The sequence below is a fragment of the Empidonax traillii genome, unplaced genomic scaffold (genome assembly GCF_003031625.1).
Source record: "Empidonax traillii isolate 1590-97213 ecotype Southwest subspecies unplaced genomic scaffold, ASM303162v1 scaffold46:size3806547, whole genome shotgun sequence".
NCBI classification, from domain to species: Eukaryota; Metazoa; Chordata; class Aves; order Passeriformes; family Tyrannidae; genus Empidonax; species Empidonax traillii.
In genome coordinates, this window is record NW_020955239.1 from 483,566 (window position 1) to 553,055 (window position 69,490).

The window sequence follows — 69,490 nt, forward strand, 5'->3', positions numbered from 1 at the left end:
TACTCCTGGCTCGAAGGAAACAGAGCAGATCGCAGATCATTTCCCTGGCAGTGCTGACCCTGTGGTGCTCACCTTCTCCTACAGGCAGAGGTTCCTTGCTACTCTGCAGCCTGTGTGTCAGTATAGCCTTGTCCCTTTTCTCTTAGTGAACTCTTAGTAAGAGTGGGAGGTTTCACTTGAACTGCTGGCACCGAGACTCTCTGTGCTGTTGTTTCAGGCAGCATGGATTTTGGAGTGCAGATTAGGAATGAAGAACCTGGGACTAATGTAACCATTCCATCCCTTGGTCAAGCCCGCTCAAGTATAGTGAGGGCTAAGTGCTAAAGTAAGTTTTATTTTTTCACTCACTCCAGGGGGAACTGAAACCATTCAGGACACTTAAAAGGCTGCAAGGCTGGGGTTTTTCTAGGAGGAGAATGCAGTGCTGATTCCCCAGTGAACAGGAAGTTCAGATGGCTGTAGTCTGCATAGCAATGGTGACTTAAACGGCGTGACTTTTGTTTACCTCTTCTTCCTGAGAGGATTTACCTTGTGAATGCCTTGGGAGATGGGAAGCATAAACAGGATATATCTAAGAGGCATCTTAAAAGAACGGATACTTGGGAGCTGTCCTTTTAATAGCCCTGAGAATTAGCAGGGAACCCTTGAAGGATAACTCTCCCTTTTGCAGTTATAGCAAGGGCAAACTGTTGTGATCTGGTGCACTAAAGGACAGGTTTTTTTTTCTGAGTAACTTTTTGCTGAGCTTGTTAGTGACCATGCTGGTAGAAAAATGTTAAAATCTGGGCATAGTCAGTCCTGGGTCTCACTATGTTAGTAGCTGCCTAGATCTGTGCTGCCTGCGGGTTGGAGCAGTGGGAACAGCCTGCATTTGACAAGTGACTTGTGGGTCATGTGTGTGGCATTCTTGAGGGGAGGACCAGTGTCTCACCTGTAAAACTTCGTGCCTGGCAGTGCAGAAAACTGTACCCTGCTGACCCTTGAAAAGTTTTTCCCTGTGTAAGAGAGGACCCAGAGCTGATCAGCAGCAGGGAAGGATTTTGGTAATAGCTAGCCCATACTTGGAAATTAGTTTATCCTGCTTTAACCGTGACCTTTTAAGAGGCGTTTGTTGTTTCACAAATAGTGTGGACTTGGCAGACCAGGCAGCTTTTAAAGGGCCAGGGTTCTGATGTTGCTACTGTTGTAGTGTTAAACCCTCCATGTCCAAATGCCAGCACCCTACTGTTTGGTGACTATAGTAAGAACTGTGCACCATTAGATACACCCTGTAAACAGTGGCTTGGCACTCTTTAACTGTGTCTTCCTGCATTGTGGTTTTTTGTAGGCAAGTCACAGGTCCCCACATCGACTGTTTCTCCATTTAACTTGTCCTTAAATGACAGAAGTCACTGGTGAGCCCAAGCTGGTGCTGCTTGTGACTCCTAATCACATTTCAGCCTTCATGCTATGATGGTGCTTTTTTTTCCTTTCAAAGTAGGTTGCTTTCAAGTGTCTTAATGAAACCATTTGCTGTAAAATTTCTTCTGAAGTTAAAATGGATACTGCCTCACTGCCTAATGTCTTAATAATGTGCTTGGTTTTTTCCTTCTATATGAATGTATATTGCCTCATTAGGGCAGGAAGCGTGTGTGATTATGGATGTGTTTTCATGTATTCCTTTCAGTGAAAAATTTTACAGTTACCTAGGACTTTTTTCCCCCACTACCAAGATGTTTGGATAGCAAAAATCTTTCTGTGGACAGGTGAGGTTCTTTCTGAAATGCGGGAATTCAGCCTCCCAAGATCTTGTCTTTATGGAACTCCTCTAATGTTAATATGAAGCAATGGGCTCTGGAGAGTGGGGTGTTTGGGGGCTTTTTTTTAACCTAAGCTTGAGGAAGAAACTGTGAAACATTTGTGAGCTTTTTTTGAAAGGACTGATGTGTGTGTGTATGTGTTTGTCCATCATATTCAGTGTTTCCAAATGGATACAGTTATGACTCAAAATAAATTATTGGAAATTATCCGTGGAGTGGCCTGTTGATTTATGCCCACACACTCAGCCAAGACAAATGACCAAAAGCTGCTATCATCTCATGGCTATTTAGCTGTGACTTGGGAATAAGGGAGCAACAGGCTAAGGAAAAGTTAGGAAGCAGGTGTTCTTCCAGTTCTGCAGAAGCTGACCTTTGGGTTTTTTGGTGTTGGGATGAAACAGACCTGCTGGCAGTTCTCACCATGCCGGAAACCAGGCATATTCCCCTGCAGTAGGAATTTGAATGGGGATCTTTCATCCTGTGAGCAATCCATTATCATTATCCGATCCAGAACCCCCAAAATGAACAGTCTCTTACTTTAAACCCTTTTCTAAGCTGTATTTGGAAATGACATGGATATTCTCCGTACAGATAGTGGGAAGAGATGTAGCCTTTGATTCTGCTGGTATCTTGGGACAGCTGCTGAAAGGCAAGATGACTTTTAATGAGTAGAATCACAGGTGCCTTTGATTGTTCCAGAGCTCTGCTTTGATTTGCCTGTGTAGCACTTCTCTTTGCTGTTCAGCTGTTCCTCTTTGAAGATTACTTTGTGCTTGCTGACAACAAGGACCTTGCACTAGCAGTGACTCAGGATTTTAGTTAGGTGAGAGTGGTGTGTGCAGCAGTGTCAAACTTCTGACACCCAAGCAGTGCTGAGCTCCTTTAACTCCAGTGCTGTTGATGAGGACATGTGAAACTTCTGTTTCTCCCAGCTTTTTTCATGAGTTTTTCCCCTCATGGCTTGTCATGTTGTCCCTGCAGAGCAGGGCCATGTCTGGAGTGGCAGCTCCTGTGCTGTTGTGGCTGTTGTCCATAATGCATAACAGGTCTGCAGGGATGTGAGCTGTGGATCCCACTGCAGTGGTTCATGGACCCTTCCCAGACCCTTCATTGTCCCCCTCCGTCTGAGGGGAGCGGAGGGAGTTAATACTTCAGGCACTGTTCCAAATCCAGTTTGAGCTGGGCCTGGGAGACTTTGAAGAGAGTGGTATACAGATTTAATAAGAACCTGTGGTCAAGGTTTTTGGGAAACTGTGTAAACCCTGGAGGGCAGGTGTCAGCAGAGGATGGGGAGTTTGAAATTACTTCAAGGTTCTGCAGTTGCTCTTGTATCAAAGTGAAAATCTTCCCCCCCTCTCCCTGTGCAGAAGGAAAGTCTGGCTTTGCAGCCACCTCCCTCTCTTGCTAAGAAAAGCAAGGAGCTGACAGGCAGGAGTGTGCCTGAGCTGTGAGAGTGTGGGCTGATGACCAGCATTAAGGCACTGACATCTGCATCTCTCCAAGTGCTGGAGCAGGAGGAATGCTCTGGCACAGCTGCTGGATGAAGCTATTTCCTTGGTCTGATAAACCCTCTCACGTGTCAACCTCCTCCTGGAGCTTCAGTTTGCAAAACACTATCATTGTGCCAGGGATTCTAGGGGTATCCTGTGCAGTATCTCAACGGCATCATCTGGCACAGCCTTCCAAGGAGGTACGAGTTGTTTCAGCCATGTGTGGATTGAATGGATAAAGTCAAGTGGCTTCTTATCTCCCCTTTGATTCAGACCATGTTCAGCATGAATGTGCCTGATTCCTCAACATCTCTCTTCCATAGCTGGATCCAACTGAGGCTTCAGCTCAATGCTCACACTGGCAGTAGGCAAGGGCAAAGGGTTGTCAAATCACAGCTCCTCCTGAATCTTCTTCTGGCTTCTTGCTTCTGGAACTGCCCAACCAGGGAACATCTTGCCAGGAGAATCTTTCAAAGCTACTAGGAATATAAGAAAACCCTGGAAGATGAGAGTACTAGAGACTAAGGCCAGTTGCAAAAGTGTTGACTGTACTTCAAGTTCTTAGGGAGGAACTCTGCTCCACGTAATCAGCATTACTTTCTTGCATGGTGAGTGGGCACTGAGATGAGTGGAAGCTGTGGGCCTTGAGGACAAAATGTGCTTTGCTGGGGAAAGAATCTGCAGTTTAGAAGACTGGATGTACCCCTGAGTAGCCAATGGTTTGGGGCACCCTTTTAGCTGTGAGAGATGTAGATTCAATCCCTGCTCAGCCTGTTGCTGGAGTCAAGACCAGGAAGCGTGTGGGTCCATCTACTTCACCACTCCATATTCCCTTACAGCTGTAGCATGTCCTGTTTCCAGCCTTCCCTCCTCCAGTGGAGGAAAGATGTGACCTTGCCTTTTGTCCTCTGGGTCACCATCGTGCTTATGCCATGAATCCAGATGGAAGGTGGGCTGGGAACTTTCCTTGCTGTGTTTGTCGTCAAGCCTCACGAAGGAGGAATTCAGCTTTGGAAAAGGCCAGAAGTGGGAGCATAAGGGCTGGTTCAGAGGTATTCCAGGAGCTCATTAGGCTCTACATGGCAGAGGCTTCCAAGACTTGTACAAGAGAAAGTGGATAGCTGTCGCTGTGCTGCCACAGCATGCTGCTGTTAGCACCAGGTGTAGCTGCTGGCTCCACTAGGGCATTATTTGGGTAGCTCAGCCCTCAGCTCTGCTTCTCCCTGCCTGTTTGGCTCAGTCCTCTGCAAAAAACAGTACCCTTCTGCAGTGCCTGTTCTTCCCTGCAAGAGAAGTTATTCAGCCCTCTCTCAGCTTGCCGCTTCCTCTCACAATCTGCCTTTTAATGTAGCCAGATGGTCTGTACCCGCCCACTCTCCACGCAGGCACCTTCAGCTCTCTGCACTTGGATAATGTGCTTGTCTGACCTGCTGGCGGTCAGGTTTGTAAAGAGCCTTTAGGAGACGGTAAATGTTCATGTGTTGTAGAGGATGGATGTGGGAGGGAACCTGGGAGTGACAGTTGTTTTCAGACCTGCACCAAGAGCCTGCTTGGCAGTCTGGCTTTTTTGGGCAGGGAGGGTTTCTGGCCACATCCCTGTGAGCTCTCTGCGTGGACAAATTCCTAAAGCTAAAGCTCTGGAGCCTGTTGATTCGCTTGGGCACCTGACCTGTCCTATGCAGGTCATCTTCATCTGCAGTGCTTAGTGCTGGTTTAGGTTCCCAATCCTGGACTTCTGTCTAGAGCCTTTCAGCCAACTTCTGACACAGAATGTGCATTACCAGCTCAGTTGTGTTCATTTCAGATTTGGGTTTATTGGAAATTTTCAGTGCTTATAAGGGTTTTACAAATGATCTAATACAACGTAACAGTAAACTGCTGTCTTCTTGGTGTTACTCAAGGTACTGCCAAATGCTTTTGGAGAGAGCTTTGCCTATCTTGTGAGGGGGAAGTGATTCCATCTTCCTGCCCTTATGCTGTTGCTAAGACATTCTGTACCTTAACAGCATTACCCTGTCTGCATTACGCTGCAGGTTAAGTAAGAAACCTTCATTTTAATCATTTCAGCTTTAGCTTATATAAAAAATACAATCTGCCTTTTTCTTGGATTTTTGTCTTTTTTTTCTTTGAAGTACTGGATGTAGTGAAACGTCCCAGACAGACTTGCACAATACACCCTGAAATACTACAGTTAAACAGTTTGGGAAGTGTTTAAATGACAAGATAATGAGGCTCATAAACTTGGGATCGCCACGTCAAAGCACCATGCTTGTGAACTGACCAGTGCTGCCAGCAAGGTAGTCCCTCAAAGAAGAATCCAGGTTTTAGATTATCCATATGCCATACAATGATCTGGTTCATTAGCAAATATGGTTTGCATAAGCAGCTCTTCCCTCTCCTCCTCCCATCCAAACTTTTGTGGCACAGTGTGGCACTTTTCTGGCACAGCCAGAAACTGTGCCCTGGGTGGCCAAGTTTGCAGCAGTGGTCGGGTGTCAGCTGACAGTCAGGTCGGTTGGCTCTCTGAACGAGCTGTCACTGGCAACAGAAAAGCAGCAGGTTACTGCTTAAGGAAAAGGTGTGCAGGTCAGTCCTGTGTACTTCCTTTGGCGGAGGGCTCATGTCAGTGCTGCAGCTCCGTGTGTGGAAACGGCCTTGGCCTCAAACACACCCTGTGCTAGGCTTTGGTTACTGAGGCTTCACAGCCACCAGAAGAGACAACCCTACAGAGGCTTCACGTGAGGACCTTGTGGGGAATGACTCCGTGAAGTGCAAAGTGAAACTGTCAGATAAGCTTCCATACATGCTTAGTTCACAACAACAGTGACTGCAGGGAGCTTCCTTGGGCTGCCTGCAGTCCTTCTTGGCAGGCCTTCCCCTTGGACTTGTGTCAGTCAGCAGGGAGACAGCATTGAACAGAACTGGTCATTCCTCTCCCATCCATCTCCTTTGACTCTGTTTTGTCACATTTGGAAGTTGGGGAGAATTTCAGCTACTCTCCTGCGTAGCTGGTTTCTCCTTTCTTCTCTCTCCCTTTCCTTTTTCATCAGCAGTGGGTACTGACTCCATGCCTTGAATGCATTCAGTATAAGTCTCCTTAAAGAAATTAGGGACACAAGGAACAAAGTGACAATATGCAGATGTGTACTTAAGAGGTAGTAAAAAGATGACTTCTATTTGATGAGGGAACTACCCTAAAATAGCTGTGGGATATGGTCCTTCTGCTGTTAGTCAGGGCTGTGACATGTTAAGCATCTACGTGCAGATCACTACATTGATATGTCAATCATGCTGGGGAAAAATAATGTGTTGCCCTTTTCTACTCCTCTCCACCAAGAATTTTGCTCCTCCCCCTGACAGAATTCATTAGCTGCTGTTTGCTTAGCACTCTGAAGAGGAAAGGTGTTTCTAGAAGAATAAACAGAGCCTCTGGAAGAAGTTTCTTCAGGAAAAATGCAGGCTCATTTAAGTCCAGACCAACCCTTTGAGAGTACAGGCAGCTGGGCTCCTATTTGTACCTGAATTTAATCACCCCACCAAAGGTGCCTTGCGCTGGTTTCCCATACAGGTGATAGCGAATAACTGTCCTGTCTAAAGAATAGTTTGCTACGACAATGTCTGAACAGCCTTTTACCAGGGAGTGGGGGAAGAGAACATGAGGAACAACAGGCGATTACCTCCTAATAGGAGGTCATATGTAGAATGAACCCAGTCTCTTCCCGTGCCTGAATTTCTCCTGGTTCCTCCAGTTTGCTGGCTTGTTAATGTTAAATCATGCACTGTTCAAACCTTACTGACACAGCAAGCTAGAACAGGTTTGCTTTACCACATCAGAGGTGAGTTTAATTTAATTTTTTCTCCAAGTTGTTGCAGATCCTGTTTGGTTTGTATGTACAGAGCTTATTCATGACTGCATGCAGCTAACATGCTTTCACAGTGAGGCAGGTGAACACACTTCACTTTTCTGCTGAACTTTGACAATAGCTTTTTCTTCCTGTTAAAATGCATTTTATGGGACAAGGGTGTGTCCAACTCCAGTCATGACTGGTAGAACTGTCTGTTCTAGTTCTCCCTGCCAAGTCAGGCTGACGACAGCACAAATCGAAAGACTCCTTAAGTAGGATTTATAGTTGATCAACTTTGGATTTGTGAACTAAATCATCTGCTGTGGACAAAACAGTACTGTGTAATTCCTACACAATCATTTGGCTTGCTATAATTGTACTTAAAGATTTTCCTAAGGCAGCTTTTAGCAGAAGCTGCATGGCCAGATCTGCTAATCAGCTTAGAAAGTTTCAGCTACTTATCTGCTTTCACTGTATTCTTTTTCAGCAGATTTAAAAGTCCTGTGAAGGGTACCACTACATTTTCTTTTCCAGGCTGCATGGAAACTTAGCATAAACCTCTGCTGATGTTTGTCCATATAACAGAAGCAAAATACCAGCAGTATAGAACCTGTTTCGTGTGCTCCTGGGGAGCAGATGACTGACCTGTCAAAAGTAATCCCTAAAATTAGTCTACAGGGTATATTACACCTAAGTAAAAAGAACTGCTGCTGAGGGTGTATGCTTACTTGTTACTGTGTTCAGTGGCAATCTTTAGCTTCTCCCATAATATCCTTTTTTCCTCCATGATAAGATCAAGCCATGCCTGCAAGTACTTCCTCCTGAGGCAGGCTGCATGGAAGGTACTCGCTCTCTCCTCCTGAGTGGAGAGATAATCCTTGTACTGGGGAAGGAGGACAGAGAAACAGGTAAGAATAGCTTTTTTTTTTTTTTTTTTTAACCCTCCTCTCTCTCCCAACCTTTGGCCCAATAAACAGAGACAGAGCAGTGGTGAGACTGTGGCAGTGAAGGGTCATGGGCACAGGAGAGGAGGAAAATCAGCAAGGTGAAAGAGCGCAAAGGTGGAGGAGTAGTGTGTAGGAGAAAATTCTGGGTGGAAGAGAAGGATGGAGAGTAAAGAGCTGAAAGAAGGACTCTGGAGAAGGGAATAATGTTGCTGGAATGGGGACAGTATAACTCAGCAAAAGTTGTACTACGGGTGTGTAAAGTGAGAGGAGAATGTGGTGAGGGGAAACTGTGGCAGCAGCCAGCTCTCTTAGTATCATTTCTCTGCTGTGGTGCAGGCCAACCTTTAGCCAGTTCCTGAAGCCCCGTCTCAGTAACATATGGGAATAGAAGCCCTCAGCCTGAGACATCTTCTTCATGAGACTCTGCTGGGTGTCCTGAAGCCAGGTCATCAGGCATTTCCTCTGCAGGCTCAAGCAGTAGTGCCTTTGTGCCACCTGTGTGAAGACAGCAGACACAGAAAGCAGCTGGTTACTTGGACTAGTGACTACGTAAGTATAAAGCTACAGAAAACTGGGTGCACTAGAAAATCACCTCAGGTTTCTGGGGCCCCCAAAATGCAGATGTCTGACAGCTGGTAGTGTCTGACCCACACAAACTGAGGTAAGCATAAGGAACAAATCCAGTCTATCAGGCCACTGCTGTGTCACTTCTAGAGAATACCCTTTCGAATTAGATGCTCAGTTTAATGTATTGTAAATGGAGCAGAGGCAGGGCCTGTAGCAGTTTAGGCCAACCCTGTCCATAATGCTGACCCGCAGGGTGGACATACGGAGCAGCTTGTATCCATCTACTTCTTCCCAGCTGGAGGCCCGTGTGCATTTGGTGAACTACTGTGAGTAGCTCCAGTTCCAGTGACTTCAATGGAAGCTTGCCAGCTTAGCCCTGGGCTCTGGCTAAATCTTCAGGATACGAATGAGTGTTAGTGTGTCCCTGATAAGGCACATCGATCCAGTCCCGTACAAAAATGTTTTATTTGCATCAAGGTCTCAGAAGCTGTTCTGCACTGAAGGATATGGACAGCATAGAACAGATTGCTGGATCATCACCTGTAGTGTCCTGCCACTAGCAGTGGCCAACTCTGCACCAGCAGCAACTCCAGAGAGAGGGAAAGAAAGCCCTGATGATAGGCTGGGGTCAGCAACTGTAACTACAGTGGCTTGGTGGTGTCTTACTGATTAGTTTCGTTGTGGAGTAAGAGAACTGAGAGGCTCTTGTCATATGACTTCAATTTAATTTTTTGGCCATATCACACTAACTTACCCTGTGTTATTGGCATCAAATCATATGGCAGTTAGTACTGCAGACAAGTGGAGGCTAACAAAAGATGATTTCTCAATAGATTGAAATGCTTTGCTTTCTCTGTCCTTTCGGTTCCTGTTTATTCAGCTATAAATGAGGATTCCACCCTTGTGGGTTTTTGATGACTTTTCATGATTATTGTCAGATGGGCTGATTTAAAGAGCTAATATAGGATAGGGTGTGCAGGGAGAATTTTTGCTTTTTCTGTCTCTACCTGGCTTAAAAGCCTATTAAGGCTTCTGCTAAGTGCTGCATCGAGGAAGCAGCACTCTTCCCCTTCCTTCCGTGGCACCAGTCGTTTCCTTTATCCTCAGCACTTACCATCAGGTTTTCCTTGGCTTGCTCCCTCAGCCTTTTCCATGGCACTATTCCCAGCTTTCTGAGCAGGACCTTCTCATAATGATCTTTAGCCTTTTTCTGGAGCTGATGCTCTTTCTCCAGCCTCCTCTGCTTCTCCAGTTCCTTCTGCAGTACAAAAAGCAGTAGTTTTAATTCCCTCAGGATGAAGAGGACGTTAAGCAATTACAATAGATTATCATATTGGAGCTGGAGGTTCTGACCTGACAGGAAATGGGGATCTGCATCATCTTTAGGAGTGCAGACCAGAGATGACCCCATGTACTAGAACCTGTGTTTGAAAGCAAACTTGTCTTGAAAATTCTCCTGGGAGATGATGGTGTTTCTGAACCCTTCCTTGGACCATGTATCAGCACTGCAGTTTGGTAATACTGTAGCAGACATGTCATCTGTGGCTACCAGGAGGGCTGATGTAGCAGGAACCTCCTTTTATGGACCACCTCCATGTGGGGCAGGGTGATTTAGTGAGCTTGGGGAGGGAGTGCAGCTTTCTGTGCTTATAAAACTAGATAGAAAATGTTTCCAAAAATGTTCAGAATTTACGCATGGACCCTACCACTTAATCTAGCCTAAATAGTAGGGGAAAAATGTGGGTATTGTCTAACTGTATAATATTACTTTTGACTGATATTTAGGGATTTAGGCCAAACATTCTAAAACACTCAATCCAAGCAGAACAGTAGTTGCAGATCAAATTCCTATAGGATTTAAAATGTGCTATTTGAGTTATTAGGACAGCTCATTTCCAAGTAACAGTAATGAAGTGCAGCTATTCCTAGGCTAGCCCCAGTGAGAGGATGGTTCTATTCTTCAGGTGGAAAGTCGACCTTAATATAACTGTCAGGCTCATTTACTTTTAAATTGTGTATTTGTGACTAGTATCATTGGGTACACTGGAAGGGGAACACAAGTGAAAGGAGCAGTCTGAAAGGAGACAAAACACGCTGACCCTGTGGAGGCTGATGTAACTGTATCTCACACAGAATGTCCACCTGCTGGGGCCTCTAGTCCAGCTTTTGAGACAGATATGGCACTTCACAGAGTGTCTGGTACACAGCCCTGCCCCTTATGTTGCCAAAAAGGGGAAGGTGGTGAGTCTGTGGAGTAGGTGCTGTGCTCTACCGTCTCTGAGTTCTTGTGGAACTCTGCTCTACTAATGCAGACCTTCACGTCACGTTACTCTGGCTGCTGTCTGAGTACTAGTAATGGCTCTTCCTTATCCCTGCTAAAGAGAGAGAAACAAGTGAGGTGTTTAGTCACCAGCTTCTGCTGCCTTCTCTCCTCCCGTCGTTTTTCCCGCTGAGCTTCCTTTTCCTCGGCCTTCTTCCTCTGTCGTGCTTCCTCTTCAGCCTTCAGCTGGGCCTTAAAATGGAGAAAGGTGAAATTTAATTTGATTCATATGACCTTTACAGTGAACACAGACCTCTAAGCTTCTAGGATTCTATGACTTCTTGTAACTGGAATGGTGTGAAAGACAATGTATTCATTTTCCACTTCCCTTACCAGTTTTTCCTCTGTTTTTCTTTGTTTGGCTTCCTCTAGTTTCCTCCTCTGTTCTGCCCGCTGAATTGCTCTCTCCTCCATCCCTATAGAAACACAGGACATAAGGCTTAGTGAAAATAAGCTATGGGACAGTGACACAAGTTTGGTGCTCAAGGATGACCGCATCACTCTACTGCCAGGCCCCCATGGCCCTGGCACTTCCCAGGCAAAGGGACTTGCTTTCTGCTGCCTCTTACAGCTATCAGTGTCATGAACAAGGAACTTCTAAATGCTTATGAGATCACTCAGGACTCCTGCAATTCCATTCACTCCACCCTCCTTGGTTGACAGTCACAGCCATGAGGCTCAGTTATGAAATAAGCTGTGTTCAAAGGGTTTGTCCCTGTCCTTCCTGATTGAGGGCTGAGGCTCATGGCACATGATTTAGCAGCGATTGCTATGAGGTCTCCAGTAAGCTCTAACTGCTTGTGACAGAAAGCATCCTTGTCACAGTGACATAGGGGTATTTGGTCCCACTAGTGAGAAACTACTGCTTAATGCTTCTTTTGGGAGATAAATTGCAATGCAATGATCTTACTGGCCATCAGCAAAGCTGTTACAGTGCTGATGTGACCACTCAGAACACACAGTGGAGTTGGGAACCTGTACTTGCTTCCTCTGCAGTCACAATGCACAGGCTGGAGAAATCAATAACTGGGGGCATCAAAGTGTTTTGAACAGCTTTCTTCACATCCTTCAGTTGTCCCAGGATCCTCTACCAAGGAAAATCATCCAGTGGTAACTTACTCACTGAAGTTTTGGGGATCTTTAAACAAAAGCACTTGAGGGCTCTGAAAAATATGCTTGCTGTCTCTAAGGTGTACAGAGTTCAGGCAAATCAGAGTGAGTGATGGCTTGGACTAGGTAGCATTGGAGCTCAACACAGGCAAAGAAAGGCAACTTCTAATGCCAAACTACCAGCTCTGATCCCAAAACTGTTAAAATATCGCAACGGTCATATTCCAGACAACCTTTAACACAGACCATGACAACTAGTGTTGTATGTTTATCGTGAATATGCTGTTCCAGTGTGGCCAGAGAAAGGGAGATAGCTCACAAAAGGAAGGGATCTGGACCTCCTTCCCCAGCCTGGCTACTGTTGTCTCAGAAAACCTTGGATAGGTACTTAATTCCATTTAAAATCTCAACACCTCTGTCAAAGTCAGATGAAAATGACTGGTGAGTTTAAGCATCTCTTGGATGCATAATGAAGGGAGACTGATGAGAAAAAAACCTGTAGAGCTTATCTCTCTGGGTCTTGTCACACCAGAAATGATCACAAGTGTTTGGAGTAACTGCTACAACGGTGTACAAAGTGTGGGCATGAGGGTCTTGCAGTGTCCCATGTTTTACATGACTTGGGCGTGAAAACAGCACTGGTCAGGCTGGGAAAGAGAGTGCTGAGTTTTACTTCCATACTATCATCAACCAGCAAAGCTGAGGCAAAGGAAGAGAGACACTTCAAGACAAACTGTTGAGAAAAGTGGTCTGAAATGGTTTTTGCTATCTAGAACAATACCTTTCAGTATTGGATGAGGTGAGGTCAGACGGCTGGAGGGCCTCCTGCCTTGCATCGCTACCCCTGTGTTTTCTGGCCCATGAGAATCAGGTGAACTATGAAAGGAAAGAGTTAAGAAATTTATCAACTAATGTGGTAAAATGATGTCTCACACCTACCACCTATGGCCTTGTAATTTCTGTTCTCCATTTTGCTGCATTTTCATTCTGAATCCCTGATACAACTTCCTTCTGCTTGAAATGGGATTAATGATGCATCCTTGTAAAGGAACTGAGTTCCAGGGATGCTGTATGCTCTGAAATACTGAGGATGATGCTCTCATTTTTCCTAACTAAAATAAATCCCTGCTGCTGCTATGTGTGACATTGGCATTGCTATCTCTAAGTGGATCCCGTATGGAACATGGGGTGTCAAGCCATTGCAAAAAGGGGAGAACTGTGGCTAGCCTGATACTATCCTTGAGGCTAAGACACAGCTGAGAGGAAGAGCAGATAGCACTAGTATGACTGAAATGTGGCCGGCACATTCTGGCTCATCTTGAGTGGGAATGAGACATGCTGACTAACTGACCCTGATTTATTGAGGGCACATACCTCAAAGGGGTTGTATTCTTGCATCTGGATTGTTTTTCCTCTCTGGTTTGAGAAACAGAATTGTCAATCAGCTGGGTTACATCTGTGGCTTGTGCTGCCTCTTCCTTATCTCTGCTCAGCCTCTGATTTTCCTGCAGCTTAAGGATCAGCTCTTGCTGTTTCTGAAGCTGCTGCCTCTGCTCCTCAATCAGACGTTGCTGGAAGGCGTGACGGTGCTCAAAACGGCTGCCATAAGCAGGAGATGTCTTTGGACCATGTGCCTGAAACTGTTGGAGGGCAGTGGCTACTTGATTCCTGCACACAGCCTGGTCCTGGACACTCAAGGCTGCATGTTTTACAGTAATCTCCCAGGCAAATTTGTGTTTTCTGCAGAAATTAGATGTGTGAACAGTATCCCAACAAGAGTGGTCTCTGGTCTGATCAGGCTCTTTCTGTAAGTGGCAAGTTTCAGCTGGCTGGGGAAAAAAAAAGAGGAAAATTTGGCATTGATTAAAAGGAAGCACTCTTCTGCCCTTACTACACAGCGGGTTTTTTAATGCAAATCTAGTGAGATGCCTGAGAAGTAGGGTAATCTCAGCTATGCAGTCTTTATTCAGTTCCTAGTCAGGCCAGAGGGGCCCCATTATGCACAAAATGTGAGGCTGTGGGAAAGAACTGTTAAGGAGCTGTGTGCCATTTCACTGTGAGGAAGAAATCTTGATCAGGCAAGAGCTTTGGCAGGAATATATCCTGAATATTTTGTTAGGGAGCACATCTTAGGACAGCTTATTTCTGGGGGATTAGCACACTCCTTTTTGTACTATGTTGTCTCTACTCTGCGCTCAGATGGAGAATAAAGGACAAACAGTTGTTGAACTGATCTATGTGACTGAATGGTCCCTTTTCAAATGCAAGAGAAGTCTACACAGTGCTGCTTCCTCGTGCCTCTTCTCCAGCCTTGATAAATAATACCATGAAACAGATGCACAGTGGGGAATGAGGCTAAGCCTTTCCTGACATGGTCATTCCATGAAGCAGCATCAGATATAATGTCTGCTTTCTGGTTTCTAGGTCAAACCCCAAATTCAGTCCCATTCTTCCAGCACAAGTTTTATCAAAAGAAAAATATGGGCCTACTAGGATAATATAAGCACTGAAGGAAAACTTTTGCTGACACTTAAGCAAATGAAAAGCTTCACCTGAAATATGCGTGTGAGCTCTCATGCTTAGATCGGGATACTGCTGTAGTACAAGTTTTAGAGACAGAAAGAAAGGTCAGGATCCAACCTGAGAAACGACAAGGAAGCAACCTCTGATTCTCCTCTCCTACCTGCTTGTGATGTGCATTATCCTAAAACAGCCAGTGACAACCTTTTTTTTTTTTTTTTCCCCATGCTTAAATACTGGAGAGCTCCACGGCATGAAAAAACTCTCTTGTCATGCAGTCAAGTTCCTCTTTTTAAGTCTAAGCTGTAAGATGTAACTAATCTCTCAGTAAAAGTGATCTGGGGGTGGGATGCTCATTGCATCTCACAGTATATGAAGGGCTGTTCTCTGGCAGCACTAGAGATTATTTTTAAAACTCATCCATTGCCCTTCTCATGTGCCTCTGACTTTTAGACTTCTCTCCTGAACAGTTGCAGGCAGGTATTTGGGGATTGCTCTGGGAAAGAAGCCTTACTCTGGGACAACGTGCTCTTTATTTCAGACTGCACAAAAGAAGTACCTTGTAAGAGTCCTGGGATGCCAACAGACAAAACTACATGGGAAGGATTTACCTTGTCTTGCTGCAATCCTTGATGATGGATTACTACTGCTGTCCCAGGCTGGTTAACCTCCAGTGGCTTGTGCAGACCACCCTTCCCCTGTGACACGGCTTCTAGCAGCTGTGCCATCTTTCTCTTTGTCTCCTCCCTCTTGATCTGCAGCTCTCGCTTTTCCGTCTCCGCCCGGCTCCAGCACTGCCAGGCCAGGAAGCAGCAGCGCAGGAGCCGTTGCTGGTTATGCTCTGCAGCCAGTTGGTTCTTCCTGAACGAGAAAGAGCTTGTGTTATGACAGGAGTGAGGCTTCTGCCCAGGCACAAAGCCCCATAATTTCCTGAGCCTTTTTGTTGCTTAACTCTGAAGGCCCTCTGAAGCTGTACAGGCTTACTCCAAGGAGGAGTGGGAGGGCAGAAAGGATGCCCGCTATTTTGAATTAAGTTTCCCTAGTTCACATTTTGCCATTCCTGTGCCAATCCCGGGCTGTAGGATAGTTGCAAAAGAGGTATCATGTTCCCTGGCCAGCATAGAGGAAGCGACAGTGTCTCACCAGTGAAGCCTGCCAGACACCTGCAATGGCAAAATTTTCTCTGGATGATAGGGAATTCATCCAACAGCCTCCTTAATGAAAGGCACTATCCAAAATGATCATTGCTATACTACTACTGAAATGGCAAGTAAGTATATTAATCAGGAATAAATTTGGCAACTCATGTTCTCCAGACTTCAGAGCAAGCCAGGGTGAGATTTCCAGGAAAAATACCTACAGAGAGAATGAGACACAGGCTCGTTGGAAGTGCTAAAGCTCTTGTTTATATCTGTCCTCCTTTTCATCTGTGCCACAACGCCTCTGGCAGACTGCAGGCAATGTAGCAATTTTCTCCAAAAGCTGCTGTTTCCCCCCTGCTGGCTAACTGACAAGCTCCTTTTACAGCCCCTGATCACTGCTCTGCCCAAATACTGCTGCAGTAGGAGGAATTCCACAGTATAGGGTCGCTACCTGTTTTGATCTTTGAGACGAACTTCCAATTGCTGTGTTGCCTGCTCTACTTTTTGGGCCCAAGTATAATTTCTCCAGGCTCTCAGGGCCTTCAGTTGGCATCTCCAGTCAGCAAGGGCTCTGGCTTTTCCCATTTTGATTCTCTGCTCCAGAATGACTTTCAGCCAAGCAGAAAAATGTTGTTGCAGGCACTGCATGGAAGAGTTTCAGAAAACCAATGAGCAAGATACAGCCTGTCACACAAATGCTGATCCTCTCTGCCCTTCCCCTTATCTGACTTTCCTTTTTGAGATTCTTTTTGGAATCCTCACTTTCAACAATTACCTTGAGGGTAAAAGAAAAGTAATGCAGAGCATGTGCAGGTCTTCTACAAAAAGCAGAAAGGGTCTAAAAAGACACATCATATCATGTGGCTCTATGCTTTGGAGTGAAATACACTTAGTTCACCAAGTGTAAAGGAATAAAATGGGTGAGAAACATAGAATTTCTAGAGACAGGGAAGATGTTTCAAAATCTAGATAACGTCTAAGATGCTACAGGTAAGAGTGCTTCTATGAAGAAGTGTTGCTTTTTTAAATTTTTTTTTAAACTTAGACAAAAATCAAGACATGGCATGGCCTCAGCTCATCCTTGTTCCAGGAGGAAGCCAAAACTTTCCCCTATTGTGTAATTAGACTTGCTGACTTTGGGAGTGATTTACATTGTACAGAACAGCAATTTGCTATCTAATCTACCCCATAATTCTAGCCCTGTCACTGCAGACACTGTTCATTTTGATCCTCAAAGTGGGTCAACTCACAGGACTCTGCTGTTCCCCTTTTGTCATAGTGCCTTGTGTTAACTGCATTCCTCTCCCTCACCGAAATCTTCAAATGGAGACTTACAAAAAGTCAGTGCATTAGCTACTTCTTTCTGCTTTGGGAAAGTAATCAAAATGTCACGATTGCTTAGCTCAGCTAAACTGTGGCTTCTCACAGTACGCCAGTCCTAAATTGTTCTGTGGTTTCATTCAGGCTTATCTTCACAGCTTAGACTGCGCGTGGAGAGAGGTTGTGTACTGCTTAAGAGCAGCCAAGCTCAAATCCAGCAGATGGGCACAGATGGAGTAGGCCATGAGAATAACCACCATAAAAGCTAAGGGATTCTAGAAATCTAGATATAGATATGCAGACATTAATGATGGTGACTGTTCTATTAATTAAAAACATTATGTGACGGATAGTATTCATACCATTCAGAAAATTTATTCCCTTTGCTGTCTGCCCATATAAAATTATTCAGTACAAAGAGATCAGTCTTTAATTGCAAGTACTTGATACACTGTGATTAACCCAGAGCTGACCATGATATCGAAACAATGAAAGTAAAGGAAAGAGATTCCTACTGGGAATTATTAAAAGAGCTGTTGCAATAACACAGAATATTCTACTGCACCCAGCGGGAGTGGATCCCTGAGGAACCCATTACTGCGGATGTGCTGACATGCTTCAACTGCCAGAGACACAGCTCAAAACTCATCCCAGGCTGCAGCACTTCTCTTTCTTCTCCCTGCTCCTGCACCAGGGTCTGGCAAGGCAATCTTTAAAATGCCTTTACACATACAAAATAAATGCTTCCCAGGCCTCTTTTCTGCCACTTTCCCCTTTTAATTCCTTCCTTAAGGGAAAACCAGGACTTTTAACTTGAGTTTTGCCAAGGGTAGCCAAGGGCAGGTAGCGCAGAGTCTCAGATAAAGAGAGGTGATGCTCACTCTCTGCTTACTGGTGTGAATCATGTGCAGCAGCTCCTCAGCCTTTCTCTGTTTCTCTACTCCTTGCTCTTCTTTCCTCAGGACCAGGGGTGGTGACACAGTAACAGGTACCTCCTGCATTGACAGCTTCTGAATTTTCTCTTGGCTCTTTCCCTCCCTGGAAAGTGAACAAACATACAGAACTAATGCAATTATATACAATCTAATACATTCTCTTTTTGGCCAATCCTAAGAGACCTCTACAGCTTAGAAAGTTGCTGATTATTTAACTCGGCCTTCTTAAAAACTGCCTTTGTAATGGTTTGGGGTCCCAGAGATTAAAGAGTGTGAGGATTTCCAAAATATAGCAGGCAGAAGAAAACAGTAAAGCATTTCAGTAAAGATTTCAATAAAGCACTTATATGAGAAGATTTAGGATCTCAGGGCTGCCTAAGTAAATAAATGGCATCCCTAAAACTAACATCTCTGTGACAATCTAAGCTCAGCAAAGGAAAAAATTTATGTCTCTGCAGAATTCTCAACTAAGAATGCTCTTTATTCTCTCATAGCAGAGGAAATATTGCAAGTGCTAGACTTTGAACAGACTAATTTATTCTTTTATTTTTTTCTGTGTACTGGCTTTCATGCTGCATTAGACACTAACAAGGCTGGATGTGGCCATGGAGTTGATGGAGAGAATGCACAGTGGTGCAAACACTCCTGCTTTGTGATTCAGTGCACACACTGGTAATGGCTGAGGGGAGGATAACAGTATCTTTAGCCCGTCTTCCCACTGTGATAAACTCTGCCACGGATGTTGGTAACAAAGGACTAAAAGGTTTTGAGAGAGGTTTTTGACAAGAGGAATAACAGCTGTTTCCTTTGGTACCACCACTCCTCTTACATTTACACAAAAGGAGCTGATAAGTGTTCTTCATTCTTTCCCTGCCTCCCTCTCCTTCTTACATTCTCCATGATTCTGCCACAGTGAGCCTCTTCTCAGCCATTTCCTTTCGCAGCTTCACCATTTCCCTCTGGATCTCTTCCTCCTCCTTCTTGGCTTTCAGGGCCTTCCTTCTAGCCTCCTCCTGTGCTCGGAGCTTGGCCTCAGACAGCATTGCTTTCTTCAGGGACTCTTCTTGTCTCTGAAGCTCTAATGCCTTCTGATGCCTCATTCGGTTTTCTTTCACCTAGGAAGGAGGAAGATGACAAAAGCAAACACCAAAGGCTGAAGAATTTGAAGCTCATTGTACACTGACAGGGTGGGTCACAATCCACCTTTCACATGAAGCAAGCAAACCTATCCGTAGCTGGCACTGACTGAAGAGATGCTGCTCTCAGACCAGAAAACAATCCGTTCCAGAGAGTGACGTTTAACCAATATTAATTGATGGGAGCAAACTAACTGCTGTGGCAGCTTTTCCTGTCAGTCTTCAGGAAGGAGGTAACCTGAACAGATGTAGTAGAAGATGACTGTGCAAGCTAATATGCCCATGGAAATGCAGTAATGTTTCAGCTGAACTGTGGAACAGTATCCTTGGGTATTTGCCTCCAAGTCAGAGATTACTGCAGGCTGGGAGAGAATGCTGGGCAGGTATTACTGAGCATTTACTCTAATCCTATAACCTTCCATCTTATTCCTTTTAACTGCGCTGCCTTGCCTGCTCACCTGCTTGTGTCTGAGCTCCATGACTATTCGTGGATCTGCAAGTTTTTGTTTTTCTTTGATGTCTTCAAGTCTAAGATGTTTCATTATCCCACAGTTCACATCTTCACTCTGCAAAAGATGCTGTAGGTATTTCTGGACAGAAGAACTTTCCATTTCACGTTCCAGGTAGCTGCACAAGTCTGAAATGAGAAGTTCAGATTATCTCAGGCTAGTCTGAAATGAATAAACCCCTCTGTCTCAGATCACAAAGCCTAATGTAATTAAAGGGATCACTTCCCCAGACTGTGAATGCACTTCTGATGAACACGGACACACTGACTGCACTCCATTTATCCCCAGTCACAATCAGGCTCCCATTGAACAGGCTAGAGCAGTAAAATTGTTTCATCCATTTTTCACTGCCTTGCCTCTGAGCATCTCGAACGGCCCTATAAACTTGACAGGCCTCAAAAATACCCATTCAAAAAAGAAAAAAAATTCTTTTACAAAGGGAGACACTGGATGTTTATGAGGTGAATTTGTGCAGCCTTACAGCAAGCTGCTGTAATAAATGGGGTAGGAAAATCACCACATCTAATCTTATTTCTACCAAGTCCACTATCTTGGCCTCAAAACAACTATTACCTCTCAGTGTGACAAGCGAGGAGATCCGGCCCCCCTCCCCAGCACATCCTCAGAGAGGAAACAGGAACTGCTTTGAAATGCTCTCACCATCAAACTGCTCAGACTTTGGAGGGGCTGCAGAAGGGTCTTCCAGGAGGACAGAATCAACTTCTTCTTCTCTGTCACTCAGCTCCAGTTGCAGTTTGGACTTCATCCAGTTACTGAGCAGCTCTTGGGCTATCATGAAGAAAGAGACTGATGACTTCACTTGCTTAAAAAATACATGGATAAGTGTAAACTAGTAAGACTGTCTCTGGGATAGTTATATCACATGCTGAGAATGACTGAAAGCTGATCTGCAACAGAAAATGGAATAAGGCTAATAGTCTGCTCTCATCTTGATCTGTAAAGGAACAGGAAGAGAAGGTGGCAAACTTTTTGCCTGTCACACGTCACATATGAATTCTTCTCCACTTCATTTTTCCTTCAAGACTCTGTGGACATTTAGATCACTCGTGTGATAATTACAGCATTTATCAAGGAGATGGAATTCACATGAGGTTAATTCATAACTTGGATAGCTTTCATGTGTTTTACTGCTGCACTTGCAGACGCTTAGATCTATTTTCCTCATGTACAACCACGTTTGTCATACCTTAAATACAAAAGAACCACTGTTTGGGCAAGCATTTGCTTCCTGTGTATAAGTTAACCTTTGCAAGTACCACAGCTCGAGGACCAACTGGTGAGTCTAGATTACAAATCTGTCAGGTGGCAAGCTTCACCTGGGACTACCTGTACTCAGAATTAAGACTGCCACTACAGGAATGCACCCATGATACTACATGTGGTACTTCTCAGTGAGCTCAAATGCTGCCTAATGAACAACTGGGTATAAAATTCTTCTATGGACTACTTGCATCTCCACTCTTCTGTGGGAAAACACAGTATTCCTTTTTCAGAGTTCCTTACTCAAAAGCAAGGACAGCTGCCTGCCTGCTGCCTCAATAAACCACCTGGCCTTGCTGCACGGGTGGCCAAGCTGCTCCTGAAGCAGAACACTGGGCTGTAAACTGCAAGGCATCTGGGGCAGCCCCCCAAGAAGTGAAGCCATCCTGAGCCATCCACGTGGTGAGGATGGGCAAAGAGCCGGGATCTCATCTCATCTCATCTCAGCAGCTGCTGGAGTGCAAGTCACTCCCTGTAAAGGCACACAGACAACAGACAGGAGGAAGCAGCAGCTCCAAATCTCCAGCTCTAAAGCAAAGTGAAGATGCTCCCTGGTATTAGGCAACAAAGCCTTTTTCAAATTTTCTTAAAAAGGGATGGGGTTTTTTTAAAGAAAACATACATCTAGTGTTTATTGTCCTGCAAATCGCTTTTATAATCTCTCAGGCCAGCTCAGGAACAGGGAAATATATCTGATAACAGAAAGCAGAGAGAAAAACAACTTGTCACTTGGGGAAGGGTTACTCTTTTGACTGGGATTTGTGGGTATCTTATCATAACTGGAGTAGAGGGGTTCTGGCACTCCTCTTATTGATACCTTTCTTTGTAAAGTGGGCTATGTACAGTTAATACCATTAAGTATTCTAATAACATATTCCAGAGAAAAGAATCTGAGGGATTGGTAGCTACAATTAGGAAAACCCTAGCAGAGAAGGACAAACAAAAATAAAAAACGTGAGGAAAGCAAGCAACTTTTCCACCACAGCAAAAGACAGCTCCTTTGGAGCCACTGTGCCATATAATGCATTCACACAGTGCACTGTAAATAGACAGGTGTATGCCTTGCTATTAGTTGATACCTTGATGATTACAAGTGAAAAAGCTGAGTTCCTGTATTGAAATGGATACTCTTGACATGTGTCAGTGTTCTGTTCTTTATGGCTGACTTTTGACTCTAAAAATAATGGTTAACTCAGTTTTTAAAATCCTGTCTCCTATCAGCATTTTACACTGCAGACACACTTCTAGCACTGATGGAAGGTAATTTCCCTCCTTTTTGTTTTTTAAATCTACCACAGCTTTATTTTCAAACTTCAGGTTGTGGCTGCAGGCATTACAAAAGGAATATTTAGCTAATTAGTGAGAAAAATGTTGCTTGGGAATCAAAGCAAACCCACAGTTATTCATAGATGTGAAAGTTACACAGAGCAACTCCATTTCCACATCTGGCCTGCTATCAAAAATATGTCAGGTAATTTTACCTGGTTTCCTATAGCCCACCAACTCGTATTTGACCGTATAGTGCATCTTTAACGGCAGAATTTATCCTTGTCTTGACCTGATATCTCCAGGAGAGAAGGAGTTGATCCTTCTCTTAGGCATGCTACTTAAGATCTACCTTGAACTCCAGGAATTGGTCCTTCTTCTGCCTTTCTCCATTAGATGAATGACAGCCTACTAGGAACTGCTTCTTATGATCTCAAGATTTATAAGAGCCTGTTCACACCAAAACCACAAGGCTGGATCAAGAACAGTTTATCTTAGACAACTTGTGGCAAGTGGAATTTTAGCTCACCTTCCTCATGGGCCTCATCATGATCTTGCAGCTGTTCCATGGTTTCCAAACTTGTTACAGGACCACAAGGCCCCTGTGGATAGCTTGACTTTTGACGGGAAAAAGCTTCAGAGACAGCTTAGTCCACTCTCTTTAAATTAAAGAAAGGAAAACGTTTCTAAGGATTGCTGCAGATTAATTTTGACACTTCCTATATCCACGTTTCTCCCCCAGAGAGAGCAAACATCAGTGGGAATGCAACACAAGACAGCACGGCTGTGCTATGAAATAGATTTCTTTTGAAACATGTTTCTCTGATTGCTCGATTGACTGGATAAATTTGACGTAGAAGTCATTAAGCAATAAACACTCATTTGGCAATTAGTGTGTCGTAGAGGTTGGAGAACACATAGGGAGAACGCAAACACCCAGCGCCCGGAGACTGGATGGAGACTTGCTGAGCTAGTCCCCAACAACCAGCAACTATGAAATGTGATACCAGCCTTTTGTCATAGCCAGGCTGGCCACTGTGCAAATACTCTGAGAGACTTCCTGTCCAATATTCATCTCTCTGAGATGTAAATGGTCCTGACATGTCACTGTGTTTTTACATGCAACACCAGTACCCTGGACAGTCTGTACTTCTGCAGAACTCCGTCCCTTTGTGTGGTTGCCAGAGGCCTGGGATGCTGCCTGAGGAGGCAGATGCACACTCCTACCTGCCATAAGAAGCAGGCTGAGGGTGGGAGCATGGGTGTGCTGAAGAAAGCAAAACAAAGGGAAGTTCACCCTAGAATTTCACTTTTTCTGACGTCAGGTGTTTGTAGATGTAGGAGATGGTGCTTTAGGGTAAATCTCTTGTATTACTTGCCCATACAATCAGCAGTACTGCTCAACAGCACATTCTGTGTGCTGACCCATGAGTTTTTTGCATGGCAACAAGACACCTTACTCTTCATAGAGTTTGGGTTGGAAGGGACCTTTAAAGGTCATCTAGTCCAACCTTCCTGCCACGGGCAGGACATCTTTGATAACACCAAGCTGGATGGGGGTGTTGCTCTACTTGAGGGTAGGAAGGCTCTGCGGAGGAGTCTGGACAGGCTGGATCGATTGGCTGAGGCCAATGGTATGAAGTCGACACAGCCAAATGCTGGGCCCTGTTCTTGAGTCTCAACCACCCTAGGCATTGCTACAGCCTTGGGGGAAGAGGGGCTGGAAAGCAGCCCAGCAAAAAAGGTCCTGGGGGTGCTGCTTGACAGATGGCTGAACATGAGCCAGCAGTGTGCCCAGGTGGGCAAGAAGGCCAGTGCCATCCTGGGCTGTATCAGAAATAATGTGGGCATGAGGACCAGGGCAGTGCCTGTTCCTCTGTGCTCAGCACTGGGGAAGCCACATCCCTAGTCCTGTGTCCCAGTTCTGGGCCCATAAATTCAGGAAAGGCATTGAGGTGCTGGAGCATACCCAGAGAAGGGTAACAAGGCTGATGAAGGATCTGGAGGGTAAGTCCTATGAGAAGCATCTGAATGAGCTGAAATTGTTTAGCCTGGAGAAAAGCAGGCTCAGGGGGACCTTATCACTCTACAACTGCCTGAAAGGAGGTTGTAGCCAGTTGGGGTCAGCCTCTTCTCCCAGGAAACAAATGACAGGATAAGGGGAAATAGCCTCAAGTTGTGCTATGGGAGATTTAGACTGGATATTAGGAAAAATCTCTTCACTGAAAGGCAGGAACAGGCACTGGAACAGGCTGCCCAGGGAAGTGCTTGAGCCACCATCCCTGGAAGAGTTCAAAAACCGTGCGGATGTGGCACTTGGGGACATGGTTTAGTGAACACGGAGGTGCTGGGTTAATAGTTGATGATCTTAAGAGATCTTTTTCAGCATTAATGACTCTGTGATCTTCAACCACCCCAGGTTGCTCAGAGCCCCTTCCAACCTGACACCGAATGTTACTGTGCAAGTTACCCCACCTCGACTCCACCACTGTTCCACGCTACCAGATCCAAACCTCGGCAGGGGAATAAGAAACACAGCAGCGTTCCAACCACCCGCCTCCCTTCCTGAACCCGAGGTTCAAACGCTGCCAGCTTTGGCGCCGTTCGCTCCAGCCCTGCGCGGACCTTCCCCACCGCCGCCGGCAAACCGCACGGCCGCTGCTTGGGGAAACCTCATCCCTGATCCTGACGCCGGGATGCCAGGGGACCGTCCCGCCCCCGGCGCTTCCCCCCGAGCCGTGCCCCGTTACCTCCGGGAGGCGCCGCCAGCGGGACGGCGGCGGCCGCTGCCCGGCCATGGCAACGGAAGGGCGGCGCCTGCCCGCGGCGCCCGCTGATGACGCCCGGCGCGGTGGGGAGGGAGCTCCGCCGTGGGAAGGGAATTCCGCGGTGCCTCTGAACCCTTGGCGCTGCCGGAGCGGGGATGAAGATGCAGCTGCAGCTGCTCGGGGCGGGCTGCGGGCGGCTGGGCGCGCTGTCGGGGCTGGGCAGGAGCGGGTCCGGGGCGCTGGCGCTGCCGGGCTGCCTGCTGTACACGCGGACCGGCTCGGCGCCGCACCTCACCCACGACACGCTGCGGGAGGTGCGCGGCGTGCCCGGCGTGGCGCAGCTGCCCCTGCCCGCCATGTGAGTACCGCGGGATGGGGGGGGAGGGAAGCGCGGGGAAGCGGCGAGCTGGGGGGTCCCTCCGCTGCTTCCCCGTGGAAGGGAGGTGCAGGGAGGCGGTGGGAAAAGGCGAAGGTGAGGGAGCTGGAGGGCCGCGTGGCTTTTAGCGTGTTTAGGCCGAACCCGCGGGAGTGATTTCAGAGCTGTCTTCCCATCTCGGCCAGCAGGTCGAGGGAGGTGATTCTCCCCCTCTGCTCTGCTCTGCTCTGGTGAGACCCCACCTGGAGTACTGCATCCAGCTGTGGGGTCCCCAACACAAGGAGGACATGGACCTGTTGGAGTGAGTCCAGAGGAAAGCTACGAAGATGATAAGAGGGCTGGAGCACCTCTCCTGTGACGACAAGCTGGGAAAAGCTGGGGCTGTTCAGCCAGGAGAAGCCAAAACTCCAGAGAGACCTTAGTATCAGCCTCCCTGTACCTAAAGGGAGCTTATAAGAAAATTGGGAACAAACTTTTTAGCAAGGCTTGTCCCGTAATGGGTTTAAACTATAAGAGGGTAGACTAGATATAAGGAAGGAATTTTTTACGATGAGAACAATTAAACACTGGAACAGATTGCCCAGGAGAGGTAGTAGATGGCCCATCCTGGAAACATCTGAGGTAAGATTGGACCAACAGTTGGCTCTCAAAACTAGTTAGGTAAGTGGCAACTGAAAGGGAAGATAATCATCATAAAGCTTGTTAGAAGCTCTCCCCTCCCTGGTACTGCCTTTGCTGAATGATGCACATTAGTGATGCTACCCAAGAAGTCACACTGGGGCTGCGTGTTCTCCAGCAAGTCAGTGGGCACTGGGCAGTGCAGGTAAAAGCTCTGCCTGTTTGACACAGAATTATGGGTGCCCTGCGTTGTGGGCTATGATTCTTGAGCTCTGTGTCTCTGGAATTTAGTTCCATCTCTCCCTGCCTTGCTGCCTGATAGCTGGATGGCAGAAATCAGTGCTTAACCAATCCAGTTTCAGATAATGCATAAGTACGGAAACAGAAGCCTTAGTTATGAAACCAGTGATTTTTTTGATAGTTGTCTGCTAAGTTAATGGGTTTCTGTATCTGGTTGCAGGGCAGAAATTCATGATGTCCTGGAAGAGTATAAAGAAGGAGCTGCAAAATTTATAGGTAAAGTGTGTGTGTTTGCTTGTATGTCTGGAGAGATAACACAGGTGGATCCCACTAGAGCATATTCAGGCAGTACAGTAGGCAGAAAGATGGAGGTACAGACTTTCCACATTTAGGCATTTTCTCACTCAGAGTGGCACTAAGGAAGACTTGAAATAGCGTGTTGACATTGGTATGGCCAGAAATCCTTTTGGCCAATTGTATGGCCAAAAATCCTTCAATCAGCCTACAAAAATAAGTAGTTTTGCTTTTTCCCCCTCTTTTTCTGCACCCAGCCTTTTCCTTGCAGGCTGCAGCACTGACTGGGGTGGGCTTAGCCCAAAAGTTGAGACTAGAACTGAGAGAGGTTTCACTGTAGCCCCCCAGTCACTGCTGCAAATGAGTCTTGTCAGGTGCAGAGTCTGACTTCTTTTATGAGGAGAATGAGAAATTTTCATGAAAAGGGCTTTCCCCACACAGCTGCTCAAATACATTTCCTGGCTTTTTTGGTTCCCTTAAAATAGTTAATTTCAGCTCAAGATTTCCAACAAGAAATCTCTATGCAGTATGAAGAATGAACAGGTAAAGCACCTACATCAAATCAGTCTCAGCTGGTGGGCACTTCCATCTCTGAGCTGTTTCTGTTCTGATAATATGTTAGGGGAACGAGCCACGCTGGATTTGTGGGAGCTTTGAGGAACTAAAGAAGCAGGTGGAGAAGCTCATTTTCCCCCTGTTCTTTGTTCCTATCTGTTTAGCATTTGGACTGTGCTTGCTCCCTGTCTTTCTCTTCCACTTTTCCATCTTAAAGAGTCAGTTTTAAGAATTAACTGAATTTTACTTATGGATAGTCATACGAAAAACAGCCAATGTTGCCACATCCTTTGGCTACTGCACCAAGCCTTTGTGATGTTCATCAGTCCCTGTACTCCATTCTTAGAGCAGCTCCTGAACGGAATCTTTGCCTTAACACCTTGGTGATGAGTAAAGCAGCAGTTCCTGTGTTTGTGACTCTCCTGTTTTTTTCCCCCTGGTTGTCACAACAGATCAGTAAAGGTCTGACCACGTGCATTGTGCAGCTCAGATCACTAGTGTCAGGCTCATGTGGCAAGGAACCCTGAATGCTCAGTGAATGCAGGGTTGGCCTCTTGTGTGAATATGTGTATTATAGCCTGTATTTATGTCTGGGGAGGCAGCTCAAAGGATTGGAGGATGATCTGCCAAGTCAACAAGTTTCTCTGGGATGCTTTTTCTGGATATCCCAAGTTACACTGGGTATGGGGTAAGTCCTGTGAAAGTGATGATGTGTCTGTAATTTCTGTAATTTACAGACAATTCTTTGTGTATGGAATATAGCAGACTTTGCAAGAAAAAATTCCGTGTTGATAGTGCGCGCTTTTTTTTCTTAAGCGCATAAAAATTTGGGACATTCATTTCATTATATAAACAAAATTATGGTTTGCCTTTCCAAAGGAAGTTTGCACCCAACTCTCAGTAAACTTCGACTGCTTTGGGGCAACTTATTCCTTCACAGAAAATTGAAGAATCTCTTTATGTGACACTTCTTAGAGGCTTTACCAATTTCAGTGACTGTCTGTGAAGAGGAGACTGTCATTGAGACCTACTGTCTGCTTTCTGACATTTGAAGCCTCCAGTCTGGCAGGGATGATACATTTCTCATTTGTGTAGCTGATATGTTCTCTCAATATTCTGTTCTTTACTATGAGTGTGGTGAGGCACTGGAAGAGGTTGCCCAAAGAAATTGTGGCTGCCCCATCCCTGGAAGTATTCAAGGCCAGGTTGGATGGGGCTTTAAGCAACCTGGTCTAGTAGAAAGTGTACCTACCCATAGGACAGGGTCTTTAAGGTCCCTTCCAACCTCAACCATTCTGTGATTCTATATTTCCTTCCTTAAAAGTTCTAGGCTTGGGGTTGTTGCTCAGGTTAGATTGTGTCAGATGTCCCCAGTGTATCAACTGAGTGGTCAAGTGAGTCAGCTGTTTGGTCTAGAAAATTTTAGTAGGTAAGGTATTAATCAAGAAGAAACAGAAATAAATCTCAAAAGAGCTATGTAGGTTGCAGAACCAGAAGGTATTATTTCATGGTTTGTACTGATGCTGCACTCTTGTCCCTGCAGATAGTAAAACTGAGGAAGAAGTCAGCCTTCTTTGATGCTGAGATATCAAGTGATTGATATTTTCTTTGTGAGAATGGATGTATCTGTGTGTGGGAGAATGCCCTGTTCCCTTTTGCAAATTGACAAGCCACATATTTGCATTAACTTTGCTTTAGTTCATGAAAACTCTACTCCATGTCTGTCTCTGTGCTCCCAGGTATGCCAGATGCTGTGCTGTACTGCTCCCTTCACGACCCAGTCAGTCCCTGTCCATCTGGCTACAACACCAACAAGGTACAGTAGCTGTAAAGACTTGAAAGGGTCCACCTAAAGTTCCCAAGAGAAACCTGCCAGTCTCTTCATCTCTGTGGGTGTGCTCAGACAGCCACAAGAGTTATTTTTCTAATCTTCGCACAAAGAGGAATGTCATTTACATGCTCATACCTCCAACTTAATAAAGCTGTACATGTTCTTACTTGTCATCATGTTCCCTGAACAATTCCTGAGCAGTTAAATTGCAATTCAGATAGAAAGGAGAGCTCTGGCCTCTCATGTTGTTGTGGTTAATATGGTAGTAAAAGAAAATACGTTTGTTTTAGTGTATTTGCTGTACCAGCTTACAGTGATGCCACTGATAAGCAATAAATCTGAACCCCTGTGTGTGTATTTAGTCTGCTACAGGCCCACAAAGGAGAAGAACTTAGAATTTTTGCAGGAGAGTTGCTCAGCAATCCAGGAGTGCATAGCGTTGCAGGCATTTTCCTGTCCCATCCCACAGACACACACATTCCCTATGCAATCCACACGCTACCTGCCACAGCTTTGTCCTGGAGGGGCCACTTCTGGCACCTGCTCAGATCCAGTCAGTCTCAAGGCTTGTTTGGGTATGGTCACATTTGGTGAAAGGTGACTGAATGACAGAGGATAACTACTGCCATTCAGCTATCAATGTATATTCTTTGCTACTGGGAACCAGGCTGAGTCCTGCCTTTTTTCAGGGAAGGAATTATCTGAAGGTTGTCCTACCATTGTGCAGCTATGAGGTGATAGCAGCAGTCTAAGCCTGGATGTTGCAGGTTTGATTCACCTTTTTTTTTTTCCAATAAACTGGTGAAGATATTTGTCACCTTGTTACAAGGCCTTCTGCAGCTGAATCTGTACTGACAAATGCTTATGAAAGCTTTTTGAAAGCAATGGGACAGAAAGCTCTGGATACTGTGCTAGAAAGTCTAGCATGGGCTGGATTTAAATAATCACAGGATAATGCTCAGTCCTCTAAGCTGCATGGTTATTTTATTTATTAAAGCTGCTTTTTTCCTCTTGGGAGCAGAATGAAGGTAACTAGATGTGATTACACTCTGCCCTTTGGCTCAGACAGTTCTGACTTTCCTCTGCCTGCCTTCACCAGCTGTTCCTCGATGCTCTCACAATAAGAGGCAGCAGGTACTATCTGATCAACATGCTGTTTCAGAACAACATACAGCTGCTGTCTTCCCATTATTTTGCAGGTACTAATTTTGGATCTCCTTCCTTTGGAGTTGCCTTTTTTTTAAGTGGGAATTTTACAGAAATATTATTACTTTGGAGACTTCTGTCTTTGTTACTCAAATTTAGTGAAACTGGCTGACGAGGCCAGAAGTAATCAGGAGAGATGGATGGATGGACAGGCAACAGGCATGTGGATGTACTACCAATCCTTTTGGGTCTTTGTGGACACCAAACAAAAAAATTGTTCTTCTCATATTTTTTGCATCAGCTGATCGAATTCAATTTGCAAATTAGTATGCATGAGAACTGCACTGCTTAATCTGGCTGGCTGGCATAGGCTAGCAGAATGTGTTTAAACCCTCAGGCCCTAAAAAGTCCCCATAACACTTCGTGTTATATGCTGTTTCTGATAGCTGAACACACTTCCTCATTTAAAAAAGCACTGACAGAATTGTAGATGAAAAGAGACATCTTCTAAAGGGCTTGAGACCAGTTAACTACTTGAAAACCTGTTTAAAATTTTGGAGCATCAGTGTTGCAAGTCTTAACAGTAATACAACAAAATACAGCCAAGCTGCACTCACAGGTTAATTACAGATTCTGTAAAATAGGCTGAAATGTGGTAGGAGGTATCATTCCAGTATCTGGTATTTCACCAGACCGATTCCTCCCCTCCTTTCACCCTTAGGATCTGCTTATTTTTTGCAGCTAACATTCTTCCCTATTTTTCCTTGACAGACAGTCTCCCTGTGGGGAAGCTCAGGGCGCATGGAAATGTCAGCTTCCAAATTCATGGACATACAGCGGGCCATCCAGCCGGACTGGTTCCAGTGTATCTCTGATGGAGACACCATTTCTGGGGAAGTTGGTAGAAAAAGAGCAAAGAAGTCTGTGGATAGGTCACTTTCCTTCCTGGATGTATGTCTTGAGCTGCAAGAAAAATCACCGGTAAGGTCCCTAAAATACTGAGGGAGTAGCACTGCATCTGCTTTTTGGTCTGTGTTGCATCCTGGGCCAATACCAGGATGTGATGTAATAGGAAATCGTGTCACATGTATGTATCAGAGAATGCCCAGGTGACAGTCCTAGATGAGGTATAACCAGTAGTGTAGTGATTTTTCTTTTCTGCCTTTAGTAAATTGTCTCCTGCACTAGAATACTCATTGCTACTAGTTGAGGAGAACTACTTCTAATTTTTTTTTTTCCTTGGTTTTGAACTGTAGTGCATTTCTTTCACTTGCCTTATTTCTATATGCATGGGCAAAGTGGGATCTTGTCATTCAGGTTGAGAAAACCTATCTTTTTGCTCTGAAGTCCCCTCAGTTCCAAGTGAGGAATGACTTGATAGAATTAGTCAGTGCTTCATTTCTTCCAGCAGCTTTGGAACTTTCCTGCCTTTTTGTGAAAGGAGATATATATTTGAGTGTGCACTACAAGGGAAAGAAAATGGGTGACAGGAGCTGATATCAGTATCTTCTGAAAGGGAATATTGTGAGATCTGGTCTGATCATTATGAGTTCTGACAGCCAGGGTAATGGCACCTGCTTTGTATTCTGCACTGACACATGTATTGCTGAGGGGCCATCCATAAAAAGCCATGTCCAAAGGTGGTGTGTAGTTACTGCCTTCAGTAACAGGGAGGTGGGAAGAATGGCATCAGAATTCTCAGTGAGTTAGAGTCAAGGTAAGGAGCAGAATCTTGTCTCCCCTAATCCCATTTCTTACAGTCACACATGGACTTCACAGTGTTGCATGGGGAATAGTCTTACATGGGATAAAACACTGTGGTTCTGGCAAATTCCTGGAAATGTGGGGCTTAAGTAGCAGGCATCTGAAGTGTAGGCTGTGAGATGTCTTGCGTGTCTTTGGCAAAGCGTGCTCTAAGACTTGTAGCTTTCTCCTGGGACAGGAACTACAAGGAAGTGTAATGTTTGGGGCCATTGAAGGTGGAGATATCTTGGAAGAGAGGCTCAGATCAGCCAGGGAGACTGCCAAGCGGCCTGTGGGTGGCTTTCTGCTAGATGGCTTCCAGGGATGTTCCATGGCCATGGAGACCAAGTTGAAACTGATAGCTTCTGTCACAGCAGAGCTGCCAGAGGATAAACCAAGGTAAGTCGTGTGGGCAGCATCCCAAGAAATCCATCTGTTCTATTATGTGGAGCATCTACAGGCTGCTGTGCAGCATCCCTGTAGGAAATAATCGCTGTATTGCACAGCTCTCAATGTGCCAGGCTGCATAAATTTTACCACTGTCAGGCTGCAGGCTTCAACCCTTGCTTCAGTTTTTAGCTGCAATTGGCACCAAGCTGTACTCACACTCTGGATATTCGTATTCTCCACAGTAGTCACATTTACATTTTTAGGAAGAATTACAGGTAGGATATGTTGGGGTGCTTGCGTTCATCATCTGAGGCCATGGTTTACTTAAAGTTCAGCTCAAACAAGAATGTTATTATCAAGATATTATGCAGGGACCTCATCTTATGAGGGGACCTCATCTCATGATTAAGACCTTATCAAAATCTGTAATGTTTCCAGTTCTCTGTGGTCTCACCTGGAGGATGGCTTCAGAGAGGGGTGCTGACAGAACCAGCCAGTGTTTATGTGATCTTTTGGCAGCCAGCTCTGACCTAATACCTGAAACACTGAGCCTGTGAACTACCAGAGGTGGTACAGCCTCACCTAAAACAATAGTGTTCTGTTCTCAGACAATGTGGGGCTTATTGTGTATCGGAGTAGTTATTTTTGCCCATCACATTCATGACAGAGAGTGGACAGGGGTGGCAGCTTACCAATGAGTAAGAGTAACTAAAGACTTCCCAAAAATGTGTGCAATGTTTGCTAGTGGTTCAGAAGTGGAGGGGTTTCTTAGTATTGGGTCGAGCTTGCTGCATTGCTCTTATGAGAGCAGCTGCAACAGAAATAAAATGAGTGCTTTTTTAATGATTTCCTAAAGAGAGTGACTGAGGCCCCATTGTCTTCCTGCTTCCCTCTGCTAGCTGAGCATTGCTCTGGCCTAATGGTGTTCAAAAGGAAATTAAATGCAAAAGCACGTGTCTGGTGTTGCAGCTTGTTCTTGCTTAATGGTGCCTGGGGTTTGAATTTTCCTGACAATTAGAAAGCTTGCTGTGTTGTTGCCATCCTGTCTGGTTGAGCCACTTTAAAGATCCCCTGGGAGCATTAGAGTCCAATCTGCTCAGCTAACCTTACTGGCTACCAGTGCATCTGCCTCATCTATCAAATAGTTTGCTTGTCTGGTTAAGACAAGCGTTTCTGACCTCTCTGTAGGAAGAAAGCTGGGTAGCCCCAGGGGGTCTTGTAAGTACCTGAAGTGAATTTCAGACAGTCCTTGTTCCTGAATCACCCTTGCCATTCTGGCTGGAGAAGTAGTTATGCAGCTGTGTTCTACCCCAGTATGAAATTCAATATGAAATTCTCTAGAAGACAAACACTTTCTGTGCTTCACTCAAGAAGCGACTGCTTTTTTGTGTGACCGTATCAATGTCCTTTTTAAGAGTCCTTTTATGTGTGTAAAGATGCTGAAGTCTCTTGGTAAAATTTGTTTTCCTTTATAGTAGCAATGGAACCCTTGCAAGAAGAAATGTTTGTCCTTAACTGTGCAGAGAGAAGTTTCAGCAAGGGCTTTGATCATGTGTGCAGATCTACTGTTCTGACTTCTGTGCATCATTTTCTCCCTGCCATGGAAACCTGAAACATAAAACACTCATGCCGTAAACTTCTCCCATCCTTATTCTGTGCTCATCAATTTAATTGGAGTACTTAGAAAAGTGACTAAAAATGGCACCTTCTGACTTCATTTATCAGCCCCTGTGTATTTTCCTAATTATCTGTTTAGATCCTTGCCCTACATTAACTTCTACTGCTGTCAGCCCAGCCCATGCACCTGCACTGCTCTACTCTCTTATGCTTCACCCACCATCAGCAAAACTGCCAACTAAATTTGGCTAACAGCAGGATCTCTATTACCATTGATGGCAATCCAGCCGGGCTCTTCCTGGCTCTTAATGCCGTGTCTCAGGAGATGTTACAGCCAGGTTTTTGGGTAAATCATTTGAGCAGGTAGAGTGTAAAGAGGAGGGAAGACTAAAGCAAGGAAGCTCTCTCTTTCTAATGACATTTCTCAATACTGCATTCTCCTCCAGGCACGTTTTCCAAATGCAATATGATGTGTCTGTTTCCTGAAGGAGTTGTATCTTTGACCAGCCATCTACTGCTGTCTCTGCTGCTCTTGATCAAGCCTTTTCAGACTGTCTTTTAAGCAGTTAACAAACAAAAGGGTCCATGTGTCTGGAAATTGGTAGTTCCCTGGGGCACAAACATGACTAAGGAAAATATCTCTTCTATGGCACAGATGTTTTGAATCTAAGTGTATTTATGTGTATGTGAAAGAAACCAAATCACTTCAAACATAATGAACAGAATGAGTTTGTTCCGCAATAAGTGAGGGATTATTGTGTCTTCCAAATGGCAGATAATGAAAAGCCTGCTGTGTACTGGTTAGGTTGGAGGTGGAGAACTGGAAGCACACAGGATTCTGAGCGATGACTGTTGTCCCCACTTGCCTTCTGGTTAGCAGTTGCGGAGATAAGCTACATGAGCTGCATGTGACCTGAAGGTCTTCAGGTACCTTCTTGCTTCTACTCAGAATATTGTAGATTTGTCTTCCTGTGGGTCTCTTACAGAGTCATTCATGGTGTGGGCAAACCAGATGAGGTGCTTGAGTGCGTTGAAAGGGGAGTGGACATTTTTGAGAGCTTCTTTCCCTTCCAAGTGACAGAGCGAGGCTGTGCCTTGGTTTTCAGTTACGACTGCCATTCAGATCCTGAAGCAGCAGGTAAGCTTCTTGATGGTCATTGTAATTTTCATAGTTCACATTGTGTCAATGAGAATTCTTATTTTGGAGGAATCTCTATTTGAGTGTTTTGTTCCTGAAGTACAGTAACCACTGGAAAAACTGGTATTCCACTGTCAGTTGTTGCTTTTGAAGGTGGGGTACTTTGGTGTGAAGCCTCTTGAGTAAAACTTGAGGACTCATAGTGTGATTAGCCAAAACATGATTAAATATTTCTTAAATACCTACTGAATAGAGAGGTTTTAATTTGATACCCTTGGAAAATTTTCTGTTACCTTTAGCAATGAAGGCTGGACTTATTAAGTGGAGATGTAATATGTTTAAATTCTAGAATTAACTGAATATGTATCTGTAGTAATAATGTATTTTTGAAGTTCTTTCTTTCTAGCTGTCAGAAGTTTCCCATTTGGGCAGCTTTTTTCTTTGTCCTTGCATTCATCAGTACATTTCAAAACAAAAACGAGATGTTCATAACTCATTACTTCATTACACTGTGAGATGGGAACATGCATGTCACCCATTAAAGCATCTATCAAATGTGTTTCAAGCAGCTGTTTTGTTTTGGCCTATTAGATGTTTTTAATGCAGGGAAACATTTTACATTTTTTTCTCTTGGGTAAAACCTAGTGGCTTTTCATGCCTGGATAATTTAAAACCATCTGAATAGAACAGAACATTTTGTTTCTTTGTAGTGCTGTTATTTTTTTGACCCTCGTCTTGTTAAGGTGTCTTATTTCACCATATTCTTAAATCATAATCTGGGTAAGGAGAGTGGTTTTGTTCTGTGTCTGCATTAAAGTCGGTAGACACAGATTTTGCAAACAGTAATACTGGCATTTTCAGATACATCTCCTTAAGAACAAACTTAAAATTGCAAAGCTACGAAGTTATGGGATGATTCTTTATTTTTCAGATAGATGCAGAAAAAGCAGATGTGGAATCTGCATCTTCTGAATTAGTGTTACCAGCCTCTTTTGATTCCAGTTGATTAAAAAAAAAGAAGGAAAAAAAAAAGAGGCCTCTGTATGCCTGAGTCTCGATCACAGCATGGAAAGTAGAATGATTGAATGCAGATGAGTTGCCTGTCTACTCTAATAAAATCTCAATAAAATCAATTTGTTCAGGTGATTGCACTCTATTCAGCATGCAGTTCAGATGAAAAGTTCTTATTTTTATTAAGAATTTAGCTCAGTAGAGCAGCAAAGTTATACTGTTGTTTCAGCTTGAACTTTTGATTAGTTTTAGTAGATTAGTCTTCAGTTGTCTCTTACTCATCTAAAAGTGTATTTGAGTTAACTAACCTAGGGCAATTAAGGAAAATAGCTGCTTACTACAAGAAAGAGGCATAAACTTGTGGCAGGAGGGTAGCAGAAATACCTACTCTAAAGTTGCTGTCCTTCCTTTGCCCTTGCTCTGTTTGTGAAAGGCTGTTGTTTTTTTATTTCAAGCAGTTTTAACACAAAATGGGGCCCAGGACATGGAGAAGAATGGTGCTGAAGAAAACCAGGATGAAATCTCCAAAGCTGACCCAGAAATGACACCGTTTGAGATATGTCTGAAGGACAAAAGGTATGTGAGTTTGTGAGGAGAGTACCTGCAGCTGTAGCACTGAATGTGATACTTTTGATTTCTGTATTTGGTTGCATGTGGTCAGCAGCTGGATGGGAGACTTCATAAAACATAAAGCTGTTGAAGACAGCACTTCTGGACATTTAGTGGAGAGTGTTGGATGAGCATTCTAACTTGTTATCAGGCAACAGCATATGTCAGAAAGTATTGTCTCGTCTGACCTAAAGCCAGGGACTTTCTGATCATTTATCCAGCAGACATACTGTGGTCATAACTATGCCCCAGCTGAAAGACAATACGTTACAAAGCTTGTCTGGGGATCATTTTTGTCTTCCACATCTAACTTGGGTCATCTCAAGATACTAGATTTTATTTAAACTATGGAGACCCTCTGACTCCGTTTAGGCAGCTGCTGAGCAATTCTGCCATTTTTAGATACTTCACAAGTACTTAGACCACTGTTGCCACTGATTCTTCCTTCTCTTTGTCACAGGTACTTCTGGGCTGTCTGAGCAGACAATTGTGTTGCTTTGCTCTCCAGCATCTCACGTAGAGGGGAATATTGTTTTGTGAATAGAGAAATCAGTAAATCCATAGTTTTGATAGCTTTCTCCTTCATAAACGATGTGATGGCTAGTGAGAAGTGTCTTGCAGTGTAGTTTTTCTGTCAGCAAAGGCACAGATAGGGCCTCTCTCTGTTGTTAGCTGTGATGTAGTCAGAGTTACCCTGACTTAGATGTGTGGCCTTTGGCTCCAAAGTGAGTTCTGGCAAGATGAGGCTTGGGGCTTTTTGAGCAACCTGGTCTAGTGGAAGATGTCCCTGCCCATGGCACGGTGTTGGAGCTAGATGGCCTGCTGGGTGAGGTCCCTTTCAACCCAAACCAGCTATGATATTTGAAGTCCTTTGTGCCAGTGATGCTGGTCTTAGTTGTCAACAAATCTTAGAGCAGCTGGGCTCAGGTCCCTGCAAAAGGCCAGGTAGTAATTGGGTGCTCTTTATAACTTGAATGGATCTTCTAACCTTTGATGTTATCCAACATTGCTTCTTCCTTAGATACCAAGATGACTTTGGTCCTTTGCTGGAAGGATGCACCTGTTACTGTTGTCAGAGGCACACTTGTGCCTACATCCATCACCTCCTCGTGACCAATGAGCTGCTGGCCGGTGTCCTGCTCATGATGCACAACTTCCAGCACTACTTCGGTTTCTTCAGTGCCATACGGGATGCCTTAAGAGACAATAAACTGGATCAACTGAAAAACCTTGTCTTCAGGCAGGCACTTCAAGGCCCAGTAAATGTGAAGCTGAGCCAGTGAGTTCAGAGAGGATACAGGAGACTGCAGGCTACATCCTTATCCAGTGGAACTGTGTAAGCTGGACTTCCAGCGGGGTCACCTGGATCTGTCAGTAGTAAAATGCCTTTTTACCTTCCTGGAGGGAACTGAAGGAGACATTTCAAGAAGATCTCACTTCCTGGTGGGGAAGGATGATGTCCAAATGTCACTTTTGGTTAATTGGCTTGGTACGTTCTTGGGGTATGGAAAACCTTGGACCGCTCACAAGACCAGTATGCATAGCTTTGTTTTCAGATACTCACTTTTGGTTTTCTATGTGCAAGGACAAAGTTGAACTTGTGCTTGAAGATAAAGCTGGGCATATACATAAAATTAATTGAGCTACCTGGAGGCTCAGCAGTGTTTTGGGACACTTGCTCCATACCCAACAGTAATTATCTTTCTAGAAAAACCTAGTGTGTGGTTATCATGTAGCTCCTTGATGAGAAGTCCCACCTCAGTTTAACACACTGTCCTTGTTGCCGTTGCCATCATCTATGTCCTTGAAAAGAACTGACTGGAGGTGCTGCTGTGTGTTTCTCCCTCAGGCTGCTTGCAGTGCAGAGTGTTCTCTGGGCCTGGAGAAAGCCCTGCACCTCGGCCTGGCCTTGAAAACCCCTGTCTGAGGAGTCCCAGACAGTGACCTTAAAGCCAGAAAGAAGAGAAAGTGTTTAATCCGTGTCCTGCTGTAGAGATTTGTGGGGTTTTTTTGGTTTGGTTTTTTGTTTGTTTGTTTGTTTGTTTTGTTTTTGTTTTGTTTTGTTTGTTTGTTTAAAATTTTGTACTGTTATTCTAGATTTTACTCCCATGTTAGCACACGGATGATAATGAATTTATCATTCTTTCCAACTCCCCTAGCACTGGTCATGTAGCAAGCTGTGTTATGTGAGATGGAGCTGTGGAAGAAATGTATCACAGGAAAAGGCATTTAGAAAACATTCTTGTGGCTCTGTGTTTTAAAATGCGACAGTTATGTCACGTTCCTCTGACTCAGTTTTTTTAAATGCCCCTTATTTTGGAATCATGAATTTAATTATTTTATGTTACAAAGCAACAATAAAAGAAACTTATTTGTTAGACTGGCTCCTCGGTGTGTGACAGAGGTGATGTACCAGAGAGCTTGAACTCAAGAAGCTGTCTCCTGGAAACCTCACCTAGCAGTCTGATGGAGGACAGAGACTTGTCTAAGAGTAGGATCCTGTCATGTAGCAGGGTTCCAAATAATTTGCTTCAAAAGAGTGTTGGAATAGACCTGAAGTGTTAAAGACACCTGTCCATCCCTCTCTCCATAAGAATTCTACTACCTTAATTAAGCTTGAAAAAATACTACTGTTAAAATTGCTGGCCTTAAAGCAATTAAGGATTAATCTGTAGTTTGCTCTTCACAATTTCTGTAATGTTTTAAGATTTTAATATCTCCCATCAGAATGATTTCACCATAGAGTATGAGGAGTTTTTAGAACCCCTATCTCCTTGGGCAGCTACATAAGGTTGTCACCATGTTGCACTAACTACACTTCTGTTCCACAGGATCCTAAACAAATGGTGCAAATGTTGTCTTCAAACAGAAATTACAGAGAATGATTCAGCCACAGAAACAACATAAAATACAGGTATCATCATCCTCACTCCAAGTAGTACCTTTTGCTTGTTAAAGTTTATGCAGCACTGGGAAACTTGGAGATGGCGTCCTGGATACACAGCATGAGATGGAAGGTCTGCTTAACTTGAACGGCAGGGAATTCTAATGAAACAAAAATTGTTCATGCTGTTTTCAAGAGGAATGCAGGATATGATGGTAGTGTTTGACCTTGTCTCTGCAGTGTCTATTTCTAGTTGCGAGTGTCTGTGCTAAACCTTTTGGGAGGGGCCAGGGTTTTTTCTCACTCATTGTTCTGCTCTATCCGTACACTCAATCACCAAAATGCCACAATAAGGCCAGCACTTGGCACCAAGATGTTTATGTCCAAAAGGTCAGTCCGGGATGCTCTGTGAAGAGAGGGAAGATAAGGAATACCAGCTATTGAGTCCTCCTTGCACATACTCCTGCATGCTTCTGAGGTTGGTAACCACGCTGCTAGTCGGGGAAGTGCCATTTTGTATCTTTTGGGAGATACTTGTGGTTGATCATTCTCCCTGTCCTGCCTCACCTCTGGGAATCATTAATGTCTCTTTGTCTCCCAACCTGGGTGTCCCCAGGAGCTGCGCGTAGCTGTACTGGGATCTTAGTGACCTGCTAAGCTGAGTGCCAGTAACGTGACATTCTCAGTAACCCTTCTGTTCTTCCTCCTGGCCTTCTGGTCTTTCTCTACTGCTGTGTTCCTTTTCCAGTCATACCCATCAGGCTTTCCAGTTACGGTTCTCTGCTTAGCTTTTATGTGTGTACATGTGTGTGCCCTGGCTTCACATTTTCTCTTGTGCAAGAATTGACCAGCTACATCTACTCGCTATCTAACAAACACAGTAACAAACTGCACTAAGTCTGGAACAACCTTAATGTGTTGTATGTAGACAGCTTCTCAGTACGTCAATCCTCTTCATTCACATTGTAAAAATTCAGCAACATTTTTCATGCCAACTTAGAAAGTTTTTTATTCATTTCCAAGTAGAGATGTATTTTCTTTCAAAACTAGAATTCTTGCCCTAATATGGGGAAGAAAACTGCATGACAAAACTAAACTTTTCATGGAGAAGTGAAAATTAAAATTAGTAAGGAGTGGAAAAATGTGTGTGCTAAATTAACTTCACTAAGCACAGAAGACTGCAAAAACATCTTTGAGTGCCATCCATCTCCAAAGGACAGAATATAAAAAAGAAGAGCAGAATACAAAAGAGATGGTGCGTTACAAAAAGATTAGACCCTTGAGAATCTTTCCCTTAGCAACTTTTAGTGTAACCTTCCCCTTGATAAAGAAAAATCTTTCATGCTGATGAGAATAACTGGCAGGGCCTCATGTTAAGGGCCAAGTGCTGTGCCTTTCTGACCACTTTATCACTATTCTGCCAGGTGACTTTCTCCTTTCAGAGCTATTTTAACATTGCTGACTCTTTAGCAATTTCAAAGGTATGCTTTAAAATATATTTAGGGAAAAAAAATCAAATTGGTTTATCACAAAAGTGTTTTCTTTTTTCTTTGAGGTATGTAAATTCTCCCCCACACACATTCACTCACCCCATCTATCCTCTAAATTATTAGGACATGGTGTCCAAGAGACATATCAAGCCTTGTCTGATAGTTTCTAGGTTTGCTCTACTGTGGTTCTGAAGGATTGCAGGAGCTGCCCAAGACTGGAAGTGTTCCAGCAGGGTGTTCAATTTATTTCTACATCTCTAAGGTTCAGAGGGCTTTCAGATCATGGTATTTTTATGCATAGAAAAATCAGTTCCCAGTGTGTTTTAGAGATGCTTTTAAGCATTGGGTAGTTATTTTTTTTCATCCTGAATCCTGTTGGGTTTTGATTCATAACCTGAGTTGGCAGACAAAAGCCCCCAATAAAATGATTAAACCTTCCTCTCAGTAATTTCAGAGATGTTTCCTCTGTGATGTGGAAGGCATATACAAAATAGACGATGGTGCAGGCCAGTTTAATGGTTTTATTTGTACTACATAATTCACTAGGGACTCATCTCTTTTCTGGTAATGTAGCACTCACTTCTTCAGACTATTAAAGATGTTCAAGCATGTTACCATCCTTTCATATGCACTTTCCGGAGGCATGACAGGACTTTTCAAAGAAAAAGAGAATTAATTTAAATTCCTTTGAGAAATTGGATCTAGACTGTCAGAGCTGGTGCTGGCACAAAAGTGGTGCAGCAAAATGTTTGTGCTTCCCTGTTGACGTTGCCAGTGTGATGGTGTCTGTCAGACACTCTCCAGTGGCATATTGTCTCGGAAAGGCAATACCTTCCCTGCCTCACAGTGAGGTGATGATGAACTGCCTGGTTATGTCTACATCTGTTGTCTGTATGATTTAATTACACTGCTCAGGTGAATGTGCAACAAAGTGGGATGTTCTGTCATGTGGCTGACATAGCTCCTCCAGCTCCTGGCCTTACTTACTCCTCATCATTACAAAAACTTCGGAGAAAACCTGCTCTGTTTGGCAGCTTTTTGTGTGTCTGAATATCTTGCAGAACTCTTTAGGAAGGAGGTTTGAATGAAAAAGGGTTATCTAATTACTTCAAAGTTGGGCCTGAAAATTTAGGAAGCTGTGTAGTGGGGACAGTGCCAACAGTAAAGAAATTATACCTGAAGGCATCTGGATCTGCTAGGCAGCTCAAGATTAATCAGCCTTCTGTCTTCCCTCTCCCTCTGCTACAGTGTAAAGCATTTTCTGGTCCAAGGGGATGACCATAGCGCTGTGAAGGACAATGGCTGTGGTTCATGCCCGCAGATCCACAGGACAAGGTGTATCTCACCTGCCTGCACTTGCAGAGCAGATTGATTTGCAGGTTGGTGATCACAGAAAGATCTAAAAACTACAGCTCTTACATGTAATGGCCCAGCACAGATTTTCACAAAAGAAAGTAGTGGTTTCAAAATCCTTGGCCAGAGTTCCTGGACCCATTCATGTGCTCTGTGTGTGACACTTTGGGCTCTTGAGCTGACTGCCTTTCTGGGCTGTTGGACATGCGTTGCAACACGTGACACGAAGGTGGCTTTGTAGCAATGCTTTTATGCTCATTGCTTCTTCCTTTCACAGGAGAACATCTGGTTTGCCTTTTGATGAGGTAATCAGGGGAGGTACTGATTAGCCAGCATCTTGCAGGAAGTCAGCAGAGGCTGCAAATCTGTCTTGAGCTTTTTTATACTGCCCTTCCCAGACCAGAATGGAACTGTCTATGATGTAATGACAACTTTAATGGTACCATGTGCCGAAAAACAGCTGAAGAAACCCGCCCTTAGGAAAGCCAGATGCTTTTCTCAGGCAAAGCTGAGTGAACTGGGATGGGAGAGAACACAGAGACTGGCAGGCAGCCGAAGCCTTCAAAGAGATGCAGGATCTTCAAGGAAAGAACAGGAGACGGAGCATCTGGGAGGAAGGAGCATAGGCAAACAGGATGATTAGAATTTGGCAAGGCCAGCAAGGAAAGGAGTGGGAGTTATGCAGTATGTTCATGGGTAGCACTGCCAACATCAAGTTGCAGAAGCTACTGGAATGTGCCTTTTTACATCCCTTGTTTTGCATGTGTCTTGAGGAGGAAGAAGCATTCTGCTACTGTTCAGGAAGTTTAGCAATGGCTGCAAAGGCAAAAGGCTACAGAGTAATGCTTGTGTCCTTCAGATCTGAGGCTGACAGGGGGACTAAGTGCTGGACTCAACACTGGTATGTGGCTCCACTCTTCCCCACAGCCAGTGCCATCAAAAATATTGGAGGAAATCCTGTCGCCTTAACGATCTGCTCATCTCCTTTGACCAGTTCCTCAGAGAGAGACAGAAGTGCTGCTGCCTGTCAGCTGAGGCACAGCAAGGTGAGCATTCCACCTGCACTACAGCCCTTCTGCCGTGGCATAGCATGGCAGAAAGAAATGTTAAGTCCCATAGTAAATGTGCTTGTGCCCAGTGAAAAGTAGTCTTTATTTGGGCTATTCAATTTGCCATGTTCACAGCTGCAGGGTAAAACTTACTAAAACTGACAAGAGTCCCCAGGGCAGGGAACCAGAAAGGTCTTCCCCACATCACCAAACAGGCAACAGCCTGGTGCTTGTCTCGCTGAGATGCCGCTGAAATTAATTTTTAATTATGTTCGTTTTCGTCTTTGGCTCTAGGGGTTTTCTTTGCCTCACATTTCCAGAGGCATTCAGGGATGAGATGAGACCAGTGTCTGGCAGGAAGAAGTTTACTGATGTGTAGCCAGAATTATGAAGGAGGCTCAGGAGAATTCCCTTCCTATGCCTGGGGGAAAGCATATCCCTTTTGGAGAAAGGTGTGGTTGGCATCAGAGCTGATGGGCTCCTGATCTGACACTTGAGGCAGTGTGAAACCAAGGAAGAGTGGCATGAGTGATGCCGGGAAAGCAGAACAAGAAAGGTCACTGCTCTGTCTTGAGGTTGACTGACTGGAGAGGGGAACAGAGCACATCTGGTTCAGTGGCTTTTGAGACTGAAAAGCAGTATTGGTCTGGGATATGTCTTCTACATCCTGCTCAATGTCATTCAGCAAGAGGTATGTAGCAGCTGATGCTGACTTTGAAGAAATACAGTTTTGAATCCGTCACACCTTGAATTGCCTTCAGCCTCATGAGCCTTCCTTTGCTCCTAGGGCAGCAGGTCAGGTGGTATAATACTGCCAGGAGATGACAAACATGTTAATTCATTATTACCTTTAGATAAGGAAAAATTCACTTCAGTGGTTCTCTCAAAAGCTAATGCGGATTTGGGGTACTTGCATTGGTCAGAGAAAGAACTGCTGTGCCCATTCTTTTTTGGGATATGAGACATCTCACAGCCAGGAGTGTTTGCAAGCTGATGGCTGCCAGGGTGTGTCATCACTTCATGAACAAACCATCACACGCTTGGCTGAAACTAATCAGATTGCTACCCATGTCGTCTGGGTTGTCCTCAATTCCCATTTGCAGTTTTTAAGTGTCACCATATCAGCAGCCTGCAGCCTCTTGAGCCTTCCTTGAAATGTTGTCATTGATTAGACATTCTTCAGAAAACATCACATCAGTAACAGCAATAAGCTTCAGCCAAGCTCTGTCTTCCATAAGGCTGCCCCTTCCAGAGGAACTGCCCAGCTGTGGTCACTCCAATCCCCCTCAGAGAAGCAGATTCCAGGTGTACCCCCCACTCTCTCCCCAAGGGGAAAGCTGCTTGTGCTTAGCCCCACAGCAGGGTCCAGCTGATAATCTGGCCTGCCCATCTCCTAAGGAGTCCACAGAGGATCACCTGGGGAAGGAGATTTTCCACAAGGCTTTGCTTTGCCTTTGTTGTATGCTGACAAATGTGGAATTTAATGTCTGGCTGCAGCTGGGATTGTTGAAACAGCATGTTCAACAGCTGCTGGAAGGTACACTGGAGCATATTAGTTGAGCAGTGTCACCTGCAGAGCATTGGGCTGTGATAGCAGGTGAAACCCACCTCCTCTATAATTTCCTTGCTTTCCCAGTAGCTAGCTTTCTCTTGTGGAAGATTGTTTTACCTTCTGCCCCACAGGCCTTTGTGCTTTCCTGCTTAAAGACTCCTTCATGACCCCGTGCTTGCTGCTGCCTCTGACAAGGTAGAGTGTTTTATGGTTTCTTTTCTGTTTACATTTTTACAATATAAAACTCAACATAAGAGCTGTTGTTTTTAGTTCTAAATGGCTTCAGTTCAGTGCCTGGTACCATTTGAGGTTTTAGTAACTTGTGTAACCAGTGGTTTTGCTGCTAGACCTGAGGTCTAACATGTGCAAGGGGTGGCACACCTATCACAGATGTACCCCTGGGGAGCCCCAGGTATGTGTGCAGAAGCAACCTGTGGGGATATACAGGCTCAGTAGCTCATTTGTCTGTGCTCCTGCAACTCAGTCAGAGCCTATAGCTCTGTGGACTGGGACACTCAGCTTGGAGAAGGTGGATGCAGGGGATAAATGGTGTTTTTCAGTCCATTTCTCAGGCGTGCTGTAAATGCGTCTAGACAGGCAGTACTTGGATGGTTGCCTTGTACCTTGTAGAGGGGGCTGCTCTTCCCAGTGGATTTTGCCAGCTCTCCTTCATCTCCAAAGGGTCTTAACTCTCCTTAGCTACGGTAGGGATGGTTCCTGCTATTCTGTCTGCTGGCTTGTTTACAAATAGCAGCCAGCAAAGGGCACCTGAGGTATCCTGTTCCAGCTGCCTGGTGAAGCGGAGTGAAGGTGAGCAGACACTGCAGGACCCCTTGCTGCACCTGCACATCTGCCCAGCTGTGCTGTCAGAGCAAGTCTCCTGACATTAGGAATTATTTACAGCCTGTGGCTGTCTCTGAGCTCTCTCTTCCTCTCTGCAGGGGAGCAGGTTTCTGCATTCCCCAGAGGCTCTTCTAATGTGAATATCAGCATGTAAATGAAACCCTGGAGAACGCCTATGGTTCTCCAGCAGAGCAAAGAGTCATGGCTCACCTCTCCTCTTTCAGCCAGTCATGGAGCCAGGGGGAACAAAACAGAAAAGAGGAAAATATTGTAGAAAATTAAGGTTAGGAGGAGGCACTGAGGAGCTGAAAGAGGAAAATGCAGATTATTCTACTGTAAATAATGAATGGGGATGTGTGAAACACAGGTCTTGGGGGGGTCCTCAGCAGTCCCTCTGGCTTGCTGGAGAGGGCAGAGTGGCATCAACTTGTTGCACCTTTGAATGCTTTGGTTCCTTGGACTTCTCTGGCAGGTCACCTTATAGCAGCACTTCAGGGAGCAGGAGAGAGATTGTTTTGTTTTGGAGTTGAGTTTTTTTAAGTGTGTAAAGGGTTTGCGGTGTCTTTTTTTTTGTTTTGTTTTTGTTTGTTTGTTTGTTCCATGGCAGGTTATAGTTTGAGAGGCTGCAGTCAGTTTTGTGATCTGAAAGTTCAAATCTTAATTAGTAAAGAAAGGACCATATGTTTAGATATAGAACTTTTCCTCTTCCTTTATAGCTGTGTGGATACAAAAATACTGCTTAGTTTTCTGCCACGCCTCCTGTTCTTACCTCTATTTGGAATCACCTTGGGGCTCACTGCTTGAAGGACAGGTTCAAATTCAAGTAAAATCGAACTAAACATGACCCCTGAGAGATGCTAGGCCAGGGCTTGAAATGGACCTACTCATCCTTTAAAAGATCTCTCTTCTCATTTCCTCCCTTTTGACAACTGTGTGTATAAAGCACCTGAAACTGGTCTCTGGTGATCTCCGTTATGAAGCTTCCAAATGGGAGTTACTTGAGCGGCCGCCTGTCCACAGGTTGATTCACTCAGCTGATACCTCCAACATCCTGTGTGCCGAGTGCCTCCCGTGCTGTCTGGTGTCTTTGAGCAGATGGAGCAGCACTGCCGCATGCCTGCCTGGCCTAGCTGGCAAACTATTTGAACTTATTGTCAGAATTCATGTGTTGGAAGTGCTTACAGCGGCTCTTGATTTCTTTCCTAGTCACAAGTAGTGTGCAAGTAATAATAAAGACCTCTCGTGGGTGTCCAGGTGGATGATAATTTTTTACAAAGAAAGTGTTATGAAGCCTACAGGTGAGAAAAGGCTTACGGAAGGGGGTATGTCCACCACAGAGAAACCAACACTTTCAATTACACTTGTGTTTTATTGGATTTACGCAGTTACAATGCAGTATGGAGGGCATCTCCCCACGTAAATGACACATGCTGTCCACAAGATCCTCCTCCCAAAACCCAGATAAAGCACAGCAGCAGCTAGAGCTCTGCTATGTGCTCCAGAGGCAGAGGACAATGGCTTTGCCTTTATATTAGGAAATAGAGGAAGCCCTTCCCAGATGGAGAAGCTGGGGCATTGACACAGGCAGGGTCAGCACAGAGTTGTGCCCAAAGCTGTCAAAGGAGCATGGCTAACAGCACAGCTAAGCCTAGTCTTGGGAGTGAGAGCTGAAGCCTTGATCCAGTAGAGCAAGGGGGGAAAACAAGAGAAGTGTGTTGAGGCTGTCTGTCCCACATCAGGTTTGTCTGTACAGGGAGATGAGCATTCATCCAGTAACTACTGGAGATGGCTGCTGCAAAAGGAGACCATGGCAGGTCTGTATTTGTCCAGCTCCTGGGTGCTGGGATATACAGATGCCATATGTGATGACAAGACCATTAGCAAGGGGAGGCAGGGAGAGTCCTGGGGCTGATCCTGAGGCACCTGTCTGTTCTTACTGGAAGGGATGCTATGAAACAGCTCTCTTCTAGGTGTGGGCTGTAACAGGATTTATTTCAGCAGCCAGGTGGTACAAACCCTTAATCTAGCAATGCTCCTGTTAGGGAGAGGAGCACAAGTGAAGATTGGTTCCAAAGAGACCATGAACAAGTTTTGAGGTGAGGTGCATGCAACCTCCCCCAGCTGAAAAAACAGGTTTTAATCTACTGCGGGCATGACTGGAGCTATGATAGGCCTTGTTCAATTAGTGGCCCTGGTAGATCACTGGGGTGTGTGGTAGTTAAGTAGCAGCCAATCTATCTGGTCCTTGGGTCAGGAAGAGAGGGGAGAGTGGGATAATGCTGCCCTTCTCAGGCGATCTGACCTACCAGTGGGATGGCAGCCACCTCTCTACCTTGCAAGGAGAAAGAAAATACAACCTGGCAGCACAAGGGAAGATTTCATTTGCAACTAGGGCAATTTTCTCAAGCACTTAGACTGACCCAGTTTTACAGGCAAACCTTTTGATTGAAACAACAGGAAAGTTGTCAATTCTCCATCAGTGTTCCTTTTCCAAATTTCCTTGTCCAGTTTTTGCTCTTGGCTCCTGATCAAAGGGATCAGGATCCTTATTGAAGAGGTCATGTTCTGCCCTCTTACTAGGACTGCTATGCATAAGCTGGGTGCCTTCTGCAGGCTGAGGCTACAGCTGTGGGAGGACAAATGTGTTTTCAGCATGTAGGCAACAGAGATGAGAGATGCCATCTGCATTTGGGTCCTGTGTGCTCTGTGAGCCTGGCAGGTCCCAGGAGCAGTGCACTGTGGGGGCTGATCTACTGCTGCCCAGCCAGGTCTATCTTTCAGCACCACTGTCCCTGCTGAGGGACTCACTGGCTTACCACTTTTTCTTCTTCTCTTTCCTCCCTCCCCAGAAATAAGAAGAACTTGTACTCTCTTAAGCAGGAGCACCGAGGCTTGGTGTGGGAAGCCAGCCATGCAGGTGGGGCGTATTCCTGGTCTTCACTCTGGTGCAGAAAGTGCCTGGATGTCAAAAATGACCATGTCACGCTGACCACCACTGCTCACAGCCGAGGGGAGCACATCCCTCTCCAGTGTGTGTAAAGCAGAGGGAGGGAAGGGCCCTGTGCCCAGGAGTCTGCTGCAAACCCGTGCAGCCTGGTGCCGGCCCCGCAGTCAGCAGCACAGGATCTTGAGGAAGGCTTTGCGGAAGTCAGTGTTGAAGGTTGTGTAGATAATGGGGTTGAGGGCGCTGTTGACGTAACCAAGCCAAGTGCTGGCACTGTAAAGCCTTGGAGGCACATGGCAGGATGGGCAGTGGGCATTGAGGATGTGAATCAAGAAGAAGGGCAGCCAGCAAACTATGAATGTGCCTGGGTTTAGAGAGAGGAAGAAAACAATCATGAGTTCGGAGGAGCAACTACTTGGAAAAGGGCCTGCACTTGTGCCCTCTCCCTCCATCCCCTTACTATTTCCATGCATGTGTCTGTATTTCACAAACACTGAAGGCAACATTTATTCCTGACACAGAGGGACTTGGCAAAAGCTTGGGCTCCTCGGGACCAGCTTTGTGAATGGGTGGATGGGGTTTAAGAAGTGGCCTGGTGACAGGCAAAAGCAGATGGCCACCACTTTCAGGGAAAGACTGATGCCTCAGCTGCTTTAATCTGTTACAATTAGGGCTGAGTTATTTCCCTGCTACTACTGAGTTAATGAGGGGAAATAGTGAGTGTGGTGACCATAGCAGGTGACTGGGGCACCAGTCACCTGGCTTCTCTATCCAGCTGTATGAACTGGTTCCTCTGGAGCTTCTTGCTTCAGTTTCCATTTCTGGAATTGAGCCTAATAGCTTCTGCATGTATGGAAACTTGGGATTGTTACAGCTTCATAATAGTAAAATAAAGGAAAAGGGAAAGCAAAGGTGTTGGCTGTTGCAAGCAGAGCTTGTTGGCCATGGATTTAAAACACAAGGGTAACAAAACATAGCAAATAATACACTAACAGATTTGGCTTTCAACATTTGGGAACAGTACTCTAGATCCCTAGGTGTCCCACCACTGTCTCTCCTGAGTTTGTGGAGCACTGACAGCTGAAGCCAAGGCCTGGCTTGCATTTTTTTAAATCTCAGTACTATGTTAGGAGATTCTGTGCTCCTGGAAGTCCCAAACCATCACCCCTTGCATGCCACCTGACAGAGTGGCTCTCACTCACCCAGGACAATTGCTAGCATCTGTGTAGCCTTCCTCTCTCGGAGCTGGATCAGTCGGGGCTGCTGCTGTGCCAGCTTCAAAGAGCTGATGGTTTTGCCATTGCTGAGCCTCTGTACCTCCACTCCTGGTTTCGTACACTTTCTCCTCTCTTCCTGCCTGCTGTTTTGTGTAGTCCCTGGCATCTTGGTGAGGGATGCCTCACGGCAGAAGCTCTGGTACCGCTGCAGGCTGAAGACAGTCAGTAACTTCCTTTTGGTAGACATCTCCTGGCCTGTGCACTTCAGTGGGAGACAGGGGGAAAAGGTGCCTTGGCACCTGTTTGGCAAAGCTTCTCTCTCCATGTGTTCCTGCAAAAAAGCATGCCATAGAGGAACTGGAAACCATCCAAACTGTTCAGTGGGTCAAAGGATTATGAAGAAAGTTGTAGGAGTCATCCTTAGCCCCACTTATCTCTTAGGTTTCCACCATATCCTCTGGACTGCCCTGAGGGGTGAACCAGCACTTGAGAACTCCCACCAAGGAGAAGTATGAAAACAGTAAGATCAGAAATGCTTGCTAACCTTTCATCTGTATTTTTGTGTTGGCCCTGCTCCCCTCAGTATCCCTACCCTTTTAATGTAGCTCCACTGTGCAAAAATGAGTAAAAGGAGCGAATATGCGTGACCAGGCAATTCCTTTCAAACCATCGTGCTGGTTCCCATGGTTGCAGATATTTCATCTAGAAAGGTCAGTGGAACAAATGCTCCATGCACTGTGAGCATCTTGACCTCTTAAGTCTGTCAGATAAAGAGGGTTTTCTGTTTTAATAATGTGGGTTAAAGCCTGTGAAGCCCTGAAAATGAAGCTTCATAGAACAAAAATCAATAAATGAAGACATTAAAATCAATAAATGAAGAAATTAACCAGACTTATGCACGGCTATGAAAGCCCTGCTCTGAAGAAATATTGAAGTAGGCTGTGCTCTTTTCTAGTTGCCAGTTCTACAGGGCAGAAATACACAAGGGAGTATCCTCTTTCTAGAGGGCTGAAATGGATTTAACTGCAGCTTCTGCATCTCAAACATCATGGTGTATGAGCAAGGGATGGGATGAAAACATGTCATGTCCTTATGCTTTCTGTTCTGTGTTTTGACCCTTTGAGGAGAAGAGATAATGCATGCCCTGTCTTTTTTGGCAGTTCCTACTGCATCCATGTGGATCTTACTTTGTGTGCGTTGCATGATTTGGTGCTGGCGCTGTGGCTGCCCTGCCGGGTGAGGGTTCTCTTCTTTTGCCTTTGTCTTAGCACGAGGTAAATCCGGACATAGAGCAGCAGGGTCACCATGAAGGGGAGGTAGAAGGACACCAAAGAGGAGTAGATGACAAAACTAGGGTTGGATATGGAACAGACACTGGGATCCCCTGGGGAGGAGAAGAGAGAGAGAGAGAGAGGAGTGGCTGAGCTGATTCAGTTTAGTACAAGGAAGGTCTGATGTGTTGGCAAAGCGAATCAAAAGGTGGGACAAAGGCAGTCCAAGGAGTGCAGATTATGCTGTGGCTTACCCACTCACCTAATTGATACTTAAAATTAACTCTACGTAGGACCATCTAGCATTATTAGCCAGCATGCATCTGTCTGCTTTTCTGGCCAACAGCTCTGTTCTCTTCCTCTCATGTCTATTCCCATCCTTTCTCATAGGATCCTATCTCCTTTTATCCTTTCTCCTATTTCCTTGACAGCCTCTGAGCTGTTTGGATGCAGAGATGTGCCTTCCCCGCCATCTGTCTGGAGTAGCAGCATTTCCCACTCCCATCCCCTTCTTGCCTCAAGCACTGCAGAGAGGATGGGTGGGGAGCAGAGGACTTCTGCTCATGGCTCAGTGGGAAGGAAGGTTCTGCTGCTCCTCTGCCTCCAGGGAGAACAGGTTCTAGCCCTATCTGAGGGAAAAGAAAAAGACCAACCTGTTTCCAAGGTGGAGGCTAAATTGTTTGCTCTCCTCAAGGGATTAGTTGAGGAAGCAGACAGCCAGTTGGATGGGAAGGAGGTTTCTCACAAGCAGTGCTAATACGGAACCCTTGCTGTTTAGAGATGTGTCCTGTATCAGACTTAAAACTGTGTGTCTGGATGTGTTGATATAGGCAAGGTGCCATTAAATCTGATGTGTGTGTGTGTGTTGTATGTGCTGCACATTTGGAGATTTGCTCTGTGTGCTCCAAGTGGTTGTTTGATGGGAATCTGTAGACCTGGACACCTTGATGGGCATTGATTTGGCAGTAAAGCAGGTAGGTCTGCCCTCAGAGCAATAGTCAGTGTCTTTCTGAGCAAATGGCAAGTTTATGGACAAGAGCACATGGAGATTTTTTTTCTCACCCTTCATAGTGTGTTTCCAGTTCCTTAAAATCTCCTATAACTTGGCAAGTCTGCAGGGCCCACATTAAATGACCTGGTGATACCCAGGGCAGCTCCGTTTCCAACCCCTCCCTGCATGCTGTTGTCCAGGACATCACCTACCTGTAGTATTGAAGCCAAAGAGGAGAGGACATGACACTGCAAATGCCAGAATCCAGACTATCACGATCATGAGAGAGACCCTCCTGCAGGAGCTCTGCCCAGTGCTGTACTGGTATTGAACTGGTTTCACCACTGCGGTGTATCTGCAGACCGAACCAGGTCCAGGAAGAGAAGATGTAAGAATGGAGGGTGGAAAAGGACCAGGTTTTTAGGAGAAGAAATGAAAGCAACATAGGGAACAGGATGGTGAATGTGGTGAAGAAAAGGAAGAGGAAACAAGAGAAGATCAGGTGATGGGATCAGCAGTTTGCAGAAATGGAAAGTGGGGCATTGCGGGGAGGAATAGAAGAAATTAAGAGTTAGTTGGCAGCACTGCAGAGAAACTCTCTGCAGAACTGACAGCATGTAAAGTTACAAGGTTTGGGATACCAGATGGATCTAGAAACCCCAGGAAACCCACATCCTTCAAGGCCCTAAACTTATATGTGCACTGCTGTGAAAGAACACGCTCTGAAGCAACCACAACCTACTAAATTCTTTGTCTCAGCTGCTTTGTCTGGTGTCAGCCTGACTGACAGGGGATTGCCCATGGAAGGGTGTCCAGGACCTTCAGCTGCTGGGGTGCCCCAGAGGCTGCAGCTCAGCAAGTCTCAGATTTGGAAGGCCCAGGAGTCTCACCTTTAGGATAGCCTGGGATAGCAAGGCTGTTCCTTGCAGACAGAGCCAAAATGAAATGCGGATAAAGACTCCCATGAAAGAGCACTGGACCAACCCAGCATTGACAGCTGTCTTGCATTATTACCCTTGAACCACATACTACAAAGGTACAGCATGCAGTATTTTTCCTTCTCCTGCTCCTTGGTCCTAACAGCACAGCATGTACCAAGAGCTTGGCTCCCAACCCTCAGCATTGCTTAAAATAGGCTCAGTCTTAATATGCATAAACCAAGAGCAAAGTTGAAGATTACAGTGCAATAATCTTCACCTCTCCCTATGTGTATGGCAGGATTTTCTTTATTAAAACTTCATAAGTGAGATCTCCAGAAGGAGAAACCCTTTTTGAGACTCAATAGGAATTGGATGTTCCTGCCTTCAAAAAGCACAAGGATGTGGTTGACTGCCTACTAGGGATGTCTCATTGCCTGTGTCTCTCTGCCCTCCAGTGCAGACCTGTTCTAGCTCACGGTGGGCAGACCGACATTATCAGCAGTAGGGGCAGGGACAGACTTGCAGAGAGGTTTGTGGTCCTGAAGACACCACTGCTGTCTGCACACACCCCACTTCCTTGTCCCTGCCACACCGGGGTACAGGGTTGACCCCTCTACCCAGACTATCCCTGGATGTTATTGTCTCTCACCTGTCAATGCTGATAGCACAGAGGTTCAAAATGCTGGCTGTGCACATCATCACATCCATGGTGACGAAGATATCGCAACAGATACGGCTGAATGTCCAGACTCCTCCGGTCACCTGCACCAGCAACCACAAAACTGTCAGCCTTGTTCTGCAGCAAGTCCTGATAGTTACATGTAAGGAGGTGCTCTCCTTCAGATATCTCAATAGCTGGATAAATTCATGTCCACAGTCATGTGCACGGGGAAACTGAGGCACCCATGTTTTGTTCAATATAACACCCAGCAGTAGGTTATGGGAAATGATCCTCACCTTAATTTCATTCCTTTATTTGCTCTTGCAGAGGGAGGGAGGGTGAAAAAACAGGAGCTATTCCTTCCCTCAAGGCCTAGCATGATAAATTGATTTAAATTTGATATCACTGTATATATCCCTTGATTAAGGATTATTTGAGAAAATCTAAGGGCTGAAAGTGTTTCTCAGCTGACGGAGTGCTTTTGCAGGCAGCGAGCTGGAAAAGCGCTGCAAATTTTATGCATTTATGTATGAAACAGAGACCTGAGACCGAGGCTTCTCTAAAACCTTATTTGGATTCTTATCTCAGTTAAATTTTGATTATTAGATCTGAGTGAGAATTCACAGGCTATTCAGAAAAAGGGTCTTGGGTTGCTACTACATTAAGCTGTTGTTCTGCTTGTTTTGAATTTTTAATCTGAAGTGTGTAGTTGGTGAAAGCTCAGCTGCAGCCAATCTTTGTGATGGAGAAAAATGTTGGGGGTTTTGGGTTTGTTTTTTTTTTTTTTTTTTGGACCAGCCATCAAATTCTTGACAGTTACCTTTTTGGTTGAAAATTATATCCTCCAAGCACCATGTGGCCCCGCTCTCCTTGGGGCTGGGATGACAGCCTGACTGAGCAAGGTGGTCTGTCTCAGCACCCACTCCTTGTAGGATATGAACAAGGAGGCAGCCTGGCCTCCAACTGCAAACACACCTAGTGCTGTGCTGAGTGGGGAAGGTGGTAGGAGAGAAATAGGGAGAAAAGTCCATGCTTGGTAGAGAGCTTGGATTTTAGTCGGCAATCCCATAGATTCTGATGTTTCAGCTGGATCCTGGGAAGCTATTAGAAACTGGCACTAGTTCCTGGTCTCTCTGCTTACATTTAGACAATATCTGGAATACTGCATCTGGTTTTGAGGCCCCAGTAGAGGAGAAATATTGATAAACAGGAGTGAATCCAGTGAAGTCAACCCAAACAGTCCTTAGGGGCTAGAGCAGCACTTACCCTGTGAGGATTAGCTAAGGGAACAGGACTTGTTCAGCCTGGAAAAGAGATGGCTTGGAGGGGTGGGAGGCTAACAGCCTTCTAGTGCCTAGTGGGAGGTTATTGAGAAAGTTGGAGGCAGGTTACTAAAAAGATGCAGCCAGGTTTTTCACAACAGTGTGTGGTGGGAGGACAAGAGGCAACAGGAATGAGCTGGAGGAAAGGTGCAAACTGGTCATGAAGGTAACTTTTCTGACCACAAGGACAGTGAGACAGTGGAGGCGGTTGCTCAGTAAGTCTGTGCAGGATCCATCCTTGGAGGTTTTTTTAGACCCACTCAAATCACCCACCCCAGATCAGGATGGAGAGGGTGCCACAAGTAGGCTTGGCTTCTAAGGCAGCGAATCAACCCTGCAGCAAGTGTTGATGCCTAGGAAGGATGCAGGTCCCTGCAGAGAGAAGCACTTGTATAAATATAGAATTCACTCTGTGAGAATTGTTTAAGAAATAATCCTGAGAAATTTAAATGGCTTTGATAGTAGCAGCATTTCCACACATGGGTACAGAAACTTGCTGAGGTGAGCTGTGTCTTTAGGGTGTTCTTCTCTGCTGGACTCAGCTGCTACATTTCAGAAGTCAGGTATTGAACCAGGCAGTCCTCCATTAGACCCTCTGACCCTGAATGAAGGCAGGGAGAGAAATGGGAATTGGCTTGCAGAATGAAGAAAGGAACTGTGCTTTCCTCTCCAGTTCTCTGATACTTGTGGGGCTCCTTTGTTTACTTCTAAAAAAAAAAGTAAGCAAAGGAAAAAAAGCCAAACCAAACCCACTGAGCTTTTCTGCACAGTTAGTTGAGCTACAAGACATGCAAACTGAAGACCATCCCTCTGAAATTAGGGATTTCAATAGGTAGGTTCAGCTTCCAAAGAAACCCCCCCACTGGTTTTACTTTAGTTTCAGATTTTGAGATTTGCTTGACCACCTCAAAATATATATATTAAAAAAATAAATGCAGGAAACCTTTGCAGTGGAACCCAGTAAAGGATGTTTCTGCAGTCTGAGGCAAAAAGCAATCAGTTTCTATGGGATCTGTGGAATCTGAAGAATATTTCACCAAGAGTCAGTGACAGGTGTTTGCATGAAAGCCAGCTGCTGCTAGACCAGCAGATGTGCAAACACTTAACTGAGGGAGTTTCCAAGGTCTTGAGCACATTAAATTGTTAAACCCAAGAATGTGAACCCTTAAAACTGAAGAAGGTGCTGGTGGGAATGGCTCTGAAGTGAGCCCTCTCAGGATGATGCATTCAGATCACACCATCTGCATAACAGACTAGCTTACGTTAAGAGGACGCTCAACAGATCAAAACGTTTGGACTTAAAACCCATCCTGACTTCCACCAGCCACAGCTTTTAAAATGGGGAGTAGCTCTGCTGAAGTCAGTGAAGTAGTTAATATTTACCCACGGGGTATGTGAACCCAGAATTTATTCCAGAATTTAACAATGAAGAAAAGCCTTTATATTATAGGCCTAGCTCATAATTTTTAAAATTCTATTTCTGCTCTTCCTTCTGTTGCTCTGTTCCACTCATCTTTGCTACAGCAGCCAGAACTTGCTAGTGTGCATTTCTGGTTTTCATGTGCTGGCAGGGTACCTGTTCTTTATCCCTCTAGTGCCTTTTGTCCAGGAATCTCAAAGGACATCCCCAGGTATTAATTGAATGAATCCTCACATCTGCCTGGGTGAGGTGGGTGGTCAAATATTATTCTCTTACAGCTGATGATAGCAAACCACAGAGAGATGAGCTGATACAATCTCTCATTACCACTCAGTGACTGTGCAGCAGAAGTGGGAACAGTGTCCAGATGAAATCCTGGCTCTGCCAAATGCTAAAGATCCTATAGACTATTCATGTCAGGTTCTCACCTCATCTTTCTTGATAACCAGTCTGCTTTATCTACAAAATTGTGGTGTTATTATTTTCACCTTCCCAAATCTGTAGGAAGTTTTCCAGTTTATGAACGCACAACGACATTTTTCCTAAACTTGTGCCAACCCATCACTTTCCTGAATTCTTAAAATAAACAAAAGAATCTCTACAATTCAGATGGGAAAGTAGACAACCAAGTTGCATCAGGTGATGACTGGCATGTAAGGAGCAGTGTCTCTAAGCATGCTCACTGAAGGGTTTTGTGTTTAGGAGAGCTGCTTCTTGGGGGTGCTGTTAGCTCCAGCAGCTGTGAAATGGCTGCTCATGGTTTTGCACAGAAGAGCATGCACGAGGTCAGGACTGCTGACAAGTGGTGAACTGCTGAGCTGCAGTAACTCAGTTGTCTGTCCCCTCCATTGACAGCAGTCCAGTCCTTGAACTCAAAGAGCGGTTGTGGGTCTTGCTGCTCAGGTGGGAGAGAGACACAGGCAAGGAGGAGACACTGTTACACACTCACAGTGTCTCACACTCTAAACAGACTGGATCTCATGACAACCACCTTCTGAAACTTTCTTCCCCTCTGGAGGTAGAACAGGATGTTGCAAGAAGACTAAGAAGGATGTTCCCAGCCATGCTGCACATGTCCTTCTCCATTTATACAAAGACTGGAAGGCACAATGGTGTCTAATGCCATCAAACTTCTGTGGGCAGGATACCTTAATGCCACTGTCTGAGAAACCTCGGTGAGCTTCAGCAGTCACGGCAGCATCAGAGATCAGTAAAGAACCAGGGCAGCACTACTGGTATATTAGACCTACCTGTTGACCCCAGAAGATTGGTAGACACAATGCTGAACAGCATTTTTGTGCTAGAAACTTCATTAGGTGGTGAGGAGGATTTTGAGGCTATAAAACGTTTCTATTGCTGCTTTGTCACAGCCTTCTTGAAAGATTTCTCAGAAAGAGGCAGTTCTAGTCTGCATGACTGGTGAAATAACATATTTCATGGCCAGAGACAACCCTAACAATGGAGTGTAAAGCACAGTGTTCACAAGAGGCATTCATCCACCTTTAGCTTCTCCATAAATAATGGCCAGTTCTCAAACGCCTGGTTTGGCAAATGTTCGGTAGATTAATAGATGTTGTACATGGCTTTGGGGACTCAATGATTCTTTTTTTATTTTGGGGCAATTTCCAAGATCAGAGTGTATTGAAGCATGATGCCATTTCTGCTTCATCAGTAGCATCACTGATCCACAAACAGCAGCAAATATTGAAACAACTTTGATGCTTTTTGGACGGTTTTTTTAAAATCTTAGTCTTGCTGCAGTCCTACAGCCCCGCTCTCTAGGAGACACTGTGCAGTGCCAGGAGTGGTAGTTTGGGATGTGTGTGGGTTCTTTCCTTGTTGTTTGGATGACTCTTACATCAGCTACTTCAATTATCCAAGCTCCGCAGATGGAAATTAGTCTTGAATGGGTCTACAAACACAACTAGGGAACAGACCTACTGCTGTGCTCACAAATTGTGACCACGGCACTGCATGGGGCAGAGGCTGCTCTGCAGATGTGCCTCAGTCTCACCCTGTCCACAGCAAGAGTGAGTGCCAAACCTTTTCTAATACAAAGCATAATGTGATTTCATTAAAGATTTTAATGCCCTAGAGCTGATAGACTATTCCAGTCTGAAATAAAATTAGGCTTTTAATAAAATTCCACTTTTAATAATATTTTTTAGTTGCAATCAAATTGCAGAGTCCAGTGGGATGGCTTCCCACACACACACACTTATTTCTTTCTTTTCATCATTTGATGTAACATACTGAAGCTGTACACATCCTGCAGGCCAACTCCAGAACTGCTCCGTAGAGGTTAGTCTAAATTTTGCTACTGAGTTTGTTAGGAACATGATCATGCATGCAGTGGTGTGGTTAAATTCTGCTAATCTTTCCCAAGATGCACTCACCTCTAGGTACACCATCCATGGCATCACCAAAGTAGCCACCAGCAAATCTGCCACTGCCAGGCTCACCACAAGGTAGTTTGTTGTGGTTTGCAAGGTGCGTTCCCTCAGCACAGCTAAGCAGACCAGCACATTCCCAAAGATGATGGCCAAAATCAAGATGCAGTAGCAGAGCGCATAGTAGGCATGTGAGTGTGGCAGGTCAGGCTCTGTAGCGTTGTTTGTCCCACACGGAATGGGGTCAGTGGTGTTAGGATGACTAGCTCTTGTGAAGAGGGCCATGGGGGTGCCACTGCAAAGAGAGAAGAGAGAGATGACCGAAAATCAGAGCCCCACAATAATTGTGGAGAACAGTACCCTCTATGGGTGGTGTATGACTTTCATACTTCCTTTATGAACGCTACTTCAAGCCAACCATGGAGGACTTTTTTCTGCTCATATATAGGCAGAGCTTTGCTTAAAGACTTGCTTGGTCTGTTTTGTTTTTCATTGAATCTAAGCCAAGAGAGGAATGCAAGATTTCACCTCCTGGGTGCACCAGAAAGCTGCTTCTTACCAACCAAGGCAGCTGTATGGGATGTGGCAACTGTTTTAAGATGCACCAAAGTCGCAGTACAAGTCAGCTGGGCAAGAGTGCAGTCTGAAAGGCAACGGTTTGAAATGCTGAGGAAGACCCAATGCAGTTACCCAAACTAGGGCTTTAGGCAGAAGCTTAGACCTTGTATCTTTTTTTCTGGGAAGTATCCTCTGCATTCCCTCATAAAAAAAACATCTTCAATAGCTTCATGCACTTGAGTGCTCGGCATCCTGGCAGAGAGGCTGCACCTGCAATGCTCACATAGCCTTTTGATCCCTAGCTCTCCAGCAGCACAATCTCCAGAATTTCCCTTTTCCTGCAGCTTGTTTCTGTCCCAGACCCTGCCTGCCTTGCCAAAGCCTGACTGTCAGTGCTGTTCCTATTTCATGCATACTGTGCTCCGTGTTTTCCATGCCTGGCCCGGAGATGTGCTTCCTGTGCTGAAAAGCAAACCAACTTCAAGTTTGGGATGAAATAATGGAAAGATACTCGCAGGGTACTCTGCATTTCTTTTTCTTACAACAGATTCAAGACTGTGCTTAGGAACCTACCCTTTCTTGATTTAGGAGAATGAATTTTTCCAGAAATGTGAAGGCTGCTGTCCCAAGGTTGTTCTGTGACATTTAATTGCTTGTATCTAATTTTTTTCTTCTTTGCTACTGCTCCCGTTGGTGAACTCATCATCATTGTGACAGGTATGAAAGGCAAGGGCAAAACACTGCAATATCAGTGGTATAAATATTACTCTGTTTCTCCTCACCTCTTGAACAGCAGCATCTGTGATGCATAGCTGCTACACAGCTACACTCTTGGAAGAGTAGCTGTGCAATAGGTATAAATTGCTCCAGTCCTTTGGGATATACCCATCCTTGAAACTGGTGCCACTCTCTCCTGCTGCTTTTTAGCTGGGAGAGGACAAAGGTTGAACGAGACAGAAACTTAACTTCCCTCTGTCCTGTGGTATCCTCAGGATACCTCTTATGGCTTGTGTTTTGTTTGAAAGTGCTTGTGCTTTTGTCTCTCCTCTTTCTTCCACCTGCCCCTGACAAAGAAGTTAAGCCTTCCACTGGATCACAAGGATCTCTCATAGCATGAGCTGAGTCCAGGACTGTTTGTTCATAAAACAGGTGAGCTGCAGACACCTCAAACAGGAATCATTTTGTTGTGTCCCTTGCACTGACACAGCTCTCGCTCTGGGAATTCTGTACTGTCAGGGGCCAGGAAAGGCTGATTGTGTAGTGCTGGAAAAAACCTACATTAAGCAGCTGACTGATAAGCAAAGCCACAAGAGGGAATAAACAAGATATTACGCATAATATAACCAGAAGGCTTAAAGTACCACATTACATAGTTAATCTGTGGGATATCTGTCCTGTCTTCCTCTTACATCCTTGAGCACTACTTCCAACTCTCCCTACCAAGCTCCCCAGCCTTGCCTGTCCCTGAACTGCCCCCCAGCCCTGCTCAGTCCGCACCGGGCCAGGGTGCTGCCAAACCAGGCAAGTACAAGCGTACCTGGATACCCGCATACGGGGGTAGTAGGAAACCCACCACCCTGGGCAACAGGGGACAAGAGTCGCAGCCGTGGGGACGCGCAGAGGGAGAGGAAAGGGAGAAAGAGGGATGCTCCTCCCGTGGGTCTCCGCCTCGGAGGGCTCCGGGTGTAGGTCCCGGCGCGGATGGCAGGTCCAAGCGCGGGATACAAGGTGCAGGGAAGGGTCCGGTGTTCCACCGTAGGGTCCAGACGTCTTTGGGTCCGTCTCCAGCTGCTGGTGCTGCTCCGCAGCAGCGGCTCCGCTCCCCGTCCTGCCCCCGGCCCCGGGCTGCGTGAGCCCGGCAGGGGCGAGGGAGGCTGGGGAAAACCGAGGCGGGGGGGGGAGTGAGGGGAGAGAGGGAGGCGGAGGGGCTGCAGGAAAGGGGACCTCCGGCACCGGGCGGGAGGGGAGCAGGGGGGGGCAGCAATCAGGACTTACCCCCGGCCCGTCGGGCCGTGGCACCGCCGCCGCCCAGCAGGGCTCGGTCCCGGTCCCGTTGACTCCCGGCCCGACCCGTTCCCTCCCGCCGCCTTCCCGTTGCGGAGCTGCGGGGCGGGACTGGACTGGACTGGCCACCTCCTCTCCGCCCGCCCCCTGCCCCGGGACCCCGCGCTGCCCCCAGAGATTGCCCTTCTCCCAGAGGGACCTGGCGAAACGGGTCCGGGCGAATTTCGGAGCCAGCGGCGGGGCTTTGCTGAGGAGCTGGAGGCGAAGCGGGAGCTGGGAAGCCGAGGCGCCGGTGCTGCGGCGGAGCGGGGGGAGATGTCTCGCCCAGAGGATAGAAAGTTGTCAGTTATAAAAAGCTAGTTGAAAAAAAATTATCAAAGCAGAGATGGTTTTAAGAATGGGGAGATTATCTATCTATCCATCTGTCTATCTATCTTTAAATAAACTGCCTTAAACCCGAGATGAAAAAGTGCAGGTAATCGGAAAGGAGAGTGATGTTAGGAAGTATCCTTGTCCAGGGACCACCTCCAGTAGGGACAGCACGCCACATCTACCATGGCCAGAGCATGGCTGCAACCCCTGTCTCTGAGATATGGCTTCCCCTGAGGTCTGAGATCAAGTATCTGAGGCACAGTTCTCCTCCGACTGCGGGCACTGGAAGAGCTCTGTGGACTACAAGTGATCCCTGTGGGCCTTTTGTCTCCTGAGGTTGAGTTGTGCCCACCGTCCACTCTGGCACAGCAAGTGAGGCATGCAGCAGGTTGTCATGAGGGTGCAGGATGCTCAGCTGCAGTGCTGTAGTCTCAGGAGCGAGAGGTAAAGGTGCTGTTCCCCTTTATGTACCCACTGGTTAGGGTGGCTACAGGTTAACTTGTAGGTGAGCAAGTAAAAGAGAAGGTACTGTAGAGAGTAGAGTTTATCTTTAAGAATTTACTTATCTTAAGAAGTGTGCCTTGGGACTCCAGCTGTCTGGATTATCTCCCCTGACTGCAGCTATTCAAGCTAATCTTTCTGTGGGCAAGGGTGGTAGGATAGAGGAGTGCACTCATACCATCAGGTGTGAGGGGTGTGAGTGTGCCATCTTTAGCCTGGCTGGGGATGGTGGAAGTGCCCATATAGGATTTGATGGGGACTAATCAGCACCAATGCCTTTAACTAAGGCTGCGACCCTAAGGCAGGTCGGTGGATGGCGCTGGATGAGTGTGATGAGTCATTGCCTAGTCCCTACGGGCAACACATTCACACGTGTCCTCGCTGGAGGATATAGCTGCTAGGCTATTAGACCAAATGACCCACGAAGGTCTCTACAGCCCCTTTGTTCCCTTGAGAGCTCCAAAATGGTGTGACATGGACTACATTTACCATGCTTATGTTATATGCACGCAGTTGAACTTCTGCTGTCGTCTGTACTGTACTGCTCACCTTTGGGGAAATGCATTTGCTAACTGTGCCTGGAGCAGTCGAGGAAGGGGGGAAGCCCTCCTGCCTATGCTCAGTGGAGGCTTTTTAGCTGTGAGCTTGGAAAGAGTCCAACACACCCACACTTGTGTGGTTAAAACCACAGGGGAAAGCACACACTGTAATGCTTGTTCTTACTGGTGAGGGCTGTGCGAGTCACAGGCTGGGTGTGAATGGCCGGTAAGCACAACCCCTCGCAGTGGGGCTAGCAAAGAGGCGGAGGCATTTTAACTTCGCTTCAGCAGTTTTTAAATGCGGTTTGGTTGTGGGCGGTTCCCAAAGGATTGTGGCCATCAAGGTACTCACATCGGCTCCAGGATGATGGGACCACAAGGCACCTCACAACAGCCTTTACTGCTGTTATCTGTTCAGTGTAGCAGCTAACCACTGATCAGTTAAGGCATGTTTCCTTGCCCTCCTCTAAGATAAGCGGGGTGCAGCAGGGGGAATTCACTCCTTTAGCCACAAAAGCACTGCTGTTCTGATTCACATCTTTATCTTCCAGTGCCGAAACCTTCCTTTTTGCTTTGCCTTGTGTGTCAGTGGATGCCCTCTCATGAAACTTGTTTCTTGCTTTAATTATTTTTACCTAATTTCTTGATATTACTCTGACTCCAGAAAAAGAAATAATCAGAGACTCACAGAATTGTAGACTGGTTTGGGTTGGAAAGGACTTTAAAGATCATCTAGTTCCAACCTGGCCTTGAGTACTTCCAGAGGCAAGACATCCACAGCTTTTCTGGGCAACCTGTTCCAGTGCTTCACCACCCTCACTGTAAAGAATTTCTTCCTAATATCTATTCTAAGCTTACCCTCTTTCAGTTTAAAGCCATTCCCCCTTGTCCTGTCACTATGTGCCCTTGCAAAAAGTCTCTCTCTGTTTTCCTTGTAGGCCCCTATAGGCACAAGAAGGCTTCTCTAAGGTGTTCCTGGAACCTTCTCTTGTCCAAAGATAATCTAGCTCGAAATGATGCTACTCTATTGAAACTCATTTTCCTCAGTGCTCCCTCCCTATCTTCTTCTTAGCGTGGCTCCCTTCACGCCCCCTTGTATAGTTTTCCTGAGACTGGAATCTTTTTGGGGTAAGGACTTAATGACTTTGTTGTGTTTGCTCTGTAGAAGAGGTCTTGTGGAGCAAGATAATAATTTGTGGGATCATTTAATCTAGAAGAGATTGTACCACACACAGAGGTAGGGTTGGATTGAAATGGAATAAGCAATCTTGTGGTGCAATTTGCCATGATTTTTTTCTAATAGTACAACTTCTTCAATACAGTGTGTAGTGCAATGTCTCTTTCATAACTCTTCTCCTTCCTCCTTCCCCAAAATCAAGTGTGTGGTATATATTTGCCCCAGTTAAACACTGGACAGGTTGCAGACCTTGTGTGTCACAACATGGTATCACTGGAGCATGGCAGAGAAACAGGTCAGTCATGAGTTGTGAGAACCTCAAAATGAGAGAATGGGCCAGCAGGTTTCACTGCTCAAACTCCTGGTTCTGCAGCTCCAGCACAGGCTTTCTGCCCCATGTGCAGAAAGCTGAGAGAGGCCATAGTTCTTAAACCTGGTCCATTCCCTCTGGGTCCCCTCCAAACTGTTTCTTTGCCTTCATCTCCAACACCAGCTTCTTTACTTCTTCTTTTCAGTCCTGTATGTCTACAAACTCTTTGGTAAAGATTTCAGATAACTTGTCAGTGTTGTCTCTTAATTGTCCCCACCTCTTTACCCATTAGTCCCATCATTCCTCTGTACTAAGTTAATCCAGTGAGTGTTGCTGCACTTTTGTTCCCTTATGTCTCTCTCTAGTCTGTGCTCATGTTTCTTCCTGTGGTTTCTATCCACAGTCTCAACATCCTGTCCAGTTCCTAAACCTCTGGTAGCTTCATGTAGCCTATTTGTCCTTCGCTAATACTTCTGCTTCCTGAGCTCCTCTTCACCTTGCCCTCTCTGGCTGTGTTGCTAGTCCCCTCCACTCCTGCAGCTTAAAGGATTGTTTGCAAATGGTATTTGCTGTGCTTTCACACCTCAGTTGCTGTCACTACAGCCAGTATTTGATGTGCAGTGTCTAAAATGTGCCACTCAGGTGGAATAAATCTTCCATCATTCATTTTGCAAGTAAGGATGCCTTCCTGACAGTGAGTATTGCTAAAATACTCTGCATCCAGGGGGGCTTTCAATACCTGACTACATAAAGCCCTAATCTGACCTCATGGCTATCCCTTTTTGGAGAGGGATGGTGGACTAGACAGCTCTAGGGGACCCTTCTCAACCTGAGTTTTCCTGTGCTGCCATGAAAACAACCTTGCCTGATGGCAGTAAAGTAAACAGAACTTTCCTGGCTGGCACAACCTGCAAACTTCAGATAAAACTCAAGTTCATACCCATACCATCTAAGCAGGATATGCCTATTTGGCCTCGATAGCTTTAAATTTTTTACAAAACTCACCTGTTTTCACGGTGGTGACCAAAAAGGAACTCAGACAGCTTCAGGATAATGTATGCATAGCAGCTTGCAGAAGCAGGACAGATTCCTTGAAGAAGCTACCACAGCTCATGTCAGATAAGATTCAGAGGAGATTCAGATCCTGCCGATATTGATTCCCTTCTGCTCAACATTTACCTTTCCTGTTTCCTCTTCTGGCAGTCTGGAAAGAGGTGGTACAAACCTGTACAGCACACAGAGATATGAGCTTAGCCTGCAGGGAATGTTTGTCATGGAAATCACATCTGCAATGGATTTTGCACAGCTAAACAATATTACTTCAAGGGTGGATGGTAGCAGAACAAATGTCTTTCTCATCCGCTGCTTAGGTATTAAGCTGGGACTTTCAGGTCCAAGTCCTTCTTCTGCTTCACCTCAGGCATAATCTGGTGAAGAGGAGCTCTCTCTAATTAGGCAGAACTGGGGCTTCAGGCACTGCATCCCATAAAACAGGATGATTGGATAACGCCAGCATCCTGCCAAACTCCTCTCTAAAATTACTGTTTTGATCCTGTTTTCCTTTCATTATAATTTGGTCATGTTAGAACACATGTTTTGCAGCGTGTAAGTGAAAGGATGGATCCTGCCACAGTTAGTTTTCTTCTGCATTCAGTAGTGGGCAATTGGTGCTGCTTGTGAGGAGAGCAGATGGAGCTTTTAAAAATGAAGAGGGTGACTCTGCAGGGATGCCTGACAGAGGAAGGGCTGTGGAGAGGGTCAGGGTATCCCACTTATACCTCACCTCGTGGTGTCTCCCCACAAGCTTCATGCTATATGCACGGGGAGCCCAAGGGACTCATCCGAGTGGAGCAGTTGCAGGAGATAAGATGAAAAATACCTATGTGAGAAAAAGGGCATCAGTGTTCAAAAATATCATTATACTCTTTAGGGAAACCTGTTCACATTTTCATGCAAAGAAGCCATGGAACAGCAGGACTCTCTTTACTCTGTCCCTCTTTTGTTCCTTGGAAAACGAACCTGTTTGGTCTGTGACAAACTCTGCTGCTGGGGTTCTCGCGTGAGGCACAGCCTTTCAGGAGCTGGGGCAGTCAAGTCATTTATTGAAGTTGCCCTAAATCTCAGAAAGACTGGTTATGGTTTAGCACCTGCTAGAGCTATGTCTGGGGGCAGGGAGGGGGTGGAATTTTTTTTCCTTCTGCATGGGACAGCTCTGCATTGCTGGAAGGGAGCAAGCACTGCTGGAGGCAAGACTGCTTGTGTGGACAGATGTTCAATTTGAACTGGAGGAGGGGCTCTACGTGCCAAAGCCAAATGCTAAAGCTGCATTCTCTACTCAAGATAATACACTTCCTTCTCCTATTTCTCCCCATCGCCTCAGCCTGAGGAACCTCAGCAAACAGGATCCCTTCTTAGAAAAGATCTGCTGTGGCATCAGCTCTTTCTGCGGTGCCTGTACCCCTCTTTTTCCCTCACACCTCCTCTATCCTGAAAGGCTTTTGGGGTCTTGACATCAGTAATAGTACTGAGGCATTCTATCCTATACCTGGGATTCCTGCTCCAATTTGACTGTCTGAGGCCCACAGCTCTGTGTTCTCACTGCTGGTCACAGCCATAAGCTTGTCTCACAACTATCAGGCATTTATAATCCTCTTTTCCTGTTCAAGGTAAGAGACTTCATGCACACACAATGTTTTCACAAGGCAGTGGCTTTGGATGCCTCTCCTTTCCAGACTGTGGTGTGACTGAGCAGCAAAAATCCGTTTCACTAGGGAGGATGCTCACTGGGGTGATATCACGCTTCCTAAATAGACTTGGACAATCCAAATTGCCACTGACTGAGATGCCCATGTACCCCACAACACATACCAAACACTTAAATGTCATGCAGGAGTGTTACCTCTGCTAAATTTTGACTTTCTAGCCCTGAGGCATGACCCATGAGTAGAGCAAGAATGTTTCAGGACACTTAGTTTCTACTTTAAGAAAGACAACAGAAGATCCCACTTCCACTTCTTTGTTATAGGAGCAATGGGAGCAGTAGGGTCTGCCCTCCCATGAGTTTGCTTTCCTCCCACCACTGTAATCCTGTCTGTTCCTCTTTTACTCCCTGGCTGAGTGGCAGAGTTGTCCAAGCAAGCACAGCAGCACAACAGGGAGAGCAGGCAGCAGTAGAGCCTGGGCTGCTGCCTTTTTCCTCCTCATGCTGCTGGTTTGCATGGAGCTTGGAATAGTGTCATCCTCTTTAGGCTTGCTCCTACTCCCTCTGTCAGACTTGGTCACTGGGCTCAAAATTTTTGCTACTCTATGATTGAGATGGTGTGATTGTACGAGTCATGTTTTCTTCAAAGACCGATGAAGCTAAAACCATCTGAACCATTTTTACTTAAAAGCACTGGAACACTGTGCTGAGGCAAGGCCCACAAAATTATAGCCCGAACAGTGAGCCAAGAAATTAGGCTGCATTCTGGTACTCTCCATTATAGCTTTCAGAGGTACTTCAAATGCTATATACAGGCACACCATGAAATGATATCAAGTGAAAATTGCTGGGGTGGATGCAGCATTTATGCATTTCCCTGGCTGTGAACTGAAATCTCTCTCTGCTTTCTGTCTGCCTTGAAGTCATACTGCCTCACAGACCTCCCCTTTCTCTTCTGCATCCCCTCAAATACCTGCCCTGAGTCTTACTCATCTACTTGCCTCAGTGAACTCTGATTTACCTATGGTTTCTTGTGAACTTTTCAATGCAAACCTCTATTCTGGGCTGTCTGCTGGGACAGAAAATGGTGAGAACTGCTACACTGGTTTTCTACTCTGCATCCCTGAAGCGCATTAGAAGATGAGCCGTGGTTTAAAGTGTAATTCAAAACAGCATCTTCTTATCTCACTGCTATTTGCATGCTGCTCAGGTTTCAAAACCTGGCTCTAAGTGCTTTTTCCTGAAGATGCAAACAACAGCTCCATCAGAGTCATCTGCAGGGCACTTGCAGTTGTACAAGTGTTATGGAGCTGTAGGCTAATTTATTTTTTTTCTATTAAACCAAACCTCTGAGAGCCAGAAATCAGGAGTTCCTGCATGCACCTATTTTAAACTTTGGGACCCTTTTCCCCCAGAGTGAATTGTGGAGCAAGTGCTGTGGGCCCGGGACTGTGAGTGGTGTGGGAGCTGGGCCACCACGGCTCCTTGGAGCCACAGAGTGGTTCACTGAGGCTGGTGACAGGGAACGAAGTGGTTTTGTGGGGGGATGTCTTGCCATGGAAAACGCCCAAAAGCCAAAATGCCATAGCATTTGGCTTGCTAGATCTGATGAACAGATGTTCTGTTTAACATCTGAAAGCCTGTAATACTTTCACTGTCCTACTCCTGCAGCAATGCTTGCTCAACATGACTTCAGAAGGCGGCTCAGTGACCCTCTGCTTCACTCCTTATAATTGTGCTACACGTAGCAATTTTCCATGCCAGTGGCCTGATTCCTGCTGAACGTTTTCAAAAGTGTTAAATTAGAAGTAGAACACAGGGGAATAAAATGCTGTTTTGCCTTTGTTGAAACCCTACCTCTTAAAATTGTAATCTCCTGTGGTTTTGAGCACAGGCTCAAAATTTGACAGGGAATTGCTGCAGGAGCTTTTCTGCTTATATAGGGATTGGTCTAATGTGCCCCAACCCAGACTTGAGGTTGCACATACAGGTAATATCTCATGAACAGGTTTGGTCTGAGTGCTCTGAGTACTCTGACCAACTCTGACCAGTGCTCTGGGGGTGCGTGGGCTCTGCTTACTTGTATCACTTGTACTGATTTTTATTTATTTTTTTTTTATTACTTGGACTGCATATTTTTATTACTTCAGCATCTAGGAGACCTGGCTGAGGTGAACACGCCTCTAAGCTGGGTGCTGGGCATACCTCTAGTAAGATGAACCTATTTCCCTGTGCACAGGCAAGATCTACATCACGGGATGACTGCAGCTGGAGTCGCAGAGCCTTGACTCCTGCCAGTGCAAGGGCTGTTGAGGGAGGTAGGGAGCACAGGAGGCTGCCACAGGGCACATGGGGTGCCAGTGACAGAGCAGTGATGGCAGCCCACAGGCCTGTCTGTGGGATGTGAGGGGACAAGGTGTTGCTGCCCAGAGTGAGAATGGATACACAACTGGCTCTGCAAATGTAGTTGAAAAAAGGTTTTTCATGTAGTAGGTGCT

At 45.5% G+C, this 69,490-nt stretch overlaps 4 protein-coding genes across 8 annotated transcripts in view; 2 read left to right on the forward strand and 2 right to left on the reverse strand.

Moving 5' to 3' along the window:
- Positions 1–149, forward strand: part of ZDHHC23 (zinc finger DHHC-type containing 23) — a 5,322-nt gene extending 5,173 nt beyond the window's left edge. For all 3 annotated transcript variants that reach the window (XM_027878821.1, XM_027878822.1, XM_027878824.1), the window contains one exon: positions 1–149. This exon is cut by the window's left edge. The gene's annotated coding sequence lies outside the window, so the exon portion shown is untranslated.
- Positions 150–5,088: 4,939 nt separating this feature from the next.
- CCDC191 (coiled-coil domain containing 191) lies at positions 5,089–25,004 on the reverse strand. 2 transcript variants are annotated; one of them, XM_027878826.1, is made up of 16 exons: positions 24,938–25,004; positions 22,717–22,846; positions 20,301–20,429; positions 19,590–19,768; positions 18,887–19,110; positions 17,942–18,098; positions 16,192–16,382; positions 15,210–15,459; positions 13,453–13,907; positions 12,860–12,954; positions 11,302–11,384; positions 11,059–11,160; positions 9,763–9,906; positions 8,424–8,576; positions 7,863–7,993; positions 5,089–6,385 (listed from the first exon to the last, which is right to left on the reverse strand). In XM_027878826.1, exons 2-16 carry the CDS (start codon positions 22,754–22,756, stop codon positions 6,253–6,255), a joined length of 2,466 nt encoding a protein of 821 aa, XP_027734627.1. In that variant the 5' UTR covers positions 22,757–22,846; positions 24,938–25,004; the 3' UTR covers positions 5,089–6,252. The 2 variants fall into 2 exon arrangements, with proteins under 2 accessions (XP_027734627.1, XP_027734626.1); XM_027878825.1 differs by having other exon boundaries at positions 7,863–8,017.
- Positions 25,005–25,064: 60 nt separating this feature from the next.
- On the forward strand, positions 25,065–38,529 carry QTRT2 (queuine tRNA-ribosyltransferase accessory subunit 2). Of its 2 annotated transcripts, none has more exons than XM_027878828.1 (8): positions 25,065–25,313; positions 26,410–26,465; positions 28,778–28,854; positions 30,787–30,996; positions 31,958–32,157; positions 34,752–34,903; positions 36,373–36,490; positions 37,545–38,529. In XM_027878828.1, the coding sequence occupies exons 1-8, from the start codon at positions 25,111–25,113 to the stop codon at positions 37,804–37,806; spliced, it is 1,278 nt and encodes a 425-aa protein (XP_027734629.1). In that variant the 5' UTR covers positions 25,065–25,110; the 3' UTR covers positions 37,807–38,529. The 2 variants fall into 2 exon arrangements, with proteins under 2 accessions (XP_027734629.1, XP_027734628.1); XM_027878827.1 differs by having other exon boundaries at positions 25,111–25,313; positions 36,370–36,490.
- An 8,935-nt stretch (positions 38,530–47,464) lies between these two features.
- DRD3 (dopamine receptor D3) lies at positions 47,465–65,365 on the reverse strand. Its single transcript, XM_027878915.1, has 7 exons — positions 65,297–65,365; positions 58,837–59,125; positions 53,687–53,799; positions 52,330–52,472; positions 51,043–51,239; positions 49,841–50,186; positions 47,465–49,002 (listed from the first exon to the last, which is right to left on the reverse strand). Exons 2-7 carry the CDS (start codon positions 59,113–59,115, stop codon positions 48,806–48,808), a joined length of 1,275 nt encoding a protein of 424 aa, XP_027734716.1. The 5' UTR covers positions 59,116–59,125; positions 65,297–65,365; the 3' UTR covers positions 47,465–48,805.
- Between the last annotated feature and the right edge of the window lie 4,125 nt (positions 65,366–69,490).

Coding starts and splice junctions, on each gene's coding strand:
- DRD3 (XM_027878915.1), bottom strand. CDS start 59,115: ATGGCCCTCTTCACAAGAGCTAGTCATCCTAACACCACTGACCCCATT. Junction 52,473..53,686: donor TGTGCTATCAGCATTGACAG/GTGAGAGACAAT, acceptor TTCGGTCTGCAG/ATACACCGCAGTGGTGAAAC. Junction 50,187..51,042: donor AATCATGCAACGCACACAAA/GTAAGATCCACA, acceptor GCTTTTTTGCAG/GAACACATGGAGAGAGAAGC.
- CCDC191 (XM_027878825.1), bottom strand. CDS start 22,756: ATGGAACAGCTGCAAGATCATGATGAGGCCCATGAGGAAG. Junction 8,577..9,762: donor AAGCCAAGGAAAACCTGATG/GTAAGTGCTGAG, acceptor GTCTTCACACAG/GTGGCACAAAGGCACTACTG. Junction 8,018..8,423: donor GCTTCAGGAACTGGCTAAAG/GTTGGCCTGCAC, acceptor CTCCTTCCCCAG/TACAAGGATTATCTCTCCAC.
- QTRT2 (XM_027878827.1), top strand. CDS start 25,111: ATGAAGATGCAGCTGCAGCTGCTCGGGGCGGGCTGCGGGCGGCTGGGC. Junction 30,997..31,957: donor AGCTGCAAGAAAAATCACCG/GTAAGGTCCCTA, acceptor CTCCTGGGACAG/GAACTACAAGGAAGTGTAAT. Junction 36,491..37,544: donor ATATGTCTGAAGGACAAAAG/GTATGTGAGTTT, acceptor CTTCTTCCTTAG/ATACCAAGATGACTTTGGTC.